General features: G+C 37.6%; 2 protein-coding genes across 2 annotated transcripts in view; one reads left to right on the top strand and one right to left on the bottom strand.

Moving 5' to 3' along the window:
* Positions 1–7,318: 7,318 nt before the first annotated feature.
* On the top strand, positions 7,319–51,234 carry LOC121379966 (eukaryotic elongation factor 2 kinase-like). Its single transcript, XM_041508665.1, is given in 13 exon segments — positions 7,319–7,456; positions 8,236–8,813; positions 23,775–23,812; positions 33,513–33,684; positions 37,564–37,710; positions 38,008–38,268; positions 38,829–39,083; positions 39,725–39,847; positions 40,728–40,916; positions 41,705–41,755; positions 41,757–41,830; positions 43,193–43,371; positions 44,285–51,234. Coding segments are annotated over 12 exon segments (1,998 nt in total). The 5' UTR covers positions 7,319–7,456; positions 8,236–8,441; the 3' UTR covers positions 44,422–51,234.
* Positions 51,235–61,034: 9,800 nt separating this feature from the next.
* Positions 61,035–72,089, bottom strand: part of LOC121379341 — a 39,395-nt gene continuing 28,340 nt past the window's right edge. Inside the window, exons 11-16 of the mRNA XM_041507912.1 lie at positions 71,808–72,089; positions 71,185–71,327; positions 70,609–70,664; positions 65,095–66,042; positions 63,666–64,169; positions 61,035–61,868 (exon numbers count right to left, since the gene is read on the bottom strand). The exon at positions 71,808–72,089 is cut by the window's right edge and continues 34 nt beyond it. Of these exons, the coding sequence (XP_041363846.1) occupies positions 61,865–61,868; positions 63,666–64,169; positions 65,095–66,042; positions 70,609–70,664; positions 71,185–71,327; positions 71,808–72,089 (1,937 nt within the window). The 3' untranslated portion in view covers positions 61,035–61,864. The remainder of the gene's footprint in view (positions 61,869–63,665; positions 64,170–65,094; positions 66,043–70,608; positions 70,665–71,184; positions 71,328–71,807) is intronic.

Raw genomic sequence — 72,089 nt, forward strand, 5'->3', positions numbered from 1 at the left:
CTGTAGTGGGATATGGCCTCAGATTACAGTTATCTTCCCATTTGGAAGTTTGACCGCGCAAGTAGTCTGCTGTTTGACTGTGATTATTTCATGGCAGACAGCTATGAAGTGGCAACTGTTTGACTGAAGTGACAGGGGATAGCATGTAGTTTGTAAACATGTGTAACTTGTTGACATTGAAGACTTGTTTGTGGTAATTCCGGCCCATGCAAAAGTAGTGCTTTTTGTGTAAAATGGGTGTACTCCGGCCTGGTTTAGAGGGTGTGTCTGTTTAAACCAATATGCTGGGAGAAAGAGCTGGACAACAGGGGTTATTCTTTTCAGGGTATGTGTCCCCCATGCAGGCAAAGGTACATACAAAACTTCACGGGCCTGCTGATATTAATAAAAATGTTATAGCCACTAAGGCTATATAGAAACATATAGCGAAATTAATTGTGGTCTGAGGCCATATGACACAGGAACCTTTTTAATGTTATTAATAAGCGAAAAGACAAACAATAAACAAAGCTGATTTAAAGTGTAATCGTCCTACTTACAAATTTCCTCGCCACTGATCACCCCTAATTTCTCGGGATTGGGGGGTGGGGGGGGGGACATGACACCCCCTGGCTACGCCACTACCGTACGTATATATATCACCGTATTATCGTGATCATAGACCGTGTCGCTGGCGTAGCCAGGATTAGTTTTTTGGCGGTGGGGTAGGGGATAGAGGCGTAGGCAGGATTTTATATTGGAGGGGGGGGGGGGGTTGGGGCACCTGTGTAGTGGGATATGACACGGGAACCTTTTTAATGTTATTAATAAGCGAAAAGGTAAAAATTTCCTGGGATTGGGAGGGGGGCAACCCCCCTCCCCCCAACCCCGGCTACGCCACTGTATTTTGCGGGTGGGACTAACGGGGAAAGGGCATATGCATGGTCCCAACTCGTCACAAGGACATCCCAGTGTGTGTGTGTGTGTGTGTGTGTCGGTCTGTTTGGTTGGGGTTTTTTGGGGGGTCCCTCTTTTGGAGGGTTTTCTAATGTCATATATCGATTCTAATATCCCCGTGTTAGGGCCTACTGTAATTCGCATCAAATATGAATGTTGGGAAAATAAGTAAATTAACTTAAATAAAAAAATATTATTAATTTAAAATATATATACATTAATTTATAAATGCTTTGACTTTAGATACTAGACATACAATGCAGCAGTAAATATATACTATATTACCATTGTGTTACAGCCCGTACCGCGATACGAACCCAGCACCTACCGTCTTTAGTTTACCCGATAACAACCACTGCGTTATCGAGGCTAACAGAATATTGCATCAGTTATTATTTTAACGAGGTGTAATATCTAAAAATAACTTCTATTAATAGCACATATGCCATTTCTCACTTTGTTTCAGATGGATTTCCTGTAGACACAGTTTGATTTGATTATTTTAATTATTACTTTGTCCACGTCAATTGTGTTGAGAGCTGATTGGGAGAAATGTTAGCACAGTTAATTTTTAACAGGTATGTAGATTAGAAACATTTTTTTCTTCTTCTCAAGATGGCATAAAGACGTGTTTGAGGCTAAGGGAAGGGGGGGGGGGGGCATGCTATCACGGAAAATATATAAAAACTAGATATATCTATAAGCCAGGCGGATTCATGGAGGGGGGGGGGGGGTTACAGCCCGGCCTTCCCTGGACTTAAAAATGTCCTGAAAACCCAGTGTTTAATATATCAATATCATGTACAATGTATTTATTTCGTTTTAGTGTGGAAGATGTACTATCTTAAACGGTTGACCGGTTTGTCTGAAGAAAGATTGCATTTTATGTATGTTTAGTGTAGGCCTACATTGTAATACAGTAGGTACCCTTTCAACCCTTCCAATTAAGAAACTGTCCACGACAAAAAACAACAGCCATTGAAAAAAACTAAACCTGAATATAGTCCTATGCAAAGAGGTGCTGTGGAGAGAACTACACATTCCATGGCAATATCCACGGCATTGCCTATTGCCGTGGGCAATTGCTGGAGTTACCTTTGTTAACTTTGCACCCTCGCCATAACACAAACGTTTGCAGCTGCTCTTGCAAAGTACTGAGAACGTGATGTAGTACTTGAAATGTTTTGAATCATACATTTTGTGCTCTTGCGTGTAAAGTGCATTTTGAAAATTTTAAATTTAACCCTTCTTTCATTTTAATACTGAGGTGGACAGACGTTGAAGTGGGGGTCCTTGTACCAGCCATCTACCTCCACCCATTACCTCCGATGACCCTGTATATAGTGCTGCTGGGGCTTTTTTCCTCATGAATCTGGGAAATGCTTACAACCGTAACAAAAGTCGTGTGCGCTATGTCTTACCTGTCGTATATTTTTTGAGACACGTGACCATGATCTTTGACTTGTGTTGCCTACGCTCGACTGACTAATATTCAACACTGAATGTAACTTACACACAGCATGGTAACTTAATATCCTAGTAGTTTGTAAGAAATAGAACGGAGAGAAAAACACCCACAAAAAAAAAAAAAAAAAAAAGAGAGGAAGAAGAAAGAGCGTAATATGAAACGGTAAATGAAGTGCCAGGGCTGTATCTTTACTGTATAGACTGTACAGGGCTCGCGATATAAATTGCCGTGGGTCGGGAGCATCACCGATGGCACGGTTGTGTCGCAGGATAAGAATCACTGCCATCGATAAAACAGCAAAACGAATGTATCTGGTGTACATTATCTGCCAGTAGTTAACATTAATTTTGTTAATCTGAAATATGTCTACATGCAACAAAATAACCATTCAATCATATTTATATACTGCAAAAGTAACTTTAAAAATAATTGCCATTGCCGTCAGTGAGTCTTAAGTTCGAGCCCTGTCTAAGACATAAATGGTGATTTATAATAATGATCGATTATAATTGAAAATTGATCGGTTGGCCTCAATCGATGTGATGACTGATTATAAAAATCCATAATCGATTTTGAAAAATGTTCTCTGTAATTGTGTGCCCACAGTTTAGATGATGGAATTGATCTCCACATGTTGGAGTTTGTGTTTGAATCCATGTGTAAATACTGAAAAAAAAGAGAGATTACATAGTTATTAAAGGTAATTTGTAGGATCTGTCCTCGGTGGACAATAATCGGTGCATGGTACTTATAATTAAAATATAATTATAATCGATTGAATGATCGAAACATTGATCGGTTGGGGAAAACCGATATTGCCGATCATCGATGATAAAATTCCAACCGAATCCCAACGCTACATATCGGATGTAGTTTTTTAAAAATTGGGAAAAAAGTAGAAAATTTAATAAAAAGAAAAGGAAAATTTAGTAGTATGGTGTGTGTAACTAATTATATATACTCTTCAAAAAAAGAAACGCAAAAGGGTACAAATGGGTTATAACTCCGATTTTATGTTTCCTACCGGTTCATGCTTTGTGAATATAAGGTCAATGCATGTCCCAAACACATTCCCACGGTTACATTCGATAAAACGCAGCTACTGTACAATAAAGTTCCAAAATGTGAATATTCGCAAAAACGCAGCCACGTGCAAACCATGTCACCACTGCACGTGCGTTGTCTGCACGTGCAACATGAACACCGACAGTATAAAAGTGCAGGGTGTTCGCTTGCCTGGCCTCTGTATCTGGCCGACAGTTGATAATCCAGTACATGCCACGTCTCAGTGAACCGCAGAGAAACAATGCCATCGGCCTACTAGACGCAGGCGAATCCAGAACGGCCGTTGCCAGGGCATTCCATGTGTCCCCAAGCACCATCTCCAGACTGTGGGACCGTTGCCAGCAACATGGATCAACACGTGACCTCCCTAGATCCGGTCGACCACGGGTCACTACCCCCGGGCAGGACCGCTACATCCGGGTACGCCACCTTCGGGAACGATTGACTACTGCCACCTCTACAGCCGCAGCAATAACAGGTCTCGTGCCAGACGTCCAGTTCGAGGTGTCATCTTAACACCACAACACCGTCGACTCCGACTGCAGTGGTGCCAGATTCATCGACAATGGCCTCAACTGCGATGGAGACAGGTGTGGTTCAGTGACGAGTCCCGATTTCTGCTCCGACGTCATGATGGAAGATGTCGCGTGTATAGGCGTCGTGGTGAACGTTATGCGGCAAACTGCGTGCAGGAAGTGGACAGATTCGGCGGGGGTAGTGTCATGGTGTGGGCAGCCATCTCACACACTGGCAGAACTGACCTGGTCCACGTGCAGGGCAACCTGAATGCACAGGGCTACATTGACCAGATCCTCCGGCCACACATCGTTCCAGTTATGGCCAACGCCAACGCAGTGTTCCAACATGACAACGCCAGGCCTCACACAGCACGTCTCACAACGGCTTTCCTACAGAACAACAACATTAATGTCCTTCCTTGGCCATCGATATCACCGGATTTGAACCCAATTGAGCATCTATGGGACGAGTTGGACCGACGCCTCCGACAGCGACAACCACAGCCCCAGACCCTGCCCGAGCTGGCAGCAGCCTTGCAGGCCGAGTGGGCCACCATCCCCCGGGACGTCATCCGTACTCTGGTTGCTTCAATGGGCAGGCGGTGCCAGGCAGTTATCAACACACGCGGAGGCCACACCCGGTATTGACTCCAGATGACCTTGACCTTGGTGGTGTGTCCTATCACTTACTCACAATGGACTAGAGTGAATTGTGAACAATCCTGCAACATTTGGTAATTATCGGACTCACCATTCAATAATGAAATCAATTCTCCAAATGTTACGACAATGTGGTTTTGCGTTTCTTCTTTTGAAGAGTATATATACTACGCAAAAGAATTTAAGGGTCAAAAATTTATAACCAAATAAGTTTCAGAGTGTATTAGATTGATGATGTAAACTACACCAAAAATTTTATTTATTGTTCCATATTTACAAAAACCACAAATAAACGTCACTGTATACAAGAAAGTCACATGACATGCTGTCAAAGTTGAAGGTTGTCAAACATGGATTTTACACATTAGAACAATCGTTTAATAGTGTGTGAATCCACCCCTGGCACGAATACACTCGACACATCGTTGCCTCATGCTGTTGATCAGACGTCTGAAGAACTCTTGGGGACTGGCCTGCCACTCTGCCATAAGAAGTTGACCCAGATCATGAAGGATGGCCGGAGGGGCATGGTTATCCCAAACTCTCCTGCCTAATTCGTCCCAGGCGTGCTCTATTTGGGGCCAAGTCAGGCGAATATGCTGGCCAATCCATCCTGGCGATACCTTGTTGTCTGAGAAAGTCCGTTACCACCCTGGCGCGGTGGGGTCTGGCATTGTCATCCTGCAGAACTGCCCCGCTGCCAATCTGCTGAAGGCCTGGGAGAACCAACGGCCGGATAATCTCATTCAGATAGCGGATTCCATTCAGATTGCCATCCACCACATAGAGGGGGGTCCTGTGGTGGATAGAGATGCCGCCCCACACCATGACGCTGTCACCACCGAAACGGTGACGTTGTCTAACGTTAACGTCAGCGAAGCGCTCCCCAGGACGTCTGTAGACACGAACCCGACCGTCGTTGAACTGGAGACTAAACCTGGACTCATCAGTGAACATCACTCGACCCCTCTGAATACGTTGCCACCGCAGATGAAGCGTGCACCAGTGACGTCTGGTCGTTCTGTGACGTGGTAGGAGTGGTGGTCGAACAGCCTGGCGACGGCAGCATAGATTATTGGCTCTCAGACAATTGCGTATGGTTTGATCACACTCGAGTTCCAGTCGCAGTCCGCAGATTGTCACGTAATCGGAGTGCAGTGGTTGTGCGTTGACGTAGAGCCATATTGGTGATGTAGCGGTCCTCTCTATTTGTAGTGCTTCGGGGTCTTCCCGAACGTGGACGATTTCGAACAGAATTCGTTGCTTGGTACCGTTGCCACAGTCGGCCAACGACACTCTGACTGACATCAAGTTTCAGAGCAACATTTCTTTGCGTATTGCCATCCTGAAGCCAAGCAATAGCCCATCCTCGATCTTCGATAGTCAGTTGAAGTTGTACCATTGTCGAATTTGGAGTGTGCACCGTACACGAACGCAAGCTCTAATTATACGGAAATTCAGCATTGGGAACATGGAATACACGTGCAAAGCGTGCAAACGAAGCGCTTTGTGAAAAAGCAAGTTATGGGTACTTAGCAGACCTTTCGCTTTCGCCCTAATTTACGTGCAAATGTAAGCATGTTTTCGCCATTAGAACTAGTCGACAGTGTCAATGACAGTGGATTTTAATACATTTATGGGTTGCTTAGACCCACTTTCGTCAAAATGGAACAATACCATGCGTGACATTATGGTCTAGCTAATATAATTGACATTCAGAAAATAATGTCGAAAATATCGTCTGACCCTTAAATTCTTTTGAATAGTATATTAGGGGTGGGGAAGCATTTCCTTCCAAGCAATTGCCCCCCCCCCCCCCCCCCCCCCCAAATTCGGGCAAAACAGTGAGGAAAATTCGGGCAGTTTTTATCTGGGTAAAATTTCGGGCAAATCAACCCCTCCAGCCCCCCTAAATCAAAGAGTCCCCATACGCCCATGCCAAGCCCAGATGTAAAGTGCTCGACTAAAGCGCTTTCGGTCTAGGATCGAGTCCCATTGGGCTATTTCTCGTTCCAGCCAGTACACCACAACTGGTATATCAAAGGGCTTGAAAGGCTACCCTGTTAAAAAAACACCTTGCTACTAATGGAAAAAGTACGTATCTGGTTGCCTCTCTAAAATTATGTCAGAATTACCAAATGTTTGATATCCAATATAGCCGATAATTAATAAATAAATGTGTTCTAACTTTAACTTTCTAATGGAAAATAAGTACATGTATATTGCTAAGGAAGACTGATTGTGCGCCTAGCGAAAGCTCTAACCACTGAGCTACGTCATACTTCCATGCACAATAACAATGTTGTATTGGTTTTACTGACGTGACGCCACGCACGAGCGAAGTAGTACCGAATTCTAGGTTGTTTACAAACAGCGACGGGTCATACCTCGGCCGTCTCGTGGCTCTAAGCACCTTTTGCGGTAGTATGGCGGAATCTACCGAGCTTTTCCGGATGGAAAGTTCCATGAAATGTTTTTAAATAAAAATGTGCTGTGATTCTTATTTGAAATAATAAATATAATAAATCTTGTATTTTGCACATTGTATATCAGGCGAATTAGTCATGCCATCACTTTATTGATATATTAAAATATTTATGTATTAGTGTAACGTTTCCGGACTTTACCGAAATAACAAAGAGGCGTAACAAAACTGAACGACTGTCTGATACTTGTTTATTTCAGAGCTAAACCGTTTGTAAAGACGGACGACATAATTACCAGACTAATTTGTACAACACTTGCATCTCAAAGAGGTGTCTCCTTACGAAAACCAGATGGCTGGTTTTGAAGTATTTTCTAAAGCAAAGTAAGTAAACTGTCATACATTGCTTTGGCTGCAAATTTTGTTGAAATGTCTGCAAAAATAAAATTGACCAGTTTCCGTCTGTCGGCCATATTTCAAGGACACATGATTCTGTTTTTGTTTTCTTTCTATCCTACGGATTGGCAGGGATATGCATTATGATATATATTTATTGTACTTAAGCGTGCATCCATTTTATTCAATAGATAGATTTTGATGCGCTTCGAACAGTATTATATTGACAATTGGTTGTTGATAACATTGATGATTGAGTCATTGTTGCCTATTCATGAAATCGAAAGTCGTGGTATATATGTTTCGTGTTTTGTTTTCTTAATATCATGGGGTTTTTTTTAGGGCGTGGGGAGGGGTTATGGATGATTCCATTTGGGATATTCAGGGATAGCTCTGGTTGAGCAAAATGTTTCGCCAAATTGTCTATTAAACTTAAAAAATCGTAGAAATCGCCAGTTACTTTCTAAAAAATGTAAATTTTTACATGAAATTATTTCACCAAATTAAAATAAAATTCTCCAACTTATTTCAAAATTCGTAATTGGCGAATTTGGCGATTGCCAAACCTAGCCCAGGTATTGAGTTTATGAAATCTGAATTGTTAGATCACTGATCTTACAATACAGTGACTGAGTCTTATGAGTTCTAATCCCCAAAGTGGAGGTTAATTTGTTTATGTGTGTGTGTATATATATACATGTATATATCAAATGTTAATTGTAGGAAATTCCTGACATTCAGTTTTCTCTTCTTTTTTTTCTCTTCAGAAAAATGACAAACATGATCTGCTTGTCATTGCAACACAATAAGCTGATTCTACTTCTATTTGGCCATTACAATTACATGTACTTGCAGTAGTGTTCCATGGCACCTGTGAATATGGGTCTTATTTGAACATGGTTGGTGGTGCTTTGTGAATCCAATTTAAAGACAGTTACAGTCCAGACTTTGTGAACGTTTATCACCTTGTAAGATGTCTGATTACGGAAGCGACGATGACATGCTCATCTTTCCGATCACTGACCTCAGTGGCTATGATGGTCAGTCGGAGAGGGAGGAGAGCGAAGACGACTTTGGAGGGGGTGGCGTCAGCAGCCTAGACAAGCCCAAGGCATTCATGACCCTTCGACAGCGCCGGCTGTCAAAATCTGCCCCACCCCTGAAGCCACTGAATGTGAACAAGCGACACTGGCTGTCTGCTATAAAGAAGGCAAAGTGCCTGCAAGATCCTTGGAACAAGTTCCACATCGAAAAGCTTGACACCGAGATTTGTCTGAGGTATCGGTACAGTGCACTGAAACAGACCTGGACCACCGACCAGTGTAAAGTAAAGATCGAAAACGTTGTAAGTTGTTTGTCTTTTGTCTTTCTTTTTTTTGGGGGGGGAGGGGGGGGAGGTGTCTTTTTCATATATATAAATAAGCTGTACTGATTTTGATCCCAATGATGTAACAATGTCTATGACTAATGGGGTCTTTTGTTATGACTAAAATTAAATGTTAAATACTTGTACACGTGTATGTACCTTTTTTATAAGTTTCAAGTGAAAATATCACTTTCTGCACATTCTGTGTGAATTTAGAGATTTCGAAGATTCTGTCTGAATCATAAAAATTAGGTTTGGGATCTGGCTTATTTGGTATCTAGAGTGCTTTCCTGAGGTGCTTGCCTTGAACCACCTCAATGGACTCATTCTCTGGATGGGTTAATCCCACCCTAATTAGTGTCCCATGACTGATTTATCAACTTAGGCTGTGGTGTTTGCTGTCGGGTCTTTGGTTAAGTGTATATTGAAGATCCCTTGCTGCTAATAGAATAATGTAGCAAGTTTTCTCTAATATTTTGTGTTAAACACAATAATCAATGATTAATAAATCAGTACATGTGCTCCAGATAGTCGTGTCATTAAACAAACATGACATAACACAAACACTAAGTAATATGTATATTTTGGGATTCCATCTCATAATCATAAATGGTTCAGACCCAAAATCTGGGATTAACAGCACAGAATCCCACAAAATTTGTAGTCTGATGTACAGCATACCTATAAGAATTGAAACCATTTGTGTACAGGCACCTACATTACCTGCATGTTAACAATTTGAGCCTGTCACAAAGGAAAATGTGCCAGTAACCAAATGTTGAAATAATGTTACTATTGTCCTTTATTAATCATGTACTATTACATATACCCCAGGGATCGCCCTGGATCAAAAGTACCTGTAGCTAAAAAATTTGCCAAATGGGAAATTTATTAGCCATAATGAAAATGTTTTGCCAAAATTTTGTGCAGTACTGTATAAAGTATTTATGTATATGAATATGAAAATAAAAAAATTTCCCACCTAATTATGTACAAACTGGATAAATCTGAATAGCATTGGCAAAACCATATAATATTCCCTGATTAAAATCAAAGACAGCAAATGGCAGTTAAAATATTACTTTGATTTTTCAACGGGGTGGGGGGGGGGGGGGGGGGTGGAGAGATATGCACTAGCTTCAGAGTTGGACGCCAGTGCCCCCTGAAACCACCCACCCTGACTTATAAGACCTATGACATTAAATCAACAAATGTACAGAAATATGGGGGTGGGTGGATGTTTATGGGAGGGTGTTGTTTTTTCCCTTTCCTTTTTTTTTTTTTTAAAGTAACCCATAAATTCCCAACCCCAACAATTTCGTAATTTGTGCCATGTTGTTGCTGCTGTTGATTTCAACATCGTGTTAAATGCTTGTTGTTGATTTCAGCTTATAAAATACCTAGGCTAAGAATGCCGACTTCATGTTATTACAACTATTCCATAATTTACGTCAATTGTTTTTGATTAAAAAAGATAATGAATTGGAATTTATAGTCGTTTTAAAATCCAGCTAACTTTTGAGATGTAACCTCAAACTGTCAGTCTTACAAATTTATATAATATTTTATAAAACAAATGTCACGATTATTGTAAACAAATTGTTTATTTAGTGTACATTTAACCACAATTTACTGCATGTTAATTTTCTGGGATCATGATATGCATGAGTGCAAAATTAACAAAGACAAAGGAAATAAATGAACAAAACAGCAATTAAGTATTCATTGATGCAAACAAATATTGGGGTTTTTTTTTTTTACAAATTACATAAAGATTTACTTGCTTCTTGTACATTTGTATTGTTTAATGTCCACAATGATGTCTCTTAACACATGCAGTTAAGCATGACCTATATGCACACTGAGAGCAGTCCTAAGTTCAACAAACGTTTTTCTAACAGTTGCGAACTATTTGATTGGTTCCCGACGTGGACATTGCATTTGACGTGAAGCACATAAACCAGTCTAGCAGACGTTTTGTTTTGCTCGGTCTGACTAAACTCTGCTAAGGATAGCCTACTTGTCTTTCGGTCCTGAACTAGAATGTGTATTGACACTGACATGCATTTTCGGTCCATTTTTATTACTTTGGTTCAAAGACTTTAAAAAGTTAAAATGACAAGCTATAGATCTTTTAGACTTTGCTTTCATACATGTTGAATATATGCCATTAAAATTAATAACCATGATTATTAAAATAAGCAAACATCATTACGCTGTACATAGGCCTATACTGGATGACACTGTTTCTTGTTATCGGTCGTGAGAGTGCTATAATTACGCTAATTGAATATTTGGTATTATTAGTGGATTTCAGGTGTTGATAGATAATATTATATAACCGTTTGTTCACATCAGAAGATAGAAAATGGCTTAGCCAAACTTTTAGCCACTATAGTTAATGCGAAAACCAAAAATGCTGTGTTACATAAAACTAGACCGCAAGAGAGACTTGTAAATGAAACTCCTCATTATCGGAACTTTCATAAGCCTGTACAGTTTATTTCAGATTGTGATAGTTAACATCTGTAGTAAACTAGATTTTACCTCCAAATGATTTTGTACATGTATGATTATGTATGTACCAAAGAAAAGAAAAAATCTTTAAGTAGAATGAATGTTGAGATAAGATAAACATTAGGATGACTAGAAACATACTGGGGATGGATATTCTAAACAAAAGAATGTAATTAATATATAATTTTAAAAGCCATTAAAATGGCTATGCATATTAGTTTGAATTATGTTACAATGGCAGCGAATTGTGGACACTTCTTTAACCTTTTTGTGGTGTACAAACACATGTATAAACTAAATAAAACATGTTTTGTTTCGGTCATAACAATCTACAACCAAGTGGTATCCTGACCTATCCATGACCTTGAAATGATTGTTGGGAAGGCAGATTGTTATCAAGTTTCTATAGAATCGTAGCTACATAGTTAAAGGAGACCGGACACCAAAAGACATGTAGTGTGTAATGGATTAAGTTAGCGTCAAATACCGCATTACTCTAACGCCCGGCTCGCTGCGAGGCACCGGTCAGCTGCGCGTCTTAGGTTTGGGGTAAAAACAGAAGTGGACGGGATTATGCATAGATCTGAACGAAAGCGAGGCAATACGTCATCGGTGAGAGTTACCAAGCAATACCGGTACACGTGTTGATTCTTTGGTTGTGCCTTTTAGTCGTCTTTTTTTTTTGTCTCCAGGTTTATCGGAAATTTAATTTACAAGATAATTAGTGTTATTATATACTGTCAACGTAATTATATTATGTTTAACTGCAACAATAACAGCAATGCATCCCAAGAAACGGCCAACATCATGGTTTTGATCTAAAAAACAAAACGTGAATTATTACGTTAGTTAACAATGTTTATCGTCAGTTCAGTATATTGTCATTAAAATTAAAATGCGAACACTTTGGCATGAACAACATATGTACTCTGGCCAGAAGGAATGATGCTTAAATAATTTTAAAGCTAATGTCGATTATTAAAGCATAATAAAATTGTACTTTGCAATGCTTTCTGTATGTCATATTAAAAATACTCCACACCAAATAATTATTTTAATACCTACCCTGGGTTTCTGCCAGAGGGTGTGGAGGGTAAACTTACATGTATGTACTAAAAAATCTCAGAAATTAATGTATATATATATGTTTTATTTTTTCGATAGATTATAGTAACATAATTGCTGTTTAAAATTTGTAAAAGTGCATGAAATAAAATGTTCAATAAAAAAACATTTCAAACCTATAACCACCACACCCCCCCAGTTCCTACAGGCCTGTTTTATTACGTACCCTCAAATTATTTTCTAGCAGAAAACCTGGTACCTTTGGCAGAGGTTAAAACAATTGGTCGTCTAATTTTCGACCATAAAATAATATAATTAATCACTTTTGGCATCTAGCAATTTAAAGCAAAATTAACAATAGTTACCACATGGAATAAGCATCATATATTATTTTGTTTTACCTGTAATATATTTTACCTGTAATATATTTTCATCAGGACTTCCTTCTTCCTCCATGAATGATTAAAGAAAATAACACTGGATATATTGTAATTATATTTTTTTTTTATTCCAATATATAACAAATGTGTTTTATGTCAGTATGTAGAGCAAACTACCTGAAACAGTTGGTTTGAAATCATGATTACAAAATCCTAAAGATAAAAGGAACTGGTTCCTAACTTCACCCTCTACATACATGTATTATCTACATTTGTATAGGCCTGTAGGAACGATATTTGAAGTGTGTGTGTGTGTGGGGGGGGGGGGGGGGGGAAACAGTCTCTAGTGAGGGATAAAAACTACGGGCCTGTTGTATTTTATATTAATAAATGCAAAGACTACATAATAATATTGTCGATAAGACATATTAGTTGTAAAGTGATTGTCAGTATGTGGCAACAGTATAATATTTTCCAACATTTCTGTGTTTCTGTACCCGGCTGTGGACAGTTTCGGCAGACTGGTAACACATTTTCTTAATAATTAAAAGTACACGGTTTAACCAAACACATTAAAACTTGGAGGGTAACTAGTTAAGAGAACAAAGTTTTTTGTTAAATTAATATATCTTGCTTTGGTGAGGAGAGGACGCTTTTTGCAAATTTGCGAAATCGGCCTCTGGAATATCCACTGACGTGTCATATTTACATTTATGCTGAACAAGATTTATGACATGGGCGTACATAGGATTTTGAAAGGGGGGGGGGGGGGATTCCAAAATAGATTGCAGAGATATTGGGCATATATTTCTATGTTGAGTAAATATAATAATGTCAGATATCAATGTCAGATATATTAAATTATAAAAAAAGCAATTTCGGGGGGGGGGGGGGTTGCCCATGTACGATGAAATATTATTACATTTTGTGTGCTTATCTTCTAATTAGGTCCATTTGCTTCAGTTTACATTAAAAATGTCATAAAAAATTATGTTTAAAAAAATGCTTGTATGCTAGTCTTATGACCGTGTGGCTTCCTCGTCTTCGTCGGCAGTTGATTCATCCGAGTTTTCGTCTAAGACAACATTTCTAGGATTAGGGACAAAGTCTCTGATAAGTGGTTCAAACTGATATGGTTTGATGCCATTAGCACAAGCTGGACACAATTCTTCGTCACTCGAATCGCTAAGTTCGTCCATGCTGCTTGGTAGTTTCTTCAGTTTTCCTCTCATCGATGACGTCACGGGTCTAGCTTATCAATTGTCGACAGTTTCCGGCAAACATGGAGATCGGCGGAAAAAAAAACCCCCAACCAAGACTGGCACGCTTAACTTAGTCAATAAGGGGAGCACAGTAGTTGCGTGTTGTGGTTTATGACGGCAAACAATTCATTACGCCGTATATATGGTTTGGTGTCCAGTCTCCTTTAAAAATTGATTTTTTGGTCGGTCACCATTGTTTTATATGTATTGACCAAGAGCAATTACAGATTTTTCTTTTTACATTTATAAAGTCTAAGAGTAATCTGTTAGGTGATACCATTTTGAGAAAAAAATATTATTTTCCTGACACATAAAACTCGCTAAAAAAGACTCTTGTCAAGTACATTTAGTTTCATTGTAACCAGGCATTGAAATTGTTTTTTTAACTATTACTCTGGAATCCAAAATATTATTTAGTAATAGTAATATGGATATTTTGACATTCCATCTCATAATCTTACTTAAATTATCCCAGTGGTATGTATTGTCCTTGCTGTGGGAAGGTGCACATGTATATAAAAAATCCCATGTTGCTTTTTGACAGAAGTAACCTTGCTAGATCAAGTATTAATATGGCCATGTTTGTTATCAAATAGCTTTAGAAATATTCCTTTCATCCATTTTTGTTATTTGCAGTGTTGAGCATTATCATCGTAAAAGATATATTTAAATATTTATGGGTTTTCCTGTTGTGTACCTTGTTACATAGTTTAATTAAAAGGAAAATATTATTTTTCATGACCGAGCATTACAATGGATCGATATGAAATGGAAAAGCTGATAATATGATTTTCATACGACTTGTCCTCATTAGTGGTTAGGTTTTTTTAATTTTTATTTTATTTTTTTTATTATATATATGCTCGATGCATTATAAACACACTTGTAATAAGAAGATTGTTATTTGATTTTCCATATATGATTCAAAGATTCTCAAATATACATGTGAACAAAATCAATAGATGATGGCATTACTTAAGCACAATTATGTGCCGTGATTCAAGGCTAACAATAATGTTCATTAATGTACATATATATCCACCGAGTTTAAGAAGCAGATAGGAAAAGTTGGTGAATGGTGAACAAACTTCATACAGTTTGTAATATTTGTAGGAAGGGGAATAAATGTTTAACAAAACATCACAAAAATACATCAGCTACATGTGTATATTGGGTGTCATTGTAGGAGGCGAGGGGTGGGTGGGGGTGAGATGGAGTACTAGCTCTGGCACCCACCAGATTCACCAATTGTGAATTTTAAGAACAATTTCAACTTTTATTATTAATTTTGCAAAACAAATTCATGTAATAATTGACATTTTAAAGAAAATATCTGTCGATTTCTGCAATTTTTTAAGTTTAATAAACAATTTGGCAGAATATTTTGCTCACCCAGAGCTAAGCCTGAGCGTACACTCAAAGTTTGATGGGTCACAAAATCAATTGAGGAACAAAATTCCAAAATGTGCTGTCACATTTTGCATTTTTTTTTATCATCTTCCCTTATTTTATATGTATTATAGAGTCGCACCTTCTGATGAAATAATATTTTCCAAAACGTGTTCTGTCCCATTGTAATCGATGATACAAAAAGTAGCATTTTTCCAAAACGTAGCCAGTCCAAAATATTAGATTTTCCGAAACGCACTCAGTCCACTGTGCCTGCGCAGTTCGGCCTCTTTAGTATGTTTTAAAATGGCGGTGCCCTGTAGCAGTGATTTTGCTGTAAATGAAGAGTATTCTGTCGGTGTTAGCGAGGAAGAAAACATACACTAAGCGTTGAAACGTGGGACAAAACGATTGTGTTGTTGATCAATATGTTGAGCAGGAGTCTTTTCTGTGACATGATGAAAGTATGGTACAATAGTCTAGTAATGGATAAATGAAGCAATATTCAATTATATTGATTTTAATTGCTGTAAATAAAGGTACAATAGCAATACAGTAGTTATACTGCAACAGAATAGTACAGATAGAAAGTACCCCTACCAAGATGTTAGATTAGGCTACCGTCTGTCCAACAGTGACCATCAGTGGATCATACACTTGGTCAAGTGGTCTGCAATAACAGGTTAATATACCAGTAAATACAAGACAACTGTTGCTTTTTAAAGCAGATAGTATTTTAATACAGATAGACTCTAACACAGATAATAATATACGTTTTACCTGTAATATTACATTCGTGACTTATATGTTGCTGTTTTGGGGTCAGATTTGAGGAGTGGTGTAAATAAATGATGTTGCATAAAATACAAGAGTTATGTTTGTAGGTATGCCAAAAATATAAAATAAAACAATTTATTTGGTGTATGTTAGTTTTTCATCAGTTTCTCTTTTTTTTTTAAATGTGACCGAGTACGTTTTGGAACTTTGCTCCTCAATTACCCTCTCTGGACTAAGACTTTTTTCCCATATCATGTTACCAACCAATGCTTTACAACTGGTTCATCAAAGGACATGGTATGTCTTGTCTGGGTTTTTCCCCCATCCTAACTAATGCTCTACAACTGGTTCATCAAAGGCCATGGTATATTACTGTCTTATCTATGTCAAAGTGCATATAAATGATCCCTTGCTGTTTTATTGGTAGGAATAGTCTAAGTACAGGGGATATTAAAATATTTTCTAACTTTTGATAATTAAACACAGTTATTTAACCAACTGATTAACAACTACTATTTAACGTTTTAGAATTGTGTAGCAATCTCTGAAAGATGCATGGTGAATCATGACACAACACTGAACAAAGTGTTCCCTGGTGTGTTAGCAGTGGGTTTCTCCCTCGGTCTCTTTCTCTTAACAAAATGTCGGAATATCCTGTTTGACACCAAATACCTATAGATAGCTGTGGTTTGAAAATGTGCTGAGATGTACAGGGCTTTAGATGTCACTGATTTGGGCACCACGGGGACTTTTGTCTCTTCTTTCTGAAAACAAGAAGATTTATTTAGTTCAGTACTGTCATTAACAGCTGTCATGTTTTTAATGATCAGAAATGCATTTCAAGTTATTTTAATGCAATTAAACTTAACATTTCAGTAGTTTTCAGATGAAATATTTTGAGGTTAGCATGTGTGTACTAAATTTGGGCATGAATATTTTGAGGTTAGCATGTGTGTACTAAATTTGGGCATGATTATTTTGGGGCACAACTTTTATCGCATCGACTTCGATGCAATCTAAGTCCTGGATATATCACATAAACAGATATACAGGCATGGTTTCCACTAGAGATTTATTCTAGGATACACCTTCGATGGGCTGCGAAATCCACCCACACTCCGCTCCTGCTGAAGTTATTGTCATTTAAAAAATAATTTCAGCAATGTCATAATGTGTATATAAAGTACAATACATACTCCACGCTCTCTGAGTCTTTGTAATGAATTATTTAAACAACTTTTTAGCATTAAAAAAATAATATCTGAAAATTTTAGGATACACATTTTTACCCATTTTTCCCATTTGGGGCAAGGCGTAGCCCAGTGGTAAAGCGCTTGCTTGATGCACGGTCAATTTGGGATCGATCCCCGTCGGTGGGCCCATTGCGCTATTTCTCACTCCAGCCAGTGCACCACAACTGCTACATCAAAGGCCGTAGTATGTGCTATCATGTCTATGGTATGGTGCATATAAAAGATCCCTTGAGCACTGGTAATCAAAAAGAGTAGCCCAAGAAGTGGTGACAGTGGGTTTCCTCCATCAATGTCTGTGTGGTCCTTAACCATATGTCCGACACTGTATAACCAACCATAAAATGTGTTGAATGCGTCGTTAAAAAAAAAAAAAAAAAATCCTTTCCTTTTACCCATTTTACCCTCTGTAAAAATCCATGACAGGTCTTTCTTTTGTTTGTACATGTTATAGAAGTTATTAATAATAGATGTACACATAGTCAGGTGGGAGACATGTACAGGTATGTTCTTCCCAATTTAAGCCCATCATTTTAATTGTGTTTATTGAAGATGTGTAATAATCTATATACATACAATGTACATAATAATAGTCTTATTCAACTTACTGTGCTAGCACAACAAATATGCTATTCAACCTGAGTCATACCTACACACTGCAGAATTCTCTCCCTTGCCGGATATGCGCAATGCTATCCTTGCACGGGCTACCTGTAACTTCATTCTCAATTCTGCAGTCCACCTGTTAACACCTGTTAAGCTTTGGCAAAAAATTTTCTTTACTTGTAATTTTGTGTTTGTTTTTTTGGTTGAACTTGACATACGGTTGGTAGTTGGGAATTCTGTGTTGAATTTACCATGTCCGACGCGAGTTCGTTGACAGCTAGCGCACAGAAAGTTTGTGCGCGAGATGGTTGTCCATTTCCTTTACGACGTAAAGACACACACGTGTTGTGTCCGGACTGTCGGTCTTGTTCTCAAGACCGTCAGTGTGAGATCTGCGCCACGTGGTCTCCTGACCAGTGGGTTCGGTTCGGTTCGCAGACTCAGGTTTCGGGTACCAGCAAAATCTTGTCGTCTGCTTCGGCAGTAGTCGGCAAGTCGGACTTAGTGGGTAGGTCCCATAAGTCTGTAGACACTTCGAAAAGTGTCCGGAAAGGGGGAAAACACAAGGGTGTTTCTTCTTCGGTCCGTGTTACGAGTACAGTTAAATATACTTCGGGAGCGCCCCCCCCCCCCCCCCCCCCCCCCCCCCGGGCTCCTATTGTGACCGTGGTACGTGAGCCGTCTTCGTTAGTGACGGCGCCTTCTTCTGTTTGTTTGGCTTCGTCGCGGGCGTCGCCATCGTCGTTACGGTTACCTTTACAAACAGAAGGGGGGCAGGGTGGAGTCGTCGCGGCACCGGTTTTGACGACTTCATCGGTTACCGAGCACATGCACTCCGTTGTGCATAGGTCCACTGCTTCGTCCGCAGAGCAGGTGGCCCCGACTTTGCCTTCGATTGCTGACAGTCGCTTCGGCACCTCATCAAGGGTGTCAAGGCCCGAGGAGAGTTCTGCCAGTTTGCTTCGAACTGAGCCAGTTGTTCCGATGCCGGGGATCCGTCTCTGATGGCATCCCGACCGATGTTTACCGTTGGGTGGAGGACGTCATCCCGTTTGGGTCCTCCGTTTGCATATGTTTACCCCAACGGGTCCGGTGACCTTCGGTAGCAAATCCTCTCCTCACAGTTTGCACTGTCTTTGGTCCCTACCTCTTCGACTTTACTCGATAGAGGACGAGGTTCGCGCAGATACCCCTCGGCTGGGGGTACTCTGTGGCCGCAAACTCCGACCGTTCCGCACTTGGCGCAGGAACGACCGTTAGGCTTTCAGGAAACGTTGTTTCGTAGTTTTGTGGAATTTTTGAACGCTTCGCCTCAGTTGGGATCATTGCTTTCGCAGACGGGACCGTCGGGTGCGGCTCCCATTTCCTCCCGTTCCCCCCCCCCCCCCCCCCCCCCTGGTTTTTTCCGCCAAACCAGCAGAAACTGTCGAGAGCGTCCCTCGACAGCAGGCTTGACGATGCAGTTAGGGATTGTCGTTCAGTTTCCTATTGTTTCCGTTGTCGGGAGACGCTGCCCCAGGGGCGTCTCGATTAGGGGGAGGAGTCCATATCGATCTTCGGGATCCAGTGGGTCAGTGACCTGGCTTCGAGGAAGCGTCGGTTTTTCGACCGGATTCTGGTCGCTGACCCAGCTCTCTCTCACTTTTCGGTTCGGAGGTAGAGGAGGAGTGCGATTTGTCCGGCGGTTCTGGCTTTTGTCAGGGACCAGGTCCGACAGGTATGCGGGGACGCTATACCTCAGGTTGAGGCCCAGCCTACATTCAAGGGTGTCTCCTTCGGTAACCGTTCTTTGAATTTGGTCACTCCTCGTGAGGAGTCGGGTTTACCCACTTGCACAGGAGGCGCACAGTTCACTTTGTGACATTGATGTGTTGATCACTGGCAGTGATCGTATCCTGGGAGTGGGTGTTGATGAGTACCCAAAAGGCACTGCCTACGGGGAAAATCCTAACGGGAGCGCGCATTTTTCGTGCCGACTCCTATGAGACGTTGGGGGCGGATTTTCTCGAACATCCGGCGGTCGTTCCGCTAGTGTCCGAGCCGCTTGTTCCCCATCGCCGCATGTGTCATTGCCAATCGCGGATCTGGAATCGTTCGAACGGCTGGCTAAGTCGATGTTCCAGGTTAATAACCATTTAGGTACGTTCCTATTTGGCTTGGATAAGGCTGTCGAGAGCCTTCCCGGCGATGGCGAAAGGCTGTTTGGAGGCTGCGTCAAAAGCCACTAAGCATATCGCTCAGTTATCTGGCCGATTTTTGCGAACAGTCTTTTGTTACGGCGTGACCATTACCTGGGGGTTTGAGTGCGTCAACGTTGCGAAGACGTTTTTTCGTACACGTTCGGTACGGGAAAAATTTACTTTTCGGTCCCGATTTTTCATATTGTCCTAGACAAGGATTTGTCGCGACCAGTCCCGAACACTCGACCCTCAACCTCTGGTAAACGTCGGTCCACGTTTTTCGGGGTTTCAAGCCTCCTCCTGTAAAAAAGGCTGCTTTTTTGCTCCAGTCGGCTCAGATCCCTAGGGTTCCTGACACTAGGAGGCAACCAGGTAACAACCCGTCTTCCGCTAAGCGAGGACGCAAACGTCGTACTGCGTTCCGTTCTCAGTCCACCAAAGGCGTTGCGCCTACGGGTGGTAAGCGGTTGGGGTGAGGGTACGTGAACGATCGGCAGTTGCTTTCGGAGGTACCGTTAGCAACCATACCCGTGGGGGGCAGGCTCCGCCATTTCCTTCGAAATTGGTGCAAGCTGCCTGGTCTCGACCCCTGGGTTCTGTCGGTCGTTCGACACGGTTACAAAATACCCTTTTCTTCGAGCCCCCCTCTTACTTCCACTCCCGAGAATGCCGCCGTTACCGTCCGCGGATCGGCGCGTTTTAGTGGATAGTATGATTGCCGAGTTTCTCGACAAAGGGGCCATCCAGAGAGTCAGTCTGGACACTCCGGGATTTTATTCTCATCTTTTCTTCGCCCGGAAGAAAAATGGGGAATGGAGACCAATCCTAAATTTGAAGCCACTGAACGTCTACGTCGATGTTCCTTCCATGAAAATGGAAACGGTTCATTCGGTCCGGAACCTGCTTCAAATTGGGGAGTGGGCTGTGTCGATCGATCTGAAAGACGCATACCTCCATGTCCCGGTGCACAAGGCGTTTTGGAAGTTTCTGTGCTTCCTGTTCGAACTGTTTGGAAAGCGTACGAGTTTCGTGTGCTCCCGTTCGGTTTGGCGACGAGTCCCCATGCTTTTACACGTGTGGTAAAAGCGGTGGTAGGTCATGTTCATTTGTTAGGGGTTCGAATGCATACCTATCTGGACGATTGGTTGATCCCAGCTTCGTCGCAACAGGAGTGTCAGACCAATGTCGGGTTGGTTTTGGACACGATCCTCCAATGGGTTTTATTTCCCAATTGGGTGAAATCGGAGTTAACGCCGGCTCAGATTTTCACATATCTCGGAGTGGTCTTCGATCTTGTGGTAGCGTCGGTTCGTCCCACCGATGCGCGTATCCACAATTTCCAAACGTCGGCGCGACGTTTGATGGGGGAGCAAAGTACTACGGTACGATCTCTCCACGTGGTGTTGGGCCACCTCGAATCTCTGGCCTCATTGATCGTGCGGTTCAGACGATTCAAACGACCACTCCAGTGGCATTTGTCCCCACGGTGGGACGGTCACAATTGGGACACGATAGTGCCTCTGGGCCCATGGTTCACTCATCCGATACAGGAGTGACTGTCGGACAAGTGCATGTCCCTATCGGTTCCGTTGCACCCCCCTGCTCCGGATCTGATCCTGTTCACGGATGCGTCGCTGCACGGGTACGGGGCGCATCTGTGGATCAACACATTTCAGGGGTATGGAATCTCTCCGAGAGGAAGCTTCATATCAACTGTTTGGAGATGGAGGCAGTGCATCGTGCCTGTCTTCATTTCCGGTGTGTTCTTCGACACCGTCTACCGAGTCGGTTTATCAGTGTCAAATGGCGACTGTGGGTTCGTTGGGCGAATTCTGCGACCAACACGGGATTTCGAATTCTGTTGAGCCTGCGTCAATACGTCGGTAGTGGCATATCTCAATCGTTGGTCCAAGAAAGGAAATCGGAGACTTTGGGTCGCAAAAGCTCTTGCGATTTTGGAATTCACTACTCTTAAACAGTGTGGATGTCGTGACTTTTCTACCAACTTGGTGTTGCATGATTTACTTAAATCATTACAATCCACGGTTGAACGACCTTCCATTATTCCGAAATGGAATGTCTTTCTGGTCGCGTCTCTTCCCAAGCGCAAATCTACCGCGGCGGTTGCATGCTCTTAAGGGTGCGCCTTATGAGCCGTTGAGGTTTGCTAGTCTTCGTGCCTTGACGTGGAAGACTCTGTTTCTGGTTTCACTGGCAGCTTGTCGTCGGATCAGTGAGATACATGCTTTTTTGCATGACTTGGTTGATTACAATTCGGACGGGTCTGTCACTTTACGTACCGACCCTATCTTTGTTGCTAAAAACCAGTCTCCAGGGGAAGAGTTTCCACCTACTGTCATTCACAGTTTATCTCGTACACTGTCATCTGATAACTCGGATAGACTTCTTTGCCCGGTGAGAGCATTGAAGTATTATTTGCAGCGTACGAAAAACCGGCGGCTGGGTAAAAAGAGATTGTTTATTTCTTATACCATTAGGCCGGGTGATGTCACAAAAAATGCTTTGTCTCGATGGATAGCAGCTACCATCAAGCTAGCATATGAGTTGGCGGGTGATCATGTGTTACGGAATTTCTCTGTTAAACCACATGAGATCCGAGCCATTTCTGCTTCCCTGAATTTTCATGACTCTTTAGATATTATAAAGGTCATGAATGCAGGGGTTTGGAAAGGACGGCACACTTTTGACCGTTTCTATTTCCGGGATATGGCGGTTGGTCCTGACGGTACGCGTAGGATCCAGACAGTCATTGCGGCTCAACACGTCGTGTCTGTGCGCAGGGCAACGGAAAGGGGTCGACCTCTTTTCCGTCCGACTGCCATCGATTCACGCTTCGGACATGTTTAACACTCCACTCTTTTCTGAGGGATGGGGTTTTTTGTAGTGTTGTCTACCGTTTCCTCTCCCTGGGGAGATGTTTTTCCTCCTTTTCATGGGGATGAGTTTTTCTTTTGGGAAGCCCCTTTTTATTCCCAAAAGGTTTTTGACTCCTTGTTACCGTATGTCGTGGTTCATCCTATCTCCATGTCATTACTTCAAAGGAGCTTTTTGGGTACGGGTAAGTCCTCTATTTTCTTACCTCCTCCCATTAATGTTGAATTCACGTGCTCTAACGGTGTCATTGCACGTCCGTTATAGCATATTTGTTGTGCTAGCACAGTAAGTTGAATAAGACTATTAGAAAATTTGTTTCTAATTTTCATTATTATTCATACTTACCTAGTGCTAGCACAACAAACTATACCTCCCACCCACCCCTATGAGGCTTTCCCTCGGTGGGTGGACTTTGAACCGAGAATGAAGTTACAGGTAGCCCGTGCAAGGATAGCATTGCGCATATCCGGCAAGGGAGAGAATTCTGCAGTGTGTAGGTATGACTCAGGTTGAATAGCATATTTGTTGTGCTAGCACTAGGTAAGTATGAATAATAATGAAAATTAGAAACAAATTTTCTAAAATATTTGTATTATTTTCAATATGTATTTTTTTACAGCCATTTACACGAGGAGCAATGCGACAGTGTTACAGGATGTAAGTATCTGTCTTTTGTTTGCATTGATTGTTTGTCATGCTTCGTTAATATTGACATAAGGCAGGTCTTGGAGAAATGAAAATATGCGTTAAGTATTTATGGCTTACGCAATACAAATTCAGGTAACTCATTTTGTTTTTACATAACCCAATATTATCATATAAATGGTGACCTGATTTAATATTCGAACAATAAATGGATTATGCAAAACTCAATTTGTGTGAGTGATGCGTGAAGGAAACATTTGTTATCAAATTGTTTAGAGGCCTATAAAGATGTCATACATGTAGATGTCTGGATGTGGATTCTGTATAGTAAAAAACTAGATCCTCAAAAAATGAAAAGCTATCGCACAACTGTCCAAGGTTACAGTATATCAAAGGCTGTGATATGTGATGTCCTGTCTATGAAAAAGTCCTATAAAAGATCTCTTGCTACTAAGGGTAAAATGTAGTGGCTTTCCTCTAATCAAAAAGAGTAGCCCATGTAGTGGCGACAGTGGGTTTCCTCTGTCAATATCTGTGTGGTCCTTAACCATATGTCTGACGCCATATAACCGTAAATAAAATGTGTTGAGTGTGTGGTTAAATAAAACATTTCTTTCCTTTTTCTGAAGACTACATGTCAGAATTACTAAGTGTTTAACATCAGATCCAGTAGTTGATTGATTGATTGATCACTGTGCTCTAGTGGTGTCATCAAACAAAACAAACTATAACTTTATACACTGTACAATGAAGAGCCTATTATATCAGGTCTGATAGTACTAGGAAGTGAGAACACCGATTAAAATAACCTAAATCATCCGACATGTAAATCTATACAGACACATCCACGTGGGCAGTGTATCCCTGGCTAGGTGATTGACCTCTGGGTCGCTCTTGTTTATCTCGGACGGTTGAACCAGAACTAAAAAAAACTCAAGAGCCTGCACGTTTGTGCTTCACTGCTTACGCTGGGTTGCAACTAGCTTTCTCACTGGCTGACACACACGAAGCTTGACCGATTTCCCTTGCGGGGCAATCGGCCTATAAACATGTGCCTATCGGTTGTGGGTTTCTATCAGGTGTATTATCACTGTGTATTGTTCCTAGCCCCAGCGTGCTTCTTCATTTTAATAGAGAGGGCTTAGTCATGTGTTTATCTGGGTTATGCTTATGGTGCATATATTTAGATATATATAGTATTTGTGGTATTGATTACTTGTGTGTGTGTATATCGAGTTATTGTATAGTGTGTTCAAGACAGCTGTGTGTGTATGAGTGAGTGTCTGTGTATGAACATGTGTCTGATTGTTTTGTTGTTTTCATAGCATTTTTGTAAGTTATAATTCGGCCACAGGGAGGTTAAAGTATACACAACTGTGTATTGAGTATTGAACAGTCTTTAATAAAAACAACAACAACATGGTATTTATTTAATAATAAAGGAAATAGATTGGAAAGTAGACTGTAGATCTATACAATTTCCTCCACGAATGTAAAGTTGAGAAAGACATATTGTTCCTATAACAAAAAAAAAACACACACTATTTTTCTCAGATTGCTGTACAGTTTTTATGTTCTGGTTTTCAAATATGAAAATGCTTGTCACAAATAGGCCAGCAATTTGAGGTGGTCTTAATAAACTCAACTGAGCCGTTAAAACTTACTCTGGGTGGGGGCCAGTACCAGCGCTCAGATGTAAACCCAGTGCTAGTGTTGGTAATCGGTTGAAATGGCATCATCAGTAATCAGTTGGGTGCCAGCCGATTAACTTGCAGTTATGTAATTGGCTAGACATGCATTACCGTAAGAAGGATTTTTATTATTAGGAACATGCACTTTTTGTTGTGTCCACTAGAATAGCTAATTTTACTTTTAACTCCGTGTTAGTTTCCTTCATGTATTTACATAAAACCCCTCCTCCCCCAAACCCTAGTAGCATATTTACATCAATACCATTATTTAAACTGTAAGAACAATTACAGTTAACATTTATAAACATTTTATAATATATCGGTAAGTGTCCAGCTGATTCATTTACAATTTATACGTTTTGATCAGTGGAACACCACTACCCAGTACCTACCAGCCTAAAAGGTAATACATTGTGTATGTCTTAACCACTACACAACAAGGCCAGTTTAGATATGTACTTAGATCTGTCAATACAGCCGTTGCTAGATATACTAGTACACAGGCATGGTAATGGATGTGTTGATCCAGCAGTCTTATTTTAGTTGTATTCATTATTCACTACTTCGCTTGATCGATTACCGTAGGTGTGGTTGATTAACATGCTTGGGTCTGATAAGTCTCTCGGTGAAGTTTTGTTTGTGTGATCAGAACAATCGCACATCATTAACAACAAGGCATGTATCTTTTTTGTCGGTCAAGTAAAGGTCGCAGCAAATATAACACTTTATACTTACGTTTGATATGATAAAAAATAATCACACAATAATACATACACTGTAAAGTACACTTATAATGAATACACTTAAACAAACTAAGTACTGCATCAAACGAACACGCTTACAACAAACCACTGCATACAATGAACTGGTCACAAAGTCCCATTTTTTCACGCTATATATTATTATTAAATGTTAATGTATATAACTATGTATAACAAATTAACTTTTAAAACAAACTAAATATTTTGTCCCAAATTGTAAATTTCAGTGTAAATTAGTGTGTATATAATGAACCAGACATAAATGAAATGCTACTTAAGTTGTATTATGCATTTATTTATTTTATTGTTGACAATAAATTGTGTTAAAATATATGTATGCTTTATGTAAGGTGTTTTAAATGAGAAAAATCCAATATGGCTGACTTTGTAAATGAAATCGGACAACTCCAAATGTGTACAACGAATTACTGCTATAACAAACTAATTATCATGGTCCTTCCAGTTAGTTATAAGAGTACTTTATTGCATATGTTTTTGTTGTTCAAATAATAAGTCACAACTGAATAATCATCTGTATAAACTACATGTATATAGAACTTTTATATTTGTTTGATATGAGCAAAATAGTTAAATTATCATACTTGAGTGTTATTGTACATGTAAATGTAAATGTCAAAACAAATCAGTTATCTGCGTAACAATGTACAATATTTAGGAACAGACCAGGGGCCTGAAACTTAAAAAAATCATGTCTGGCTCTTAAACTTAAAGTTAACTTTATGGTAATTTAAACTTAAGGTTATTTAAACTTAAGGTTAACTTTATGGTAATATTGTGAGCTGTGCACTGTAAATCTATTTCACTGTACACTTTTTATATTCCAAGTATTTTCCCGTGTATTATGCGCACTTTTTTTCCAGAAAATACAGGTTAAAAATGATGGTGCGCACTATACATCGCAATAGAAAAATATCTTTTAAAAATGTCCAGCGATCACCCATGAAAAATCGCTGATCGGTAGTTTACGGTACTTTACAGGTTATTGACAGTGTTCATTACAACAAAACGCCAAAACCCTCTTAAAAATCGTTTTTCACTTGTGATGGTTGTAATAAATGCAAAATAAATCTACAAAAGTATCCATGCCTCGCCAAAAAGTGCACAAAAAAGACAAAACTGGACCGTAAATATTTTAAATTTCCATGAGATTTAATTCGGCAAACCGGAAATATACCACACTATTATAAATTTAGAAATCTCGCGCATTCACGTTAGCCACGAGAACCAAATGTAATATGCTATATTTTTGTTTTCATATATTTATTAGTCATTTACAGTGTATGGGGTATATAACTTTGTTTTGATTTATGCACGTGTGAGTCTGTGACATGTAAGTACACAGGTACTAGCCTTTGTTTAATGTGACATGTAGGTCTATGTACTCAAATACCTAACTTGAGTTTTGTTTCTTGGTTTCTTGAATATACCGCTTCTTTCGCTTTTCCGAAGTTTTCGTTAATTTTGGTGACGGGGAAAGCGGTACATCTTGCATTCACTGTCGATTTTGTGGTTTAAAAAAACGGTGCGCATTATATTGTGGTTCATGTTTTTTTCTTCTTAGAATAAACGTTCAAAGTGGGGGGTGCGCATTATACACCGGTGCGCATAATACATGGGAAAATACGGTAGCACATTTGTTTTTGCAAAGCATGTGTACTTTTGAAATGACACTGAATAATAATATATAATAATAATAATATTTTATGCAACATCAGTGTTAATAATGCTGACAGGTGACAGAATGTATTTTTCTCATTAGGTGTTGCGTGTAGGTTACAACATGTATTTTTCTCATTAGGTGTTACATGTAGGTTACAACATGTATTTTTCTCATTAGGCAATTTTATAGTAGGCGAGATGTTTAATTCCACAGTATTTGTTTTTTCTGTCTTGTTACATCATAGGCTCTTTCTTGGTAGCTCCCACTAGATTGGTGTCAAACTCATTATATCTGCAGAGTGTCCTTGGGCACTTACTTGTTTATCCAGAATTATACTCTGGAGTAATATCGTGGGGTTTTTCTTGTTATGAAAATGAAATTAAATTTACACAAGATTAATGTTTTTGTTTATCCTTTAAGTTAGTGAAAATGTAGGTAGTATATTGTACAGTCTCTATCAGGAAAATGGTACACGTAGTAAGATGGTCACATTTGCTTGAGGTGCAGTGGGTACTAACATTGATTGATAGGCCAACTGATAATCAGTCAAAACATCTTCAGGTCATAACGTCCTTGATTTAAAATGTACTAATGCATCTTCCTGTCCCCAACTCACGTTCGTTCTTCTGTAGGTTTACCTGGCTGATTTCTTTACGGCCCGGGGATGTTTTCATCCTTTGAAAATGGGAACATTATGACCCGAGGATATATCACTGGTAATGGGTGCACTGTCAATTTTTTTATTTATTGCATATTGAAGGCTGTGGTGCATGTGTGTTTTACTCCATGGCATGGGGAAATGGGGGCACAACACAGACAACCTGCTGTTAATAAGGTCTTGGTTACATGGTGGCAGAAGATTGTGTGCACCCACGTCAGCCTGTTAGAATTTCACTTGGATTAGCATAAGAACGTGCAGCTTGTATGTTTGTTCTTACGTGTGCAGGTTGTTAGTTCTTGTGTGTTCAGATGGTGGGATCTAGCTCAGTCGGTAGAGCGCTTACCTGGGGTGCTTGGATCGGAGGATCGAACCCCCTCTGTGAACCCCCGACGCCATATAACCATAAAATAAAATGTGTTGAGTGCGTCGTTAAATAAACCATTTCCTTTCCTTTCACTCTCTGATTGGGTTGTTTTTCTGGCACATGCAACTAATGATCCACAACTGGTTTATCAAATGCCATGGTATGTGCTGTCCAGTCTGTGGAAAAGTACAGGTATAAGATCCCTTGCTAATGGAATTGTTTTTTAGCATTTCCTCAGAACACTGTCAGAATTTCCAAATACATGTATTTAACATCCAATAGGCAATGATTAATAAATCAGTGAACTCATGGTGATGTTAAACAAAACAAACTTTAACTTTATTAGTTCTGACTACACATGTATTTAACATCCAATAGGCAATGATTAATAAATCAGTGAACTCATGGTGATGTTAAACAAAACAAACTTTAACTTTATTAGTTCTGACTACCCATGTCGAGTACTATAGTTTATTTGCATGTCTGTGTTTAAAAAATTATTTTCAACATATCATATCCACCACAGAAGTTACAAATGGTTGGGTTTTTTCCTTCCTTTTTTGAAACCTAAAGTTCTTTATCGTAGGCGTGTTGGCAAATGCAGCACTATACAATAATAATTTCAATTTTTGCATATTGTATACATGGACACACCTGTGGTTTTAAGGAGTGTCAGGTACAGTTGCCCATCTGTTGCCACCTGATATTCAGTTTGATGACTAAAACGTACATTAGAACCAGGATGTTTTATACGTTTATGAGGCTCTTTATTCAAAGTAGTCTGCTATACGCTCAGCGAATTTGACACCCACAGAAACGATTGTATTAATCTGTAATGAAGGCAGTACATTTTTGTTGAGCCAGCAGTCAGCTCAAATATCACAATACCTTAACAATTGTTGGCCTATTTTTGACAAGACTTTATATTAAAAAACAAAACAAAAACAAAAACAAAACACTAGCAATTTGAGGAAAACAGATTTATTTTCAATTGCTAAAGGAAGAAACATAACTGTCTGTATTGGCTTTAAACTCAAGTGCTATGGCTGGTATTCAGTTAATATAAAGTGTCTCCAAGTAAGAGTTTTGTGTGTTTTATGTACTAATCCTATTATGAAGTATTAATAATTGTCAGTGCAGACACATTGACATTTTGTTATCATTATTCTTTGATAAAGTACATCTTAGGCCATCATATAGAAAAGATTTGTTGATGGTACCCAGCAAAATGTTAACTGTCAGTCATCTGGTATATTAACCAGATACATAAATATAAAAAATAAATTTATGGTGTATGTTTTGGATTTGTTTGTTGTTGTTTTTTTAAATTTATTGTACTGAGAAAAAGGTATTAGTTTGAAAAAGAAATTAATTAATGTCTAATGCCCCAGAACAAAAAACAATATCCTGTCCACCCCCCAAAAAAATAAAATTAAAAATAAATTAAAAATCCCCAAACAAAAACATCCATTGGGTGTAGAGGAAAAAAGCATATTATAAATCGATGAATTGAGTGCATGGAAAATTAATAGAATCATCTTTTTAAAAAAAAGAGAAAAAAAGAAGAAAAAAAAGAGATGAGTAAGAGTAATTGTTTTAAGACTTGACAGATTACAGAAAACAAAATGAGTATTGGCAATGTTTGAGAAAGTATTTTTCTTGCTGGGGTGCCGTTAAACCTTCCTTCATTCATTGTTTGAGAAAGTGACTAGCCCTCACAGAAGCTTTGGCTAGTGCCCTATGTAACATAGCCTTATGCAGCTGATGATTACTACTAGCTCAGACCAAAAATTCACTACCTGGGACAGAGGGCTAGTGGATGTGGCTAACCCTGGTATTGGCCTCACCTGGGCCCTGTTCCATGAAGTGATCTTAGCAGCACTAAGATCACTTTGAAGTCCATAACTATACTAAAACGCAAAAGAAACGCAGGTCCTGAAAATGCGAAAGAATTGCACTTTGTAAAGCAGTATCTTTGGTGGAATTGAACCTCAACTGTGTTAAAGGACATGGCACACACCCACACCGCAGTCCCACCTGCGTGTCAATTTCATTACCTGTGTGACGTCACGAATTCTCAAAACACGTTGTTTGCACGTGCTGGATTATCCGTATCATGAATCCAGTGCAAACACACTCATTGAAATGCTTATAAAGCCTACACACCTGGATTTAATCGCATAAATTCAATTTGAGTAGTGACAGACAACAGAATCACATTTTAAAAATGCCGCGACTGACGCAACTCCAGCGAGGGATGGCCATCGGGATGTTGCAAGCCGGACAGACCCGTACTGCTGTAGCCAGACAATTGGGATGTCATGTTTCGACAATCGCACGCCTTTCTCAACGTCACCAAATCACTGGATCTGTGAACGATCGACCACGCACCGGCCGCCCGAGGGTGACAACCGCAGCCCTAGACCGGTACATCCGGGTGACCCACCTTAGGAATCGGATGCTGCCAGCAGCTAACACCGCTCACCAGGTGCGTGGTCCAGTGTCCGCCGATACCGTCCGACGCCGTCTGAGGGCAGCAGGACTCCGTAACCGCCGTCCTTATGTGGGACCAATATTGACCCCTCGGCACCGCCAACAACGTCAACAGTGGGCGCAACAACATCAAAGATGGCGACGTGGCCAGTGGCAACAAGTTCTGTTTACTGATGAGAGCCGTTACAATCTTTCCAACGCTGATGGCCGAATCCGAGTATGGCGACGTCGACATGAACGTTACTCCGACTGCTGCGTTCTGCAGGCCGACCGATGGGGCGGGGGTAGTGTGATGGTGTGGGGTGGGTTCTCATTCAACCACAGAACACAACTTCATGTGTTCAGACAACGCGTTAATGCCGCCGTGTACCAAAATGACGTCATGAACAATCACGTCGTTCCCTTCTTTGCCGCTCACCCACGTGTGCGCTTGCTGCAGCAAGACAATGCCAGGCCGCACACTGCCAGGGCAACACAGGCGTTGCTGGCTCAGCACAACATCCCAACGTTGCCGTGGCCAGCCTTATCTCGGACATGGCGCCTATCGAACACGTCTGGGATGAAATCGGACGTCGCCTTCAGGCTCGCGGACAACCTCAGAATATGCAGGCGCTGGAGGCAGCATTGGTCCATGAATGGAACTCACTCCCTCAGGCATTCTTTCAACGGCTTGTCAACTCAATGAGGAGACGTTGCACTGCCTGTTTGAATGCCCAGGGTGGTCACACGCGATACTGACTTTGACAATGCTACAGGTCGTCTCTTTCACATTTTTAACATGGACCCCCACCCTACTTTATGACATGAAACAATAGCCAAAAAGGAATTCAATCAAAAATTTCCAACACCAATGTGTGCCGAATTGGTGTAGCTCCAAAATAAATGTTGAAATCTTCATTTCGTTTTGTTTTTTTAATATTTTATATCCAATTTAATGAGAACCTGCGTTTCTTTTGCGTTTTAGTATACTTTATACACCTACGGTGATCTTAGCGCTAAGATCGGCTTGTAGAATGGGCCCCAGGTTGATGATTTGAGATAATTATGAACTGGGACATTGAGTTCATTGACACTCCTGACTGTTGAACAAGCTGGTCTACTTGTTTATTTATTACCAGTGTATATTTTGACAAGTGCAGCTGTTAATATAGGGTTAAATAAGTACGTGCATATATCATTGATTATGGTCTCATAAATTTACCACACATTTGGTATATAATAACAGTGGGAAAGCTGTCCACAGCATGGGTTGTTAGACATTTGTTTATAGTGTGAGCAATACTTTAAAAATAGAATATTTTGTTGTTCAAGGCCTGTTGTTGAACATTTGTTTTGTTTTAAGCATAATTTAAAAACACTGATTATAAGTTGTAACTGACCGGTCATTATGCCAGTGGGCTAGTTGCATGGCTTAAATTGAATTGTTATTTAATTAGAAAAAACTTCTTTTGGGTGGGTGGGGGGGGTGGGGGTGGGGGGGGATTGGTACATGTATAATTTATAAATACAGTGTATCACTCTTGAATAAAGAATTGTTTGTGAAAATAGAAAATAAAGGACCTAACTTTTAGCCCTGGTGAGGCTGGATGTAGCCCAGTGGTAAAGCGCTCACATGGTATATGATCACGCTCCACAACTGGAGTAACAAAGGCTGTGGTATGCAGTGGGATGGTACATATAAAAGATCCTTAACTGCTAACCAAAAAGAGTGGCTGCATGTTTCCTCTCTCGTTAATCTGTATAATCCTCAAGTTACACATGTCTGACTTCATATAACCAGAATAAAAATGTGGTCAGTGCATCATTAAATGAAACATTCCTTTATCGTCCTTCCTCGAGTCCTCGTACTATTACAGTGTATAAAAATATTTCTTGATCAGTTGAGATATTAGATCATTGTAAACAGTTGGTAGTTTAACAAAAAAATAAGAGAGAAAAAAGTAATTTATTGTATTATATTGCTGATGCAAATTAATTTTCCAAATTCTAAAACATAAAATTTTGTGAGTGGATGATTTAGTAAATTTGTAATTTTAATCACTAATTATGTCTTGTTCGCAGGAAAAAGTTGTCATCTTTTACTGGATCTGGAGACTGGAAACACGCGGGGAATTACGTAGCCAAGTCGTACATTGAAGATGTTGACCGGGAGGTGTATTTTGAGGATGTCAAGTTACAGATGGATGCCAAACTCTGGGGGGAAGAGTACAACCGACACAACCCACCAAAAAAGGTAACAGTGAGCATATCCCACTCAATACAGTTATAGTGAGCATAACCCACCCAATACAGTTACAGTGAGCATAACCCACCCAATACAGATATAGTGAGCATAACCCACCCAATACAGATATAGTGAGCATAACCCACCCAATACAGTTACAGTGAGCATAACCCACCCAATACAGATATAGTGAGCATAACCCACTCAATACAGTTACAGTGAGCATAACCCATCCAATGCAGATACAGTGAGCATATCCCACCCAATACAGTTAGTGAGCATATCCCACCCAATACAGTTACAGTGAGCATAACCCACCCAATACAGATATAGTGAGCATAACCAACTCAATACAGTTACAGTGAGCATAACCCATCCAATGCAGATACAGTGAGCATATCCCACCCAATACAGTTAGTGAGCATATCCCACCCAATACAGTTATAGTGAGCATAACCCACTCAATACAGATATAGTGAACATAACCCACCCAATACAGTTACATGGAGCATAACCTACCCAATACAGTTATAGTGAGCATAACCCACCCAATACAGTTATAGTGAGCATAACCCACCCAATACAGATATAGTGAGCATAACCCACCCAATACAGATATAGTGAGCATAACCCACTCAATACAGATATAGTGAGCATAACCCACCCAATACAGTTATAGTGAGCATAACCCACCCAATACAGATATAGTGAGCATAACCCACTCAATACAGATATAGTGAGCATAACCCACTCAATACAGTTATAGTGAGCATAACCCACTCAATACAGATATAGTGAGCATAACCCACTCAATACAGATATAGTGAGCATAACCCACCCAATACAGTTATAGTGAGCATAACCCACTCAATACAGATATAGTGAGCATAACCCACCCAATACAGTTATAGTGAGCATAACCCACTCAATACAGTTATAGTGAGCATAACCCACCCAATACAGATATAGTGAGCATAACCCACCCAATACAGTTATAGTGAGCATAACCCACCCAATACAGATATAGTGAGCATAACCCACCCAATACAGTTATAGTGAGCATAACCCACCCAATACAGATATAGTGAGCATAACCCACCCAATACAGTTATAGTGAGCATAACCTACCCAATACAGTTATAGTGAGCATAACCCACCCAATACAGTTACAGTGAGCATAACCTACCCAATACAGTTATAGTGAGCATAACCCACCCAATACAGTTACAGTGAGCATAACCTACCCAATACAGATATAGTGAGCATAACCCACCCAATACAGTTATAGTGAGCATAACCCACCCAATACAGTTACAGTGAGCATAACCCACCCAATACAGTTACAGTGAGCATAACCCACCCAATACAGTTACAGTGAGCATAACCCATCCAATGCAGATACAGTGAGCATAACCCACTCAATACAGTTACAGTGAGCATAACCCATCCAATGCAGATACAGTGAGCATAACCCACCCAATACAGTTAGTGAGCATATCCCACCCAATACAGTTATAGTGAGCATAACCCACTCAATACAGATATAGTGAACATAACCCACCCAATACAGTTATAGTGAGCATAACCCACTCAATATGGTTACAGTGAGCATAACCCACCCAATACAGTTAGTGAGCATAACCCACCCAATACAGTTACAGTGAGCATAACCCACCCAATACAGTTACAGTGAGCATAACCCACCCGATACAGTTAGTGAGCATAACCCACCCGATACGGTTACAGTGAGCATAACCCACCTGATATGGTTACAGTGAGCATAATCCACCCGATACGGTTACAGTGAGCATAAATCACCCGATACAGTTACAGTGAGCATAAACCACCCGATACAGTTACAGTGAGCATAACCCACCCAATACAGTTATAGTGAGCATAACCCACTCAATACAGTAAATTGCACATCGCCTATTGGGTGTCAAACAAAGGTAAGTAGATGAATATGATTATTTTCAGGTTAGGATGCATGTAACCCACCCAATACAGTTCATGATCATAACACCGCTAGAAAGTCAATACTGAGCATAACCCATTCCCAACAAGGTCATAGCCAGTTCATGCGACTTTAATGTGGATAATGTATACCATTAATCCTGAATTTATCACCTTTTACTGACACTGGGAATAAATAGTAAGCAAGTGTTAAAGAGGCCACTGTTAAAGGTGAACTGTATAATAGAATTAGGAACTATAAGCTGTACTATTTTAAGTCTATTTTAATGTACACTTTGTATTCCACTGAAATGTGTTATTCCTACTTTGTCTTATAAGCATCGCAAATCGTCATGCAAAATACCTAACGCTAAATGTTCCTAACTTTATCCCCAAACAAGGACACTTGATATATGATGTCATTCTAATAAGAGCGGCATTTAGCTCAGTCGGTTGAGTGCTCGCTTGAGGTGCTTGTGTCGCAGGATTGAACCATCTCAGTGGATCCATTCAGCTGATTGGGTTTTTTCCCGTTCCAACCAGTACACCACAACTGGTCAAAGGCTGTGGTATGTGCTTCTCTGTCTGTGGGAAAGTGCATGTAAAAGATCCCTTGCTGCATTAGGAAAAAAGTAGAGGGTTTCTTGTGATGACGAGTCAGAATTACCAAATGTTTAATATCCAGTAGCCAATGATTAATTAATCAATGTGCTCTAGTGGTGTCATAAAACAAAACAAACTTCATTCTAAGTTTTTTGTACATATACAGTTAAACAAATTACATCATTATTCTAAAAAAAACCATACAAACTATGTCGCTTTTAAAAATAGTTAACTCTTGGTTCTTTTTCCTTTTATCCAAAAAACTTAATGCAGGATTTACACATTTTTAAAAATAAAATTGAAATGGCCTTTATTGGAAATGAAAACACATGTAATGTCATCTACAACTAGGCAAACAATATTTTTGGTCTGGTTTTAACTTTATTTTATTAAGTTAAAAAAGGCCACCGTTTGCCACTAGAGCTGGGGGTTGATCCCATTTGATGGAGCTGGTTCCTTCCTCTGGCACATCCAGTGGTACATCAAGAGGCCATCATATGTGCTGTCCTTTCTCACAAATTGCATATAAAAGATACCTTGCTGCTATTCAATAGGATGTGAAGTGTTAGAAATAAGCACTTGTCCATTTGTCTCGACAAGTGAACATTTACTTGGACAAGCATGATGTACATCAGCGGTTATCCGATTGGCAAGTAATAAACATTTAAAGCAGTATGATAATTTTTGTCAATTGTTGCAAGTTTCCACATAATATGAACAAGTGAAAATATTGGTGGACAAGTAGATGTTTAGATGTGCTTGTCCGGTGAACAAGTAAAAAAAATCCAGCTTATTTCTATCACTGACGTGACTAGTTTTATGTGGCAACAGTGGATTTTTTTCTCTTCCTAGATCCCACCTGGACATTTGTTAGACACCAAATAACTGGAGTTCAAGAATATGCTTAATATTTTTTTTTAACAAAACGCATTCCTTTCCTGTTTTTAAATATATGTCATACCTTAGGTTGTTGCTTAACACTAGTTTGACCATAGTTCAGAAATAATCCTTTGTGATTAGTATCTTTTCATTGAGTGTTTGTTTGTGAGAAATGTCTTAAAATGTATCAAAATCTACATGTACTGTTGAATCCCATTGGCTCGAATCCCATCAATGCTGAAGGAGGTGTTTGACCAGTTGGGTAGTTCGACCTAAACATTCGGTCAACATCGTTTAAGTGTAACTTGGGACTTCATTTTTGGTTAAGTATTGCGGTCTATTCAATCCTTCCGAGTTCGACCCAACGAGATTTTACTATATATTCTATTGTATTTTAGATTACCCTAATCGTTCGTGGGTTGTATATTTTCATTGAGTGTTTGTGTGTTGTAGGTGGACATCTTCCAGATGTCTATCCTTGAATTCAAGGAGCGGAAGGGCAAGCCTCTGTTTCACCTGGAGCACTATATCGAGGGAGATTACATCAAGTACAACTCAAACTCGGGCTTCGTCGAGGAGACGCTCAGACTCACCCCGCAGGTGAGAGATCATTGTACATTCATCTCATGTCATTGTTGGTTATGTCCCTGGTAAAGTCAAGCAGTGTTAATAGTATCCCAGCTAAAATCGTAGTGTTGGTACTTTACCTGCCAAGTAATACTGTGTTGGTAGCGTGCTTACTGAAATTGTAGTGTTGGTAATGCCAGTCACTTTACGCATGAACAGAGTTGTTGTTAGACCTGTAATGCTTTACTTTTTAAACTTCTGTCATTCAGTGACTTCACATTTTAACTAAGATGTCATTGAACAAGCATTATTTTACTCTCTAACCTCCAGGCGTTCAGCCACTTCACGTTTGAGCGGTCAGGCCACCAGCTGATCGTGGTGGACATCCAGGGGGTGGGTGACCTGTACACGGACCCGCAGATCCACACGATGTGTGGCAAGGACTACGGAGACGGGAACCTGGGGGAGAAAGGCATGGCGCTCTTCTTCCACTCGCACTGCTGTAACATCATCTGTGAGCGGCTCGGACTGTCGCCCTTCGATCTGTCGCCGCAAGAAATCGAGAGTCGCAAAGACTTCATTGCCAAACAGGTTTGTTCAGATTCTCACTTCCCATCTCCCACAGCCCCCAGCTTCCATTTTCCTTGAGGTTCCTCTGACCTATCTCTCCAACTGCCCTCACTTACCATTTCTTTCATATCCATTCATGTCCATTCCTTTTCTTCAAGGTTGATAGCATCTTTTGGGTCAAACTCATTTTGATGTTCAGTTCCACATCCCAGTCATTGTCTTCAAGTGCAACAGAAATATCTTTGTTTTACTTATTGTACAGTTTTTGTATAAAATATTGATTTCTTGTGAAATTATATATATATATATATATATATATATATAGTGTGCCAACTATAAAATATTAGCAAACGGACATTTTCATTCAAGGTAGTTTGACTTTGATTTTTTTCTGGCAATACTTTTAAAACATTCATACGAGTGCACAGGATATTTTAATATGTCTTAATGACATGAAAAAAGGTTACTCAATATAACTTAATTTTTATATTAATAAAAGAAATTTGAATGTACTTGTGTCCAATTACTATTGATTTAGTTATTGATACAACTGAATGACATTTGTTTTTATAATTTTGCAGAAGAAATTTGCTTACACTCAAGTGCGCGGGAATGAAGAGCTGTGTATGAGCGTGTCGCCCCGGGAGACAGTGGACATCACACATCTGTTGAGTCGACGCAGCCACTCTTCGGGGTCGCCGAGCAGTCGCAGTAGCTACGGCTCACCGACTCTGTCGAGCCCCGGCGGTGAGGATGAACCCATGTCCATCGACAGCCCGGTCGGCAGAGTCCGAATCCGCTTCGTCAGCGAGTCCGACAGTATGTCCATGGCCGAGGTACAAAGTTTCACAACACTTCATAGTGTGTGACTTATTCTTGTGTTTGGGGAGCGATTTAGCTTGGTAGTGCACATCCTTGACGTTCTTGAATTATAAGATCGAACTTACTCAGCGGAGCCAGTGGTTCTTTCCCAACCAGTGCTCTACAACTGGTATATCAGAGGGTGTTATGTGTGCTGTCCTGACTCTGGGAAAGTGCAGGCTTCCTCTCTGTGTCTCAGAATTACCAAATGTTTAACATCCAATATTCAGGATTCCTGTTTACGAAGGGTACAGTATGTATCTCAGTGGGTGTGTAATGCCGGTAGTAGGTAATGTAGATGACAAAAATAGGTTTTTAAAATGTAAAAAATGGATTCAAAATTGATTGAAAAATGTCGTTAACAACTGTATGAACTCTATGAACTCTATGCATGTGCTATCTCAACTGAACTTTGTACATATGTTGACTACAGCCTCAGTGTTTAGTTAGGTACTGGGTTCACATCCCAGTACCAGCTCCCATCCATAGTCAGTTTTAATGGGGAAGTACCATCTTGGACAGATAGTTGAGGTGTGTGTGTGCCCAGGACAGTGTGCTTGAACCTTAAATTAAATACTTGAGAATTAAATTCAAATAAAAATGTCTTGCTTTGCAGGAGGAGGACAGAATAGCGTTTTCCAAGCAGCAGGCTAAGTTGGCTCGACCATCGAGTGTGTCACACGAACTTGACCGACGTCGACTGGATGACTTGAAGATAGGGGATTCTATTCTGGGAAAGGTGATTAAACACTTTCTATTTGATGGTGGATGGGACATGGCCCAGTGGTAAAACCATCGTTTGATGCACGGTCGGTGTGGGATCGATCCCCATCGGTAGGCCTATTGGGCTATTTCTCATTCCAGCCAGTGCACAATGACTGGTATATCAAAGGCCATGGTATGTGCTATCCTGTCTGGGATGGTGCATATAAAAGATCCCTTGCCACTAATGGAAAAGTGTAACCTAAGACTCAAATTACCAAATGTTTGACATGCAATAGCTGATGATTAATTAATCATTGTGCTCTAGTGGTGTCGTTCCAACAAAGCCATCTTTTATTTGATGGTGTAGGACATTGCTACTAAGGGTGTTCTGGGTTCTAAGAGTGATTTCACCTTGGTGAACCAAATAGGCTTTTCTTTGTTCAAACCAATTTCTTAGCTGTGGTATGTGTTGTCCTTTCCATGAAATTGCATATTAAAGAAAGATGCTAGAAAGCCATATCGTCATGTGAGGGCATTAAATCAATTGCCTCTATGCTTTAATTGGCTATATGTGACAATCAACTGTTGTACCAACTTTTAAAACTTTACAGTACACAGGTATTCACACTTCTAATAGGTGAAACATGTCCTTCATACCTAATTAGGTGTGGGGTCCTCAGCACCCTTTTGTGTAACAACAGTTGATTGCTAATTGTCTTAGAAAACCAAGCTGGCACTGAAAATGTAAGCGCCTTAAAAATATTCTGGGTAAAGGTCTGCATTACCAGAGACGAAATATTATATATATCACACAGCAATTGATTTTCTTGATATTCATGTCAGAAAAAAACATCTACAAAAGGACTCGTCCCAGGAACTAGTTTTTTAAATATCTTTCCATGCTTTTTATTCAGATTCACCACGAGATGGCAAAGTACCACGACCTTGGTCGTTTCAGCCTCAGCGAGAACGACATTGACTGGGATTCAGCGCTGTACCACGAGGACCATGCCGCCCAGCTGGGCGTGCTTGAAGCCATCCTTACGATGGCGCGCATTTACCTCAACCTGCAGAGAGACGTGCTCAGTAACTGCACCGTTAAAGTACATACACACTTTCTGATCTTCAGTGATTTGTCCAATTCTGGGACCCATTTTACAAAGCGATCTTAGCGCCAAGATGATCTTATGTGGATTAGATAGTTACGCACTTAAGGTGATCTTAGAGCTAAGATAGCTTCATAAGACGGGTCCCTGGTCAGTTGATGTCACTAAACAGGTGAAGGACAAAAGACTTAATTTATGTGTATTTTGAACCAAATGTGTGATGGTGTTTGTAATTAAAACAGTTGTTCATAATTTTTTGTGAATTTATTGATATAGACACAAATGTATGTGCATGATTTTATGCAATTTGTGATTTCTACTTTGATAAATTAAACTTTTTTGGTACAAATTCTTAGGTGTTTTTCATGCTGGGGTGTAGTTAACCCATTCATTCATTCATTCATTCATTCATCAGATCCGACAGGGTTTTTTCTTTTCAAGTCTGTGCCCCATGATTGGTACATGAAAGGCTGTGGTATGTGCTGTCCTGTGTGTGGGAAAGTGCATATAAAATGAAACATACATTGCTGCTGTTTGTTTGGAGTATCCTGGATTAGCTCTCTCACTTTCTAAACCAAGTGAATTAAAATGCCAAAGAGCTGTAATTTAAACTGCTGAACTTTTGTGAAACAAATACTTCTCTCCTGTTCCTCATCAAGTTTTGTCAGCAATTAGGTCTTAGTGAGTGATGTGAAAATACAACAACATAATAATAATAAAAATATAAATAAAGTCTCAAACCATGTGCCAGTGTTTTGATGTTTTTGTTAATTTTTCTCTTGTAGCAGACGGACGATAACATCGATCAGGGCATTGACTACATGATAGAAGCGGCAGGAAGCAGGGGACAGATGGGCCATGCTGTATCTGGCCAGAGCCTTCGAAAGTGGAGATAATCTCGGCAGCAAGAGGTACATCAGTCATAAGATTTTTCACTCCAGCCCGTGCACCACGATTGGTACATCAAAGGTCGTGGTATGTGCTATCCTGTCTATGGGATGGTGCATATAAAATATGGGATGGTGCATATAAAAGATCCCTTGCTCCTAATCGGAAAGAGTAGCCTATTGCGTGGTAACAGCAGGTTTCCTCCCTCAATATATATGTGGTCCTTAACCATATTATGTCCGATGCCATATAACTGTAAATAAAATGTGTTGAGTGTGTCGTTAAATAAAACATCTCCTTCCTTCCTTCAGTCATAAGGGCTAGGATGTAGTCCAGTGGTAAAATGCTAGCCTGATGCACAAGCAGTCTGAGACTGATCCCCTGTCGGTGGGCTCATTGGGCTATTTCTCGCTCCAGCCAGTGCACCACAACTGGTATATCAAAAGCCCTGGGATGGTGCATATAAAAGATCCCTTGCCAGGGTTTCTGCCATAGTGTAAAATGGGTATGGTGCCATTTCCCAAATATTTTTGCAGAATCTTTTTTAAGTTAACCTTTTGACAAAATTAATTTCTCAGATCATTACTGTATGATTTTCTTAACCCTAACCCTAAACTTAACCCATTTTCTTTCTGGGGGAGCTCCTATACCCCCTGTTGACTGTGGTTGCATTCAATTCCATAGCGCCATACCCAAAAATTTCTTTCTGGCAGAAACACTGTTTGCTACTAATGAAAAAATGTAGTGAGTTTCCTCTCTAAGACTATATGTCGAAATTACCAAATGTTTGACATCCAATAGCCGATGATTAATAAATCAATATGCTCTAGTGGTGTCGTTAAACAAAACCAACTTTACAACTTAACTCATAAAAACATTAGTATTAGAACAAGCCCAGTAAATATAAAAATCGACCTCAAGGCTGATAGGTGCTGGGTTCAAATGTCCGTACCAGCTCCAACCCAGAGTGAGTTTTAAAGCTTTGTGAGATGGTGTTAGGCCAATATATTTTCTCCCAACCAATTGTTAACCTTAGTGTTTGATAAATAGCTCAGTATTAGAGTTGAGTGGCGATTACAGTGTGCTTGAACTTTAATGTGATAATAAAATAAATTTTATCAGTACAGTGCCATCATTGAAAGTGTGTTTGTACTATTCTCTTGGCGGAAACGTGGATGTTAGAAGATCCCAAACTGCTATATAAGTAATGAATAGCATGCTTGGTAGCAGCGAGTTCGATTGTTCTAGTGTAAATATATTAAAACACTACATTTTAAAAAAAACCCTTTTAGGATTACAATTTGATCCTCAATTGTAGCATTAAATAATAATAAATTAACAAGATGAAAACCGTGTTGACATTAAAGTTTTATTTTAAATTGTAGGAGTATTTCCTGGTTGGATGCATACCACTGGTACGATCGTGCAATAGAGACTAATGAACACGACGAGGGTGGTGAATACGACTCGACAATGGAGGACCCGACGTGCACCCTCCAGGCCAAGTTAGCGGAACTGACCCTGACTGGTGGTCACGGACTCGACAAAGATCCTCTTAAAGCAGGTCAGCATGTCTGTTACAGCGCTTAATCTTCTTACATGACCTGACCTCTCTATCTTAGTGCATTTCCTCCTATTTCACTGGACCAGTGCAAACATCACCACAGCCGGCTCTGATGTAATACTTTAATCCTTTCATTGTAACTTGACACCGCTAACTATGAGCATTTCCACCATGTTTTCAGTGGACCAGTTCGAGCGTACACAACAGCCAGTCGTTATGTAATACTTTCTTCTTTTCATACGTAACTTGACACCTCTATTTGAGAGCATTTCCCCCCATGTTTTCAGTGGACTGGTTCCAATGACAAACAGCCAGCTCTGATGTAATACTTTCTTCCTGTCTTACATATCTGACTTCCCTCTGTTTACAATTGACTGGTCCAAATGTCACCTTTTCTTATGTAATACTGTCTTCCTTATATACATAACCAGACCTCTTTACTTAAATGAATTAAACATTTGTATAAACTTGTATTTTTTAACCTTTTACATAAACCCTTTTTTAAAATTCCCTGTAAATAAATTTTATTTAACCATCTTCAGTATTTTTATCTAATCTAATCTTTCACATAAATCTTTTTATTATTATTACATTCCTCCACCCCCTCTCATTCTGAATACAGTACCTAGCCTTGGTTAGAAATTGTGCTCACAACGAGCATGCTTGAACATGAAATTGATATAAGCACATTAATTCTTGACATCTGTGGGCATACATACATATACTAAATGCATTTCTTCCTGTTTTCAGTGGACCAGTCCAAAATCGTGTTTCAAGCTCTTTTTATTTAGTTTTACTGAATATTTATTATCTATTATATAGAATATTCCTATCTGTTCTACCTAATATTCATGACCCGGCCTACTGAATATACATGTTATCTGTTTTAAATATTTATGATGATCTGTTTCAGGAGAACTGTACACCAAGGCTGCCGAGTTGGCGACCGCCGCTATGAAAGGTCGTCTGGCCAACAAGTATTACATGTTGGCAGAGGAGGCCTGGGGAGAGGTGGAGGAGGAGGAGGAGGGGGGAGAAGGAGAGGAGTAAACTGTAAGGAGTCGCATCAACATAATTACAGCAGACATTACATATCTTTTACAACAGAGTGCTGAAACAGAACTTTGTGCAGAAACATCGTTAAATTTCTCTCTCATTTGAGATTGATTTGAGTTCAATGATGTGGGGAAATCGAAGACACAGATCAGTTGTTTTGAAAGAATAACTGATGACCCTGGATTAATAGATTTTTAAATTTCACTGAGTGGATCAGAGATCCGATTTCACTGTTGTGATCAGATTTTGTGAAAGATGTGTTCCGAAGAATTCTACTGTTAGACATTTCAAGTCCAAAACTGTTCCTACTGGAGACATTATGAGGATTTTGTGAAAGAAGACATGGGTATTTTACGAATAGACAGTTAGTTTGATGTATGAGAAATATTGACATTGAAGACACTATGTGAATTCATGAAGATGAAACCACATGTTCATGAATGTAGATGGCAACACAAGTAAAGACTAGAGTTGAAGGTTGAGTCCATGAAGATAGTTTCATGAATGAAGACTGGATTGTGAGTTCACAAATAAATAGGAATAAAGCTTGTACTGTCAGTTCATGAACCGAGTTTTGTGAAAGAAAATAATGGCACTATCAATTTTTATAAAGTTTCAAGCAGGAGAACTTGAGAATACATTGTGTGACAGAAGCATTATTCACGTGCTCACTTCCATTGCATTCTAGGTTGAATAAGTATGGCTAAAGGACCAGCATATGACATTTGGAGTCATAGAAACATAATTAAATTTGACTCGCAAATGTCCAGTGCTAGGATTTAGCTTTTGTAGTCATAGATAAAGGACCATTATGATAATTCAGTACTTTAGTAAATCTAATACTGAAAATATGAACTTGACTTTGGAAGAAGAAGAAACCAGGATGTAATATTTTAACCTATAGTGACATAAATTGGACTTGAATGATTAGGAGTTGTATGGACTTGAATGCTTTAGCATTTGCAGACTTGAATATTTTGGAGTTATATGGATTTAAATGCTTAGGCATTTGTGGACTTGGAATTCTTTAGAGTGGCATGAACTTGAATGCTTCGGTGTTGTATGGATTTAAATGCTTTTGGCATTTATGAACTTCAATGCTTTGGAGTTATTTGAACTTGAATGCTGTGACACTTGTGGACTTGTATGCTGTGGAGTTACGTTGATGCGATTCAATACAATGAAGAAAGTGGATTCACCAGAGGGCTGATTTGGAGAGGCAAAAAAAAAAGGGGGAGTTTGTGACAGATTGTTTCAAGAATTGACCAAATAAAAGTTTGGGCAGCGGATCGGTGGAATTTTTGGAGCTGGAATCGTTTTTGGTGCTGGAAAAGAAAATCATCATCATTTGCTGCAAAATGTCATCGAAAAGAAAAATTTGCTTTGAAGTCATTGAGATATGGAGGGTTGTGTAGATAGATTTAGCTAACAGTCCATATGTACAGCATTGTACAGTTGGCTTTTTTGTAATTTTAGCACAAGTTTCATTTTGTGTAGTTAAGCTAAAGGTTAAAAACCAAAAGATTGTACTTTTTGTTTTTCGTCATTTTAGCTCCAGGCTAAACATAATAGATTTATTATTTGTGTAGTGGGTTTTTTTGTTGTCGTTTTTTAGTACATCAAACTATAAAATTACAATACTGTACAATGCTTTTTGCTTTTAGTTTAAAGAGGTTTAAGCTGGAATTTGTACAAGATTGTACAATTTATCTTGAAAAAAACAACCCAAAAAAACTAAACCAAACATTGGTGAAGTTTAATTATAAGCTAAAACAAAAAGGATTGTACATGTAAGATTGGATTTTTGGTGTTCAAAGTTGTAGTTTTATCAAGGTTAAAATGTAAAAAATCATTTTGTATTGATTTTTAACAAATTTTGTATTTGCACGTTTATAATGTTGCTTTGTTATATTTGTAGCTATAATACCAACTTGTATCATTTGTAATGCAACACTGACTTCAATCTAAATGAATATTTCTTTATTGAAATGTTTTTTGAAAAATTAAGTAAAGTTGTATTGCTATTTTGTAAAATATTTGTTTTGCAGTTTAGATATTGCTTTTATGTCATATTATTTAAATATTTAACCAATTTTCTTTATTCATTCAGTAACACCCCCCCCCCCCCCCCAAAAAAAAAAAAAAAAAAAAAAAAAATTAAAATAATTGTGCCTCTTGAGATGTGCATTTCCAGATGCATACAAGGTTGTATCATTTTTTTATTTATTATTATAGATATATGTAAACAAATTAGTTTGTATTTGACCTCGTTTGTTTTCTTTCTTTGAAAGCAAAGACAAATTTAGGTGAATGATATATTTAGAGCTGTATTAAGTAGACAATTTTAAGTTAAAAATAGCTTCTGAACCCTACACCCCACCTCATAGCTTCACATCACATTCCCAACTGTTTTCCTCTTTCCACTTTTGCTTTTCTACATTAAATTTTTAAAAATTTTGTGCTACATGTATTCATAATTAGTGTCCTGCTACCCACCTCCACTCCTCAACACTCTACCTATTGCCACACTCCGGTATTCTTTCTCTACTATGCTTATAATGCAGTTTTGACTTCGCTTTTTTCCCCTGTATTTGTCGTACTTAATATTGTGCTGTGACTTGTTTTAAACACTTTAATTAAATGTATTAGAAAGCATATTATGTATATGCATAATGCTAGAATGGTCGTGGTTGGTGGGGTAAAAGTTTGTGATGCTTTTTTTTTCCTGCTTTTTTTCCCTGCTTTTTTTTTTAAATACACACATTGTATTAATAAACATAATACTATTATTAAACAGTATAATTATCTTTGTGCTGTGTTAGCATTTTTAGCATCTTATTTTCTTGTCTTTCATGATTATTGTTGTACTCTACTGTAACATCAATAAATCCATTGGTTAAATACTCAGTTTATTTCACTGTGTATTGCTGTCACAATTCTGCCACATTATATTACCCACAATTGAATGTTTGTGTCACAATTCCTGTTTTAAGACATGCTATTGCTGTTCAAACAAACTACAGCATAGTCTCTGTATTACAAAAAGTGTAACTCTTATCAGAAACTTGATACTTGTTTAAGGGTAAAACCTTTTTGGAAAGTTGAATTTTCTGTTTTAATACTTATTGAAAATAGCTACTCTGCATTTCCTGGTTTAATACATTGTATTAACTGCTCTACATAGAATAGTATTGAATGGTATTTACAAAATTAACAGGCTGGCTCTTAAAATCGGTTAAATTGTCATGGGTGTTGTGTACTGAATGCAACCCTGTACTTGTTTAATATTATGGAATATTTGACTAAAATCAGTGTTAGCTACTTATAATTAAATTATCTGTTATATTTCACTTTGATCAGAGTTTTCCCGACGCCATATAACCGTAAATAATATGTGTTAGTGCATCATTAAATAAACCATTTCCTATTGATCAGAGTTTATAATGAAATGGTGCAGTTGTGTTAACATGATCATAATACAATCAAAGATGAGCCTTTTCCCCATGCAAAACGAGATTGCAGAATCACAGATTTGATTAAATCACTGCATAATAGTATATACATGCTTGTATACTGCATTACAGGTGATGGGTCTTTCAGTTTTATTTCCGTTCTAGCTACATTTACATAAGTCTAATTTTTCCAGATTTAATACTTGATTGTATTTTAAACCATTTCACTCAAATCGGTGTTAGATAATTGCCTGTTTATATATTCCACTTTGATCTCAGTTTCTGACGGAATAATGCGGTGTATTAACATATAGCTTTACAATCGATGACAAACCTTTTTCCATACAAAATGATATTACAGATTCTCTTAATCTCTGCATATTGTGTGTGCTACAATACAGGTGATAAGTTTTCAAAATTTATTTTCACACTAAAAGTGACTAGATAATATAAACAGTTGTAAGCTTCAATAAAACTTAGCAAAATTACATGTACATTTACATTCATGAATTAATTAAGTTTTGTTGACTAGAAAAGTGTTTATAAGTTTGGGTTGTAATGGAATGAATTAAATTAACAACAGTAAATTCCTTAATGAAGCATAGTTTGTATTGGACAAATATACTGATTTCAGTCTCAAGTTTAATAATTCATGGTGATATCTGAAGTTAAAAAATGTATGTTTAAGATCTTGCTCCCATGGTTTTGGGTTGTGATGAAGAACTGTTCTGTGTAGACTTAGAAATGTTTGTGAATTTTAATGTACCAGTATATAACCATTTACGCTTGCTCACCTGTTATGATTTTGTTTAGACACCTTTTTTTTTCTTCTACGACTGTAAATCATAAAATACTAACAGTCTTAATCCAAGTCAAATTGTAGTAAATAATATTTGAGAGACTATAAAAAGTGACTATTCAAGACAGGTGGCTATGTTGTAAAACAAAAGTCCTAAAACAAAAACAAAACTTTTTTTTTTTTTTAAATATAATTGATAAAGTGGCCATTGAGCAAGTTAGATGGTGTTTATACGTCAGATTTTTGTACAACCAGTTAAATAAAAATTTTAATTATTATTATTACAGATAAAATATAATACTCGTTTGACTTAGTCTTACAAAATTAGTGTTTCATTAAACACTTCTTGATTTCAATGTTCCGGGTTTCTGTTAAAACATTATTTCATGACTGTTAATATTTCTTGTTTTACTGTACCATTATTCATAGATATCACGAGTGCTTGATTTTGTTTGTGTTTACTTTTTACTACCGCATGTGTATAGGGTGCTGTACTTTCCCACTGATCTCAGCAGCTGGTGTCTGTGGCAGCTTGTCGAAGTCTAATTATTGCACATATATCATGTTCAAATTTGATTGTCTGAGATTATTTTTTAAACTGACTGTTTGGTGTTATTTTCAAATAAGTTGTCCTTGTTTCAATAGTTTTCATTGAAATAGAATTTTTCTTAAAACATTGTACATGCATACAAACAGGCTATGGTTCATTTCCTAAAATCCATGTTGGTGGTTTTCTGTCTACATATTGTGAAAACATAAATAATTAGTTGTAATGAAGATAATACAAAAAGTATTTTTCATGAAACTAAATTGTTTCTGGTTTTGGACCTGGTTATTAGATTCAGCTTGAATTAAATTCTGTTAACAACAGTGTATTTGTTTAGTTTCAAAAGGCACATTTTGTTTTTGACTTTAGCTTCTTTTTCACCCTGTAAATATATACTCTTCAAGATTATAATATTTTGGGCATTGTAATATCAATAAATTCATATGTTTAATGTGTATCACTGGATTTGTGAGTTCTAAAATTTAAAAAAAAAAAAAAAAAAAAAAAAAAGTATAACCAGTCCAGTCTGATTATTTGTGTTAGTAATTTAATGTTAAATCTGCTGGACTAGTTGTATATAACCACATCAACAATTAATTTTAATGTGGAATAAAATAACTTTAGAATTTGCAATATAATCCTCTTTTACAATTATTTGGAACATAAAAAATGTTTCAATCTTTGCTTCATTTTGAAAAAATTATAAATACTACTCTTAAATGTTTTTGACTTGATCACAATTCAGTGTTTGTTTGTAAATATGACTGAAATACATATTGGTACCTATATTTAAGACTCCCATAATTTATGATGGAGGTTGTTAAGGACTGTGGGAATAGACCCCAAAACACTATTTTTCATCTTGTTTGTTTTTCAAGTTAGTTGTTCTTCAAGCACGGTTGGTCCATCTTCCCACAGTCCTGATTTGCTCATATCATTAATATATCAGTATGTGATCTAATAACATCTATAAGAAGACGGAGAGTTCTTTCAACATGTAAATATGTTTTTGTTTTTCAAGGCGAATTATTCATGATCAGTGTAGAGCTTGGCATCGATATATCTGTCTACATGCATAAAGTGTAGTATGAATTTCTGTGTGTATGTACAATATGATACATGATTTCGTTTGCGTTTGTTTTATATATCAAAAACGACTGAAAAAAAATGTTTTGCTTTTTTGGGTCAGTTTTTCACATCTGACCTTTCTATTTGGCCAAGGGTGTGTTCTTCATGGTTCATTTATCGAATGAAATGGTGATGAAATGATATATTTTTGGGGAAAAACAAAACAAAAAATAAAACCCAATCCAGCTAACGGATGACATGTTTGAAATTTTCATTATCCAATTTGTTTTTAGGTTTTTAGTGTGTTTTTTGTTTTTTTATTTAAATTTTGTTTTTATTATTTACAGTAATAACAATTAAATACATATATACAGACAGTACTATAATTCATTGCATATGAATTGCTTATATATTTGTATCCCTTGTGCACGATAGTTTATTTGTGAATATCTTCATACTGTGCGTACACATTATGTAATATGTATTGAGATTTATAGATGCCAAGACTTGGTAAGGCCGTGGATGCTAGTGAAACATCTAGAGAGATGTTAAGATAATAAGATGTGTCATCTTTAACTGGCATGTTGGTCAGTTCTGGTATCAGTGTTGTGTTTTGAACAGATCTACATTTCTTTGTCTTGGAAATGTGTGTGTGTTCAAACTAGTCAAAGCCTGCCAAGTAACAACTTGCAGAACGGTTTTTGGTATTTTCATTGTATATATATTATTATGATGACAGAATTGAAGGATTGTTTGGTTTTTGTACGTTTGTAAGTTCATGTGTTGCTTTGATCTGCAAGTTTTGAAATTCGAAGGCAAAATATTTGTCTTTTTCCAGGAACCAGGTTTTGGCTGCATTATCTATAGGATCTGTCTGATAAATTAAAAGAAAATGAACAAAGGCATTTTTGTGGAGAAGTATTTGTAAAAAAAAACAAATTTGAAATCTACATTATGACAATATCCAGCAAATATGTGTTAGTTCATATGTGAGCTGAAGTTAGAAAATTCTATACTAGTTGAAGAGAAAAAACACCCAAGTATTTCATGCTTTTATTGTTTTGACGGGTTATAAATTCTGTGCCATAATTTGACTGGTTCTTGAACGGTTTTCAACTTTTGATGTATTTTATCTTGTATGACAACATTTACAGCAAGTTTTTGAGATAAACCAACAAATTATGTTCCTTTTTGGCATTATTTGAAAATATCTCGACTAGTTTTAATAAAACGAATTATCTGCATGGGCTAAACAAGATAATTGTTTTTATTCATCCATAACAATATTAGCTAATGCATACATTATGCAAGTGTAAAAAATATTGTGAAGAAATATTTTGAAAAAAAAATATTCAAAAAATGTTTGTTAACTTTATATTTTTATAACAATTTTTTTACTGTTATCAAGTTTGTAAAAGTTATTACTTTGTAAATATATCCCTATTTTTCGTGTTCTGAATATACTGGTGGCGTTTGTTTTTTTATAATTAATTTTTTTTTTGTGTAAAAGACTATAATCATAATTTTTAAATTGAAATAAATTTTATCAGATGAATAATTACAATACTGACATATTATTGTATTCCACAGCTGCTTTTTTTTTTGGCAGTGTTTATGAAAAATATTTTGAACCAGCTGTCGGTAATTAATGTTTTTGTGTATGTAATTATGTTTATGAGATCAAACATGTTATTTTGCCACTAGTACAATCGTATCGTGCAGAAACATTCCTTCCTTTATATATACATGATGTATTTGTATTCATACACTTCTGAATACACCAAAACTTTAATATAATTGTTAAAAACAAACTAAGTGAAAGATACCACATGTGTATCATAGATTTGATATTAAATGGTAGAATGTTTATATAAATTATAGAAACTTACTTCAAACACCTCAGTCCGTAAACTAAGAATACATACCATTAGTCTTAGTCCATTCTGTTTTTGTGGGTCTTGCTTCTGTTTATAAGTTCACAATAAATATGTATTTCATGCATTATTAGTGGTAATTGTATGTTTGTATAACTTTGTATGATAAAATGGTGATTGTGTGATTTTTGTTTTAATGTTTGTAAGTGAACCTAGATTTATATATATATATATATATATATATATATATATATATATATATATAGTCGTTTTTCGAGTATATATTTTATAGAGTGCTCAACCGTGTATATATATATTAGGAATGAAAAACCTTTGGTATTTTCTGGAATTCCAAATTTTTGTGCCACAAGAAAAATGTTATGTTTGGGTGTTTTTTTGGGGGGTGGGGGGGGTTCTCTCGTCCATCTAAACTCTTCTCTCTCTCTTCTCTCCCCCCTCCCCGGTCCATTCTCTGATGAAAAAAAAATATCACAATAGCCCACTATTTACCAAAACCCTGCAAAATTTTCCAGATTATTTTTATTTTTCTTAAATCATATTGATCTTTGGAATATAAATTTACTTTTTTTTCTTTTCTTGTTTTTTTTAAATAATTTTTATTATTTTGTAAAAAAATTAATATTTTCCATAGCCAATGTACCAGGTGTTTTGTTTGTAATTTTTTTAAAGTATATGAACCAGTCACCTCTGTAACAAAGAGATGCAAACAACGTCCTTATAATGTTTAATCAACCAAAAAAAAAGAAGTCAGCAACACTTATGTAGTCAGGAGATCACTATCCCAGATTCTAAATGAAAGGGAAGACAACTCTCTGAGTATCAAAAATAAATTTCATATGAGTAAACAAAAATTATTTCAAAACAGATTATTGATTATTCTTGTTTGAAAAAGTATGCCATACATTATTAATCAAAACAAGTTTGATTTTCTCACAGCATGTGTGTATGTAATTAACGGAATATTCATATATGTAAAAAAAAAAAAAGAGAAAAGAATATTTTACTCACAATGAAATCTTTGACCAATCCTATAGTATTAATGGCTTGGTTTAGGGGTTTTAAGGCTGTGGACAGTATTAGTATGTACACTCATAAATCTTTTATTTAATGATTGTGATATCATGCATAGGGTGTTTTTGTTAAAAATAGCATTGCTGGATTATCCCATATCAAGGATTTCATGGCATTGAAATAACATTTGCACATGCTGTAACACTAATACCAATTTCTCTTTATCCTTGATCTTAAAGAATATTGGATTATTAGCCAGCAAGCTAGCAACCGAAGTTACTGTGTGGGCGTTATGTTCATTTTGATTTGGCAGGTTATCAATTGTTTTTACTTACTGGTAACAATAAGAAAGTTTCAAATCTCTTTGTTATGGAGGTGTGATTGTAAAATTGAATAGAACCTTGGATATTATTTGTCTTTTTGTAAGAGTGACCCTAACATTTTTTTTTATTATTATCTCATCTCTAAACAGTATTAAAGTTGGTGAAATTCTTTGGTCATAGAATTTTCATCCAGTAATTCCGAGATTTAAATTTTTTTTATCACTGACCATCATATGCAACACATTTTGCTGGGGTTTTTTTTTTGTAATTTCAGTCATTTTGTGTGTTCTTTTCTGGAGTTTGTTTTGAAAAAACCCAGTTGTAGTAATTTTGTTTTCTTGTAAATAAAACGTAATAGAATGAAGTATTATTGAACCAAAGTTTGCAGAAATGTTTATGCATTTGTACTATGGAGAAAAACTCATTTTGTTGGTAAATGTTTCTTTGAACATGAAATTTAATGTTGGGCTAATACTTAATACAAAGAAATGTATAGGATACTTGGTTATTTTATTTTCACAAAATTAAAAAAATTTTTTTTTTAGCTCTTTAAACCTAGTATAATAATGGTGTAATACTTCAGTTTGTTGTTTTCTAATATAATACAGAATATTGTATTTGTTTTTGTCAAAAAAACTAAATAAAAGTAAGTGCAATTAGTGCGTCCCAAGTTTGTTTTGGTTTTTTTCCATGTAAATTGGAAGTCATTTGCCAATAAAGGATTTACAATGTTTATATATTACAATGTTTTGTTTTAAATGTGTTATCACTCATTGATATTGTGCTAATTAATTTTAAACAAAATTATTCATATTTGATGTTTTATATTTTTTGTATGCATTTTGCTTTTCTTCAGTGATTGTTCATTGGGCATTTGGATGTAATCACTTCGGTGGGCTTTTTGTACTGTTGTATTACTTTATTATCACACTGATGCTTCTTTCTGGCCTATCATCTTTCATGAACAATAATTAAAATAATAATTAAGTTTGGTACAAAATGTCATAATATATTTTATTTTAGTATTCCAATTATAATTTGTACATAAACAGGAAAATTAAGATATATTTGGTACAAAATATTGTAATTATTTTAGTATTCTAACCAAAGCAGTGATAAAATAGACCTAAGTATTACTAATTTTTGCATATTTTTAATTGTATTCTTTCTTTTTTTAAAGTTAATACTGCAAATACTAAAACAAATTGCATTTACAAATCAGAACAATAACTCTATAGCTGTTATTTCTGTTTGAAGTTTAAAATTCCCCATCTGTAAATTACATCTGTACATACTGTGCAAGTGCTCACTTATCTTTTCAAATTTTTACTTTTTACATTTTAATATGTTGTAATACATATTGTGTTAAACAGGTATTGAGGGTGCTTTGAAAATATGTTGCCAAAGTCCATGTTACCAGTTTTAAGCTTAGTGACAGTGAATGTTTGAAATCGTTTGGAATGAGTTGTACATGTATCTATTGAACAAATTCAGACAGTAACATTCCACTACAAGTATTTATAATTTTGTATTCATTTAATTGGCAGCTGTACAATTCTAATAAACACTGAAATGATTAAATAATTAATTTTCTGTTAAATTAAGTTGAGATTTATAGAATTTGTAAATGTAAGATGATTTTTTAGATTTACTATTAAATATAGCCAGACTTAAAGATTTAATGGGGTTTAATGGGGGTTTTTTTTTAGCAGAGGGGTTGTATTTAAAAAAAAAAATTTTTGATGGAGAAAGAACAGAATTTGCAAAGTATGCTGAACACAAGAAGAAATGCTAATATGATTTTTAGCTGCAACAGTAAATTTCCACACACATTGAGATTCAGAATTACAGGCCGATATACTGTTTATTTCACAGAATTGGTTGTTTGTAATCGTCATATTCTAATTACAAACTCGCCATGACTGATTTGCATTATTATGAATACTTGTATTGAAATGTTACATACATGTACACACCACCAGTTAATTTGTTTGGATATCACAAGGAATGGAGTGTATTTAGAATGGGTTTTTTTAGTGTATGCATTTCGATTTCTCATGTTCTGTCACTAACCATATTGTTGATCACCAATATCAAGTTAAAACTGAGTTGTTGGAGATGTTGAATAAAGTTTTATTCATTCACTCGTTTTAAGTTGTTTGTTATTAAGGATTCTTGCACCCTGAGGCACATTATAACCAGTAATAAACATCCTTAAGTGTTTGGGGGGGGGGTAAAAGAGACGGAAAGAAATGGAACCACCCCTAAAAACGTATGGCAGGTTTCCCCTGAAATTTTGCATTGTATGCTACACCATGTGTATGCGGGTAGTTAGAAAAAACAATGGTAGAACAACACCACTAGAGCACATTGATTTATTATTAATCATTTGCTATTGATGTCGAACATTTTGTAATTTTGATATGTAGTCTGAAAAAGTTAACATTTTTCTATTGGTATAAATTTTTTTATATGCACTATCCCACATACCAGTTGTGGTGTACTGACTGGAACGAGAAATGGCCCAATGGGCCCACCAACATGATTTGATCCTAGACTGACCACACCACCAACATGATTTGCAATCTATCACTGGGCTATATCCAGCCCTACAGGTTTCTGAATATAGGATTATGATGCCCATTTAAAAAGCAAATTATTTTACAGCTGAAAATTCTACACTAAATAATTTAAAGGTCATCATTCAACTCTGGCATTGATTTTACACAAAAAAAAAAGAAAAAAAAAAGAATAATCCCCAATAATAAAACCCCCAACAGAACAGATATGAAGCTGAAGGTGCTGAACCACAACTTGATATCTAGGAACACAAAAAGTGTTGTATCATGCTAGTATTTATAAACACTACTACATGTACATCGAGGACTGAACTGGAAACTAATGTAAAATTATTGAACAGAAAACTAAAAATATGTAAAATACATTGCACTTTTATTAAAACCGACATCATTTACAAAGTGAATATTTGTCAGCAATAACTTGGGATAACAAATCTATTCTTACTGATATTCTATAATATTCAGGAATACAAATTTTCTATAATGATATTGATGGTTTAATAGTAAAAAAAAATAGTGTATGATATAACTGACTATCAAAAGAAAGTATGTCAATCAGTTATTTAAAATCGTAAAAACAACAAGACACAAGTTGATGAGATTACCGATAATGTATTTTGAATGTATAATCAAATGATGAGACCCGAACACTGGAATACGCAATAATTACCATCAAATGTGAACATCATAGTTCACAAACAGCACTTTTAATTAAAGAGACACTACAACCGAGACTACAGTGGGTGTTGCATCAGACACTACAACCGAGACTACAATGGGTGTTGCATCAGCTGCATTTGGTTTTATTGAGACAAATATCAGAAAATGCAGAACTCAAAGGATGAATCATAGAATGTTTCCGAAGCAACTGCAGGTCCGTTATTCAAAACCCTAAAGGCATGACTGCTTTGACGAGTCACACTTTATATCAATTGTAGCAATGTCAATTATTTCTTAAAACTGCCGCATCACTAGTTATAATATAGGAAAAGTGTTCAAAGTTTAACACAAACTGATTCGGTGAATAAAGGAATAATTTCTGATGTAATATTCAGAATTAATTTAGTTCTTAGAAATTAAAAAACATATATATAATAATAATAATAATAAACCAAGCATTCTGAGAGTACTGCTAAAGTAATACATGTCCTCTGCTGGACCCAACAAATTGTCATATTTCCTAAGTTCAAGGGATATAACAAATGTAATACGTAACGGTACATAATAAAGCTATATACAAAATTTCTGCTCAGTATCTTGAAGCTTTACAGAACAAAAGTCCAGAAAACTAATTTTTGTATCATCTAAGTTCAAAGGCCATAATTCTGTCAAAAATGGGTAAATCACCATGAAAGTCAAAACCTATAACTTCCAGTTGGATAGGACTATTTTTTTTTTTTTTAATATATATATATATATATATATATATATATACACATTTAGATTTGTTTTGGGGTTTTTTAATGCAGAAAGATGGACATTTGCATATGCAACTATCAACCATGTTTTAATGATCTATGATTTACAGTTTATGAGAAAAGGAGCGAAACAAATGACCGCTGTTGTCAGAACAGTAATACCTGTATCTCGCCTTTTGATGGTCGAGGTGAGACAAAAATGTCAATGAAGATTTTCTTACATGGGGCAAATCAAATACTGCGAATAATGCAGCACTATCATCTGCTTTTACAACACTGAGACTAACAAATCAAATTAAGAATTACGCTGTGCAACGTACTTTTACATCATCAGCAGCAGGAGTAAATAAGAACAAAAACAAGCTTTGCTGTAAGTACACACATTTGGGTAGGTGTTTTTTTTGTTTTGTTTTGGGGGTTTTTTTTGGTGGGGGGTATTTTTTTTTTTATTGGTTGACATTTCGTAATTTATATAATATAATCCTACATATCAGCTGTCAACAAAACCGTGAATGCAAATTAGTCATAATTGTGGAAGTGCTGGATAAAATGTTACACTGTTTATGAATAAAAACACACAACTACTGTATATACAAACCACAATACGCAACTGCATGATTACATCTGGTTTTATTTACTGCTCACTCCACAGTAAAAAGTAAAATGTTTTCATACATGTTTAACTACTAACAAAAATCTACATATTCTGATACAAATACACAGCATTTGTAGTTGATTATAATTAAAGGAGACCGGACACCAAATCATATATATGGCGTAATGAATTGTTTGCCGTCATAAACCACAACATGCAACTACCGCGCTCCCCTTATTGACTAAGTTAAGCGTGCCAGTCTTGGTTGGGGGGTTTTTTCGCCGATCTCCGATGTTTGCCGGAAACTGTCAACAATTGATGAGCTAGACCCGTGACGTCATCGATGAGAGGAAAACTGAAGAAACTACCAAGCAGCATGGACGAACTTAGCGATTTGAGTGACGAAGAATTGTGTCCAGCTTGTGCTAATGGCATCAAACCATATCAGTTTGAACCACTTATCACAGACTTTGTCCCTAATCCTGGAAATGTTGTCTTAGACGAAAATTTGGATGAATCAACTGCCGACGAAGACGAGGAAGGCACATGTTCATAGACTAGCATACAAGCATTTTTTAAGACATAATTTTTTATGACATTTTTAATGTAAACTGAAGCAAATGGACCTAATTAGAAGAAAAGCACACAAAATGTAATATTTCATCATAAATCTTGTTCAGCATAGATGTAAATATGACAGTGGATATTCCAGAGGCCGATTTCGCAAATTTGCAAAAAGCATCCCCTCCTCACCAAAGCAAGATATAATAATTTAACAAAAAACTTTGTTCTCTTAACTAGTTACCCTCCAAGTTTTAATGTGTTTGGTTAAACCGTGTATTTTTAATTATTAAGAAAATGTGTTACCAGTCTGCCGAAACTGTCCACAGCCGGGTACAGAAACACAGAAATGTTGGAAAATATACTGTTGCCACATATTGACAATCACTTTACAACTAATATGTCTTATTGACAATATTATTATGTAGTTTTTGCATTTATTAATATAAAATACAACAGACCCGTAGGAACTGGGAAGGGGCGGGCCTAGGGGCTTGTTCTCCATCACACTCTCTAGGAAGAAAATGTATGTTTTAAATTTTCACTACTTTGCATAAATAAAGATGATATTAAGATAAAAAATCTAGTTTGTATCCCTCACTAGAGACTGTATTCCCCCCCCCCCCCCCCCCCCCCCCCCCCCCCCCCCCCCCCCCCCCACCCCCCCCCCCCCCCCCCCCCCCCACACTTCCTTTTATCTTTAGGATTTTGTAATCATGATTTCAAACCAACTGTTTCAGGTAGTTTGCTCCACATACTGACATAAAACACATTTGTTAGATATTGGAATAAAATAAAAATAATTACAATATATCCAGTGTTATTTTCTTTAATCATTCATGGAGGAAGAAGGAAGTCCTGATGAAAATATAATTAATCACTTTTGGCATCTAGCAATTTAAAGCAAAATTAACAATAGTTACCACATGGAATAAGCATCATATATTATTTTGTTTTACCTGTAATATATTATTTTATGGTAACAGTCGAAAATTAGACGACCAATTGTTTCAACCTCTACCAAAGGTACCAGGTTTTCTGCCAGAAAATAATTTGAGGGTACGTAATAAAACAGGCCCGTAGGAACTGGGGGGTGGGGGGGTGCCCCCCACTTGTGAGCTTTTCTTTATCACATTAATTTTTGCAATTGTAACCAAAATCTGATGTAGTTTATACCCAGTCTGTCAGTGCCCACCCCCCCACCCCCCCCCCAAGTTGTTCCTACAGGCCTGTAAAAACTAAATATAATCAAAGGAGTATATTGGGTGGTTATAGGTTTAAAATGTTTTTTGAATTGAACATTTTATTTTATGCACTTTTATAAATTTTAAACAGCAATTATGTTACTATAATCTATCGAAAAAATCAAACATATACATTAATTTCTGAGATTTTTTAGTACATACATATAAGTTTACCCTCCGCACCCTCTGGCAGAAACCCAGGGTAGGTATTAAAATAATTATTTGGTGTAGAGTATTTTTAATATGACATACAGAAAGCAATTTTTATGCTTTAATAATCGACACTAGCTTTAAAATTATTTAACCATCATTCCTTCTGGCCAGAGTACATATGTTGTTCCTGCCAAAGTGTTAGCATTTTAATTTTAATGACAATATACTGAACTGACGATAAACATTGTTAACTAACGTAATTCACGTTTTGAAGGTGTTTTATTATGAGGTTAACAAACCAACTAGATCAAGAGACGTTAGTATGGAGTCGTTATGGGCCGTCGGTGAAAATTAATTTGGTAATTATAGGTAAATAAATGTGAAGTTTAAATATTCGTATGTGAACAAATTGCAATACCTTTATTTAATGTATATCTTAAGTACATACTTGTTTTAATTTTCACATTGTAAATGTACCATAACCTGCTGTATTTAATTGGTGTAAAGCCCATTCGACGACAATAATGCGTCCATGTTTTAAAACGACTTTCGTGTTTTTTTTTGGAAATCGAAACCATGATGTTGGCCGTTTCTTGGGATGCATTGCTGTTACTGTTGCAGTTAAACACTGCGCAGTTAATCATCATATAATTACGTCGACAGTATATAATAACACTAATTATCTTGTAAATTAAATTTCCGATAAACCTGGAGACAAAAAAACAAAAGACGACTAAAAGGCACAACCAAAGAATCAACACGTGTACCGGTATTGCTTGGTAACTCTCACCGATGACGTACTGCCGCGCTTTCGTTCAGATCTATGCATAATCCCGCCCACGCGCAGCTGACAGGTGCCTCGCAGCGAGCCAGGAGTAATGCAGTCTTTGACGCTAACTTAATCCATTACACACTACATGTCTTTTGGTGTCTGGTCTCCTTTAAGTGGTGAATATCTAAGACAAGTTATTTCCCTTTATTTATTAAAAAACATTTGTCAAAAACCCTCTGAAATCATTAGTACTCCATTGTCCGTCACAATTATTCACTCGCATGAATTTTAATACACTTTTTTTGTGTGTGTTTTTTGTAAAGTAGAATACTGTAATTAAAGGTGGGCAATATTGAAATTTCAGATTCGGTATCAGTATCAGTATTTTTGGGGTGATTTACCTCAGTATGGTATTCGGTATTGACACAATACAATGTGTCCACCGATAAAATATTACCTTCATGAAAAAGTTATCTTCATGAAAATGTATAGTAAAAATGACAAAAATAGAAGTAAATTTCTTAGGCACCTGATAGAAAAAATATTTTTCTTGTACCTGGCCTTTTTAAAATTGTTGTCAAAAGAAAGAAGAAAAAAAGTAATTTAAAAAAAAAAGATTGTCAAAAGTCAAATTCTGATTTAATACTTCAAATCAATTCTGTGACGAAATTTTGTTAATTCCAAGATTTTATGACAAGTGATCTAGTTTATACATGGTGAAATGTATCAAGAAAATTGGAGCAACAAAACAAAGCTAGCATATGCACCATACACAGTGACTATTATTCATTTCTTAGAACCTACTTTTGCAGATGACAAACAGGACTGGAACACAATGATTTTCAACAATGGCTTGCTTAACTCAACACAAATAAGTTGTTTAAACTAATTTAGTTTTTTTAAATCTACTCATTGTCAATTACAAACCAGCAGAATGTGTACACAGTTGTTTTCAACAACAACAATATATCTGGTTTTCTTGAAGCAGGAACATTTCTTCTGATTAATCCAAGAAACAATTTAACTGAAATAAATAATTAAAATAAATAAATAATAATAATAAATTTAGAAATCCTATTCTAAAGTATTTCCAAACATCATTATTACCATAACCAAGGATTTAAAAAAAAAAAAAAAAAAAAAAATGTATAAAAGAATATATTCACTTGCAGTTTTCTACTTTGAATTCATACAATGTTTTGCAAAAAATGTGTTTAATAATACCACATCATGGCACATGAAGTTGTAATAATGCTGTGGTTATCAACAATCGATATCTTGCATGTATTTGTTACTAATGAAAATTTGTAAGTAACTTAGCCAATTGTTGTTAGACGTGGTTATTACTCAATGCATAATATATAAGAGTAATTCCCCATATTGTCATGTGACAATTATAACTTTATCTTAATCAGACAAAAATGTTTTCCCACTTATTGCCAAGGTTAATAAAAGGATATTATGAATACATTCTATACTATTTTAATTGTTCAATAAAATCATCTATCTTTCATTTGACATCTAGACTGGTAACTTACAAGTGCCTCTAACCTATTGTAGGTTTTAATCATAACTTTTTTTCCTCTCTTTTTCTTGGAGGTAGGGGTGGGGAAGATCTTTCTGTCTGTTCCAACCTACCTAACTCAGAGGAAATTGGTGTTAGGCTAACGATGTTGATCTCTGAACCTAAAGAGGCCATACTAACATCACCCACTGCCTCTTCCCATAAACATTCTGGCCAAATGGAACAAGAGTTTTGGAGAAGACCCAATGGCCTCCTGTCCTGTACGGAGGAACTGGCAAGAGCCGACCCCTGCACCCATGACAGGGATGCGCTACAACAGCTTGTTCTGAATGTGCATGTTAAATCCTATGACCTGACCCAACCAGACTTAATGGCCAACCTGCAACATGACTGCTAACTGCATCATCCACACTCTTATCCTTAGGGATATCTAGAGTATCACAACCTTTCTCTGTCTACAGCAGACAAAACAACAGTGTCTAGTAGTGTTTTGACATATACAGCATGCAGTCTTTGCCATGAATAAAGTCAAGGTGCGCTGGAGATCACTCTTCTGAAATGGTGCCACGCGAGCAATCACATGGAGTTTCAAATCAAATGTATTACAAAGTTTTGTTGCCAGGTAATCAATCTGCAGCTTTTCTAAAACTTTTAAAGCAAGTGTAGCTCTAGGGGACTGAGAGTGATCACTTACTTTTCCTAGCGAAGACTGGCATCTACATCATTCTGCTATCGAGTGACTTACACAAACAAAGTTTCAAAATAAAACTACTTTTTCATTCCAATGTCTTGACAAATATTATTTATTAAATATCCTTTGCTAAAAAAAAACCTTTTTTTTTTTTACTCCTAAAGTTCTGACAAGTATTTTTTTTAACTGTCCTTTGCTAAAAAGTACTACTTTTTTTTATTCCCAATGTCTTGACAAGTATTTTTTTTAAAATATCCTTTGCTGAAAAAACCCCACTACATTTCTTTATTCCCAAAGTCCTGACAAGTATTTTCTTTTTCAAATGTCCTTTGCTAAAAAAAAAAAAAAACATTTTTTTATTCCCAAAATATTGACAAGTATATATTTTTTCAAATGTCCTTTCCTAAAAAGACCACTACTTTATTTATTCCCAAAGTATTGACAAGTATATAGTTTTTCAAATGTCTTTTGCTAAAAAAAGCTCTACTTTTTTTATTCCCAATGTTTTGACAATTCTTGTTTTTAAATGTCCTTTGCTAAAAACCAAATACTTTTTTATTCCCAATGTCTTAAATGTTTTAAATGTCCTCAGCTGACTACACTACCTTTTGTTTCCCTTCTGTAGAAATCTTCCCGTGGCCTGCATCATCTGCTGCTGCATCAGTTTCTGTAGAAGATGCTGTTGATCCTGCTGCTCTTCTTCCTGCTGTTTCGGCCTCTTCAAGGCACTCTTCAATCCTTTACCTGGCCCCCTGTTAAACTGCTGCTGCTGCTGCTGCTGCTGCTGCTGATCTCTCTGATGCTGCAGACCGTAAGCAGTCATCTCGGCAGACGGATGCACCGTAATCTGATGCAGTGGTTTTGGTGGAGGTTTCATCCCTCGCGGTTGTCTGCCCTTGCCGCCCTGTCCGCCAGAGAACCCGTTTGAACTATCGCCGCCACCGCCGCGAGTGTTTGTCATTGTCCTCTTTGGTGGTGTTGTTTCTTCTGGTTCAAACCGACTTGGTCGTTTGAGAGGTCTGCTGCCGTGATCATATTCTCTGACGTTGCCAAACAAACCCTGGCTCTCTTCAACCCCACTATAAGACATCTCATTAAATTCACGCATTCTGGAATAAAATTGAAAGGAATTTCAAGTTTACAAAAAAAAGACTTGTTTGAATTTTTTTACCATTGTACGACAGAGCTTGATAAATTCATGCATTTTAGAAGAAAATCACAAGTGCATTTAAATTTTACATTAATTTGTAATGCTAACCGTAATCTACAAAAAATATAATAAAGTAGTAATTATACAGTACATGATGTAACAATAAAATCAACAGCAACCCATGGATGGTTAAAGTTTGTTTAGTTTAACAACACCACTATAACACGTTGATTTATTAATCATCAGCTATTGGATGTCAAACATTTGGTAATTTTGACATATAGTCTTAGAGAGGAAACCCTCTACATTTTTCCATTAGTAGCAAGGGATCTTTTATATGCACCATCCCACAGATAGGATAGCACATACCATGGCCTTTGATATATCACTTATGGTGCACCGACAGGAATGCCCATGGCTGGTTTCTCAAAGGTAATTACACTGAACCCACCAAAAGTGCTTTACTCTTATAACACCACTAACATAATGATCTGTCCCTAGGTTTATATGATAGATTCTTAATTCAAAGTTTGTTTGGTTTAACGACACCACCAGTGCACATTCATTAGATTGTTAATTGACCGTATGTCTATATATTCGCTAACCGCCCATGTCTAGTTGGCATTATACCTACTTTGTATACTGAACAGATTAAAAATAAGCAAAATCCAGAACATGGATCGACACTCATTTTTCATGAATGAAAATGTTTGTACTGTAGTGATGTCTCATACTGCTAAATCAGAAAAGCTATCTGTTATATACATTTAAAGAAGAAAATCAGAAAAGGCAGAAAAAAAAAAGAGTAGGATTAATTTTATATTAAATAAGGCATGCAATAACATTTCAACGTATTTCGAGTACAATGGAAACTAGTAACTTACTGTTGTCTAGCATCACTCTGCTGAATGTCATTAAAATCTCTGCCTGGCATATCACGATTTGTCATATCTCTGCCTGGCATATCACGACTTGTCATATCTCTGCCTGGCATATCACGACTTGTCATATCTCTGCCTGGCATATCACGACTTGTCATATCTCTGCCTGGCATATCACGACTTGTCATATCTCTACCTGGCATGTCACATCCTGGGATATCTCGGCCTGTCATATCTCTGATTGGCATGTCACGACGTGGCATATCTCTGACTGGCATGTCACGACCTGGCATATCTCTGACTGGCATGTCAAGATCTGGCATATCTCTTACTGGCATGTCACGACGTGGTAAATCTCTGACTGGCATGTCATGACCTGTCATATCTCGACCTGCCATATCTCTGCCTGGCATATCTCGACCTGTCATATTTCTGCCTGGCATATCACGACCTGGCATGTCTTGACCTTGCATATCTCTGCCTGGCATGTCTCGATCTGGCCTGTCTCTGCCTGGCATGTCTCGATCTGGCCTGTCTCTGCCTGGCATGTCTCGACCTGGCCTATGTCTGCCTGGCCTATCTTGACCTGGCCTATCTTGACCTGGCATGTCACGACCTGGCATATCTCGACCTGGCATATCTCGACCTGGAATGTCACGACCTGGCATGTCACGACCTGGCATGTCACGACCTGGCATATCTCGACCTGGCATGTCACGACCTGGCATATCTTGAGCCATCATTTCTCTTTCTAATCTGCCCTGTTCAATGATCTTTCTATCGAGTCTGTTTGCAGCTAGTACATCTCTGTTTGGCAAGCCGCGCATCATGACACTCTCTTCATTGTCCAGCAGATTCATGTTTGGTCGATCCTGACTTGGTCTGTCTGTCTCTCTCATTCTTTCTTGGATGAACACACCATGGTCAGGCTTATTTCTGCCCATCATGTTCCTGAAAGTACAATAGCTCATGTATATCAAGCAATCCTAACCAGCATGGTCTGTTAAAACAAAACAAAACATGTTTTTAACCAAGTGTGTTTCTAAAAATACAATTACCATATATATATATATCCTGATTAGACATTTCCCTACCCAACATGGTCTGGCCTATTTTTACCCATTGTTTCAAACAAGAATACTAGTGAGGTTCATTATAAGCCCATCCAAAGTTTAATGAAGACACACAATTTAATGACTGTGTGATATCAATTGATAAGGAAGATATGCCTAAAAATGTACCTCGTGTACAACCTGATTAGGTTTTATTCTACCCAGCATCACTGTTTCCCCTAGGGGCCGGTAGGAACCCACACAGAACCCGCGAATTTCTTTACTGGGACTATAAAAATCATAGCAATTACAAAAAAGGGACTCACCTCTGTGATCAATTCGTCATTATAATTAAAAACAAATGCAAATGCTAGTAATCATAAATATACTTGTATTCCCCAAATATGTACATTGTTAGAGCAATGTCATGTTGGTGCATTTTCCTGTAACTACTGGGGTGACTGGCACCCAAACAGTTGTTACTCTAAACACAGTGCAGGCGTAATCATGTAAACGGTGACCAATCTGGTTGCACATAACCATATTTTTTTGCGAACTTCTAAAATGTTTTTTTTTTTTTTTTAAATTAAATTATATTTAAACATTACAGAATTAAATTGACAAGAAATTATTTTCAAGTGCATTATATGATGAATTAACACAAATTTAAAAATGTTTCTACATAAAAAAAAAATTGGTTCCCATTTTATTTCTCATTTTATTACCAAGTCGTGGGTGGGAGTGTAAGCCTTTTTAAACTGTGATACAATTTTTGCTAACAGAATTTTTTTTTTTCGGGTGGGAAGGGAAGTGTGTAAATAAATATTAAATGTCAATTTATTGTTTAATGTTTAATTTCAGTCATTTGTGTAATGCTTCATTCATTCATTACCTTTGTTTTACTCTTCTAGTTCTAGCCAATTAAATGTTTTTAGCATATTTTTTTCCGACAAATTGGTAAAAGTATCCACTGACTAACCCACCCATCTGTTGTGTAAAGTAACAAAAGAAAGTAAATAATTTTTCATTGTACAATTTCAAATACTAATGTAACTGAGATTGCAGAGTATGACAAATATTTTGAAAAGTCACTAGCCACAGGGCTAGTGGGTTTGTGAAAACCAATAGCCCACCAAGATAAAGCACTAGCCCAAATTCTTGATCAATTATAACTGGATTTTTATCTAATTTTTGTAAGATTACACATTTACGACTATAACAGTAAAATAAAACAAACACTTAAATTATGTTGTAACTTTCAGTTTTGTCGTGTTGTACGTTTGGTCTTTTGTAAAGTGTGAGCCATCGTCATTGTCCCGTTTTCACTTTTGCCCTCCCCCCCCCCACCCCACCCCTGGGGAAAATAATTGAGCTCATGATTGGTATCTAAACCCACTATCAAAATAATTAAATTTAAATGAGGGTACGACAGTGTGACACACTTTAATAGATGGTTCAGTGTATTTGGTAGTGGGTTATACATTTAGGGCCTACTATTTAGGTCGCCAGGAACGCTGATGCCAATTGCTCAAATACAGGGCATCATCCTGTGTCAGATCAGTATCAAAAGAATATAACGGCGACATCTAATCCGTTGTTAATTGATGAACAAAAAAGGTATTATCTTGTAGCCTATCGGCAGCTGCGACACATTATCCAAACCGTTACACGTAATAGGTCAAGCCGAGTCGTTGCATGTGCAGTTACCATTAAAGTAACTTGTTTTTCTAGTTGCCGATAACCATATGTAAGCAGTGTTAAATTAGAAAACAATAGGTAAATAAAACAAACACTGAAATTTAAAGCATGACTGGGGTTTACTTGATTGAGATTAACCTGTCATCGCGATTGGTGATTTCCAAGTTCTTAGCCTAAAACATGTGCAAGATTAACTACCACGTGACGTGTCCAACCAATCAAAACACGCATGTCATTAGACTTATTTCCTGTGCCAGAAACTTGAAAGGGAAAAGTAAACAATGCATGCTGTAACTGTGACGATGTAGAGATAGCATGTTACTGCAGTTTGCAGACGTAGTTCAAGTGAATTATTATTATATACTGATTGCGTTGTTGATATTATTCAATGACAAACGTCACAATCAAATTTATTAAACGAAATTTCAGCCGAGAGAAAAAGAAAAAACCCACTATCGAGCGATAAGGAGAGGCTAGTGGTTTTGCGTTTCTCACTAGCCCGAACTTAAAAACCACTAGCCACGGGCATCGGGATAGCGGATTTGTCGAACTCTGGAGATTGTATCCGATAGTTTATTGGTTTTATCAGTGATTAAAATTTAGCAAGTGAATTTTTAATCATGACCAGTAAATTTTTAATCAACTGGTCAGTATGTACATATACATACACAAATAGGGTTCACGGGATTCGGTCATGGCTAGTGAATTTTAAAAATCACCAATCCCATCGTTAGTGGATTTTTTTTTTAATTCTAAAAAACCTGGATTTTAGTTCAAGAAATTAAATTACAATCAATAATTCAGTAATATATATGATCTATTTGTGATTAGTTTAATAATTTTATACTTCCATTTAAAATTATTGTTTTGACATTATGCAAATATTTAATAAACATTATTAAAATATACACAAAGAAAAAAGTTAAGCATCCCCACGAAATTTCTGACTGATGAATGAAATTTTTTTTGGCATGCAATTACTGACGTAATGAAGTCATGGCAATGTATGTGAAAGGCAAGAACATTCTGACAATAGGAAAACACAAACAATTGTCAGCTGTGGTGACTTTTTAATCACAATATGGTCGCAACCTCACCAGTCGTGTTTTCACCCCAAAACATACCCATTATAAGTAGATCCAGAGTCCATACGACATTTGCAGATTGTCAATTCTGGGTAAAAAGTTACTTTCGGTTACCTAGACGACACGGACCGTCCAAACGTTCAGTACTTTGTGTACCCTCCATGTGCTCGGATGACCGCCTCAAGCCTGCTCTTCACCCTCCCAGTCAAGTGTCGGATCTTCTGACAAGGCAGCAACAGCCACTCCCGATACAAAGCAGCTTCCAATTCTCTCAGATTCTGTACAGGGGGGTCCACTTTCTGTATTCAACGGCCAAGAATGTCCCAAATGTGCTCCAGGGGATTCAGATAGGGGCTCATGGCGGGCCAAGGCAAAGTCGTCACAGCGTTGATCTGGAGATGCGCCGTCACAGCCCGGGAACGATGAGGCCTGGCGTTGTCATCCATGTACTGAGGCCTTGTAGCGAGTGGGTGGTTGTCGAAATGTGGCACGACAACTGGTTCCAGGACCTGACGGATGTACTGGTCACCTGTCAAATTGCCCTGAACGGTGACCAGGTCACCGTTGCAGTCATGGGAGATGCACCCCCAAATCATTACCGAGCCTCCTCCGTAAGGGACAGTTGGATGAATGTTCTTGGGTGCATAAACCATATTTTTCCGCCTCCAAACCCTCATTCACCCATCCGTGACGTGGAGCAGGAACCGGCTTTCGTCGGACCAATGAATCCTTCTCCATGTTCTCAGATTCCATGCTCGCCGTGCTAGACACCATGCCAAACGTAAGCGTTTATGTCATTCTGACAGTAAGGGACGCTTGATGACTCGTCTGGACGCCAATCCCAACAGTTTGAGGCGGTTCCTCACCGTTCTTGTAGAGAGCTGGCGATTGGGCAGCCACTCACGTTTCAGTGCTGTGCTTGTTGCAAACGGTAGATGCCGTACCAGCCGCCCCAGTGCTACGTCTTCACGGTTTGATGTCACACGAGGTCTATCTGACCGTGGCAAATCCTTCACAGAGTTGGTTACGGCATGTTTCCTGACGAGTCTGCTAATTACTGTGTAGTGGTACCCCAGCTGACGGCCGATGGTTGTGAACGTCATTCCTGCGTTACACATGCCAATTATTTGTGATCTTTGATCCACTGATATTCTCCTTCGATTCATCTTCACTGATAATGATGGAACAGTGCAAGACGGCCACGTTAAATACCCAATTTGGACACACACCCATACTGCACTTTGGAAAAGTCATGGGTTGCACGTGCACGCGACGATGAGATGTGACACCATTGTCATGCTTGCACGATCTCATCCTTTCTATGGATCGTCATTGCAATTTCAGTTGCAATGCATGCCAATATTATATAAGTAATCATATCTGGGGGTGCTGAACTTTTTTCTTTGTGTATATATCTAAAAATATATCCTTCTATAAGTGAATTTCTGAATTTAAAAAAGTTTTTACTTGGGAGCATGCCTCCTGAACCCCCCCTACCATTTTCACTGCCTTATGGGGCTCAGTTTACGTCAAACTATTTTGCCAACCCTCTGAACAACAATCCTGGGGGAAACACTGCAGTATGTTCTTAAAAATACATCCAAATAGAGCTTGTTTCTACTAGGTAGCATGTGCTAAAAAATGCAGTAAGGTTCAGTGTATTTCTTGAATCATGATCCTACCAGTCGAGTTCTTCACAATTCTGTTTCTCTTCTTCATGTGGCATTAAGTAAGGATCCTGAAAAGAAAATATTAAAATAACAATTTTAGAGGTTAACTTTATGTTAAAACAAACTAGGCTTAAATGTAAGTTACAGTATATTTTGTATTCCCAATAACAAGTAATAAGTGTTATTCCTGCTTTTACTTTCACGTAAATATCTATCATTCGAACATCAACATCACTATGACACATGTCATTCATTAGATTCTTGTTGGAACAATAAAACAAAATGGGTCATTGAGATAACAATACAGACAGGACATCTTACAATGTACAAAAATCACCATCCATTTTAAAACTAAGAGATTAAAAATTGTTACTTATTCATCAAACAAGACGAGATTGAACACAAATTACGAGTCATTAAAAAGTAACATTTATTAGTCGGATAACTTGTGTCAAATCCTGTTGTATATATATACATTATATGCAATAAAACATGTTTTCAATCAACATTTACAAGTATTTTTTTGGACATTTTACAAGTTACACTTACAAATTAAATACTCCACCTATTCTACATTTAAGTACATACCCCAGCTCTCTGCACATGCTCAGGTAGAATTCCAAAATGAGGCTGTGGTTGTTGTTCAGAAACCCGACTGCCCGGACCCAGCAGAGATTTCCTCGGCTCCACCGGATGTCTGCTGCGAGGGTTTTTGTCTTCAAATGATATATCTGCAAAATGTTTCATTGTGCTACAGACATTATTATTAAATAAAAAAAGATTATTGAGTTTTATCTAGTTGTGACGGTGTTTCATCTCTGGGTGCCAAAAATGCAAATTAGTGCTATCCTCATGTCTTATTTAATCAAGCTTTATAAAGACATTTTATCAAGTTAATGTGTTGCGGCAATAGCTGTATTCTGAGCAACCCCTGTTTCTCTTTTTTATATGATACCTCATGGACATAGTGCAACTATATTATCATAAAACATTTATAATAATGACTAAAATGTGGCACTTTAAACTTTAGTTTGTTAATCACATTAATTGTGATAATCAAGCTTATTTAAAAGTGTTATTTTAACCTAAATCTTCATTCCCAAACACCTGTAAAAATGTGTTTGATATAAATAAATCAACCAACACGATATTAAATTTTACATTCTAAATTCTATGCTGATATATATATAAAAAAGAAGAGGAAAACCAACCACCATGAAAATCGGGTCTCTCATAATGTGTCTCGGATTGTTTTGCCCCCAGTAGTAATTCCTGCCGATCGTCTTTGAGCATCCTGTTAAACACTGGTTCTTGATTGGAGAATTGGTCACCAAATCCACGTCGGTCATCCCCCTTCGGCTCAAACCCGCGACGGTCATCCTCTTTCCGATCAAATGGAGAAATCTTATGTTCCTCCTGCCACAAGGGTCTATCCTCCATCTGTGTTGGTGGGGGCCTGTCAGCCAGAAGTCCTTCATGTTGTGGAATAAAGT

The sequence above is a fragment of the Gigantopelta aegis genome, chromosome 8, assembly GCF_016097555.1.
Source record: "Gigantopelta aegis isolate Gae_Host chromosome 8, Gae_host_genome, whole genome shotgun sequence".
In the NCBI taxonomy this organism is placed as follows: Eukaryota; Metazoa; Mollusca; class Gastropoda; order Neomphalida; family Peltospiridae; genus Gigantopelta; species Gigantopelta aegis.